This window comes from Enoplosus armatus, chromosome 6, assembly GCF_043641665.1.
Source record: "Enoplosus armatus isolate fEnoArm2 chromosome 6, fEnoArm2.hap1, whole genome shotgun sequence".
Taxonomy (NCBI): domain Eukaryota; kingdom Metazoa; phylum Chordata; class Actinopteri; order Centrarchiformes; family Enoplosidae; genus Enoplosus; species Enoplosus armatus.
Genome location: NC_092185.1, coordinates 21,678,733 through 21,750,821, shown reverse-complemented (window position 1 = coordinate 21,750,821; position 72,089 = coordinate 21,678,733). Strand labels below are relative to the sequence as shown.

At 42.0% G+C, this 72,089-nt stretch overlaps 1 protein-coding gene across 1 annotated transcript; it reads left to right on the top strand.

The window, feature by feature from the left end:
* The first annotated feature begins 34,006 nt into the window (after positions 1-34,006).
* cbln1 (cerebellin 1 precursor) lies at positions 34,007-51,310 on the top strand. The gene is made up of 3 exons (XM_070907710.1): positions 34,007-34,264; positions 35,626-35,745; positions 51,113-51,310. Exons 1-3 carry the CDS (start codon positions 34,007-34,009, stop codon positions 51,308-51,310), a joined length of 576 nt encoding a protein of 191 aa, XP_070763811.1.
* The last annotated feature ends 20,779 nt before the right edge of the window (positions 51,311-72,089 follow it).

Genomic DNA, 72,089 nt, shown 5'->3' with positions numbered 1-72,089 from the left:
TCATCTAAAAATCTGTGCTTAAAGTCCTGCACTGACAGTGACGGCTGTGTGTGTGTGTGTGTGTGTGTGTGTGTGTGTGTCCCTGGAGCCTTGCAGTGATCTGGGTTTAATTTGACCAGTCAGGCGGTCGAAGCCAGGGCCTCAGCAAATATGTGTGTGTGTGTGTGTGTGTGTGTGGGCTGACCTTAGTGTTGAGTTGAGGCAGAGATCAATGCCAAGGCAAACAGAAAGGTTGAGACAAAACTCAGCATCCTCTCCACCTTTCACTGCTCTGTCTCTCTTTAGCTCTCCTTCCTTCCTTCAGCCTCTCCCCAATCCCTTCTGCTCCCTGTGCTGATATTAAGTGTGTGTGTGTGTGTGTGTGTGTGTGTGTGTGTGTGTGTGTGTGTGTGTGTGTGTGTGTGTGCGAAGATGATCGCTAGAGAGGAAAGCTTGATTGATCGCAAGCTAATAACCACAGTTGAGTCTCAGCCGCAAACTGACCGACTGAACAACAGGCTTCCAGCCAAAACAAAGTAAGGTTAGCCGTGCGTCTCAATCTACAGTCTCTCTCTCACTCTCTCTCTCTCTCTCCAACACACACACACACAAATGGATGCAAGTAAATGAAAACAGTATCCATTACTGTGTGTGTGTGTGTGTGCGTGTGTGTGAGAGAGAGAAAGACAGATAGAGAGGGAGAGTGTGTGTGTGTGTCCATCCAGTAGCTTTTTAATTGGCCGACCACTCATTACTAATAAGCTCAGTATGGATCTTTTTGCTCTCTGTAGGTTTATGTATGAGTCTATTGTGCATGTACATGGTGTGTGTGTGTGTGTGTGAGAGAGAGAGAGAGAGAGAGAGAGCCATAGTGATCTTCTCTCTCTCTATTTGTGTATGTAGAGTGCGTTTGTGTGTTCAGTTTTGAAGGGGAATGATAGTGGCAGTACCGTGTGTGTGTGTGTGATGTGTGTGTGTGTGTGTGTGTGTGTGTGTGTGTGTGTGTGTGTGTGTGTGTGTGTGTGTGTGTGTGTGTGTGTGTGTGTTGTATGGTACAAGGTCACGCCTCAGGGTTTCTGTGCTGACACACACACACACCTGTGGTGCACTCTCTGATCATGTGACTGGCTGTCATGGTAACTGTCACCAAGCACAGTGATTGATCAAAGAGTTACGTGACAGGAGGGGACAGAACAAACATACACTCTCTGTCTATCTCTTAATCACACACACACACACACACACACACACACACACACACACACACACAGAGGATGACAGGGTGACACAACAATAGCTAAGAAAAACAATGTAATTGTGTTACCTTATGATATTCAGCGGATAAACAGTTTATATTCCTGTTGGTTCTTAGTCATGCTAGCGGCGTAGCTCTGGGGTTGGCAATGTTGATCTGTGCGTCAGTCACTCAGTCGGTCCACCACTCTGATCCAGACTGAAATATCTCAACAACTGCTGGGTGGATCTGCATGACATTTTGTAGAGACACGCATGGTCCTCAGAGGATGAATCAAAAAAGACTTTGGTGATCCAACGACTGAAGAATGCGGCTACAGCACTTTCTGTGTTAGACTTTTTATCAAAGAAAAAGAAATGTCTTCTAATTGTAGACTGACAATTGCAAAAGAACAAGTGCAAGTCACTGACACTTATTCTAGTTCTTATTTGCATATATGTGATCTTTAAATATCTCTTTCAACATGTAACTGAAGTCTAATTTATGGTTAATGGCTCCACACAGAGTTGTCTCTTTGCAGCAGTAACAAGTGTCACAGGGCATAACTGTCATAATAGCTGTGTACTAATGTAATTTTGTAATCTTGAAGGCAATAACAAAGGCCGGTGAGCACCATGATTAGACTGTTTGTTGCCATGGTAATACTGGTAATATCTTTGAACAAGTCTGTCAGAAGAGCTAAGAACATGTCGTCACACACGGCAAACACTGGCTACACTTCGAAAGAGACACAGACGGTATTATTTTTCAAAATAAAAGCACTTACCAAATTCTCCATGTGCTTGTCACTTCAACAACCGATTGAGTGAAACGGCTGCTTCTGCACGAGAATGCTGTTATAACTTCTCATCTCAGCCCGTTCTCCCCTTCAGTAATGTACTTCAAAACCAAATCAACAGCAACAAAAATCTTTACAAAATCTCATCAGATATTGGGGATGAGGATACTCTTATGTCTGTTTATTTGAGGACTATTGCAGGAAGAGTCGAAAGCGTTGTTGTGGCAGGTGATAATGTCCGGTGTAACAGGAGAAACGATGAGACAGAGAAGCATGTGCTGATTTCAAACGTGTCGCTCTGCTCGCTCTTTATTGTAGTATTAAGTCAGTCAACTTCTATTGTCTGTATCTTCAGTATATTTAGCATTTTTCTGCTTAACCGAGGCATATCTTCACATATTCAAAGTGAAATACTGAACAAGGAAATAAAAGGAAATAAAGTACATTCACTTGTAACTCATGCATTTTCTGAAACATTTTCTGAAATCTCTTAAGTCCTCAATCTCTCGGTTCTCCAAGAATGTAATCCTTTTTCTATAATTACACATTTACATTTCAAACAAAAGTGGAATGTGTAAACACCTATGTTAATTCAATATTTGTTTTTAGCTTTAAGGATAGACCACTTACAAAGAAAATGTGCATTGCACTATAAGAGTACTATAGTACCATAAGAGCTAACCAACAAAAATCTTATAACACTCTAAAATATCAGACAATGGGAACGTCTAAGTGTTTGTGAGCTGTTTCATATTAATATTGAGCTTTATTTGCTCAACAAACAAGGCTACAGCACACGTAAAATGTATGTTCACTTTGTGGATTAGCTCAACAAACTAACCTGCTTAGCGGGAGAAATGATGAGGCAGAGAAGTGTTTTCAAGCTGTCAATCAACCCTGAATAATGTCCCCACACAGCAAAAGTGTTTTGTTTGTTTTTTATCTGAAAAGTAATTAGTACACAATAAAATGAAATACTAAAAACAATGTGACACACATTTTAAGTGCATCACACCCTCATAGCAAGTTCAGATGGACTATATAGTGTTTTTATGGCATCTTTATGGCATCATGTCTGGTTATTAATATGATATTAATGTTATTAATAAAAAACTCAAAGCTTAGTAGATGTAATATAACATCTCAATTCAAAGTGAATATCCCAAAACCAGACTTTTCTGTCCTGGTGCTGTACTGTTTCCTTACTCCTAAAGTTAACATTGGCAGTTAGTATTACATGTGCATTAACAATATGATTACATTACTGCATATAATAATAGAGATGCTGCAGGGAGAAAGAGAGAATTAACAAGAGGAATAAACTGTTCATAGAATCCTTGGAATGAACAAACTTTAATTAAATACATCATTTTTCTCATTTTATTTATTTATTTATTTATTTTAATTGAACCAGTGAAATATTCCAACTAATGGAAATAATTTTCCAATGACTGTACGTGAAAACGAATAATTCATCCTTTCAACCTACCTGTTGAATGGAATATGAGTCATATGTGAATTATGAACACACACAGACACACACACACACACACACACACACACACACACCACTACAATACAAACAAAAAACCTTTGAGTCTTTGACTAGAAATTGGGTTATGGATGAAGGGTATTGATCAAATGTTGTGGGTTATTATTGTGTGTGTGTGTGTGTGTTCGTGGCAGCTGATGAGCCTCAATGCTAGAGGCACAGCTACCTGATCTCAGCTGCACTCATACTGTTCTGTCCACAGACAAACATACAGACAGCCAGAGAGAAAAAGGAGGATTGAATGATCAGGTACATTTTTGGAAATTGGAAGAAAACAGCATTTTTGATATGTTGTGACCACACTGTATTAACAAGCAAGATAGTGTAGGAAATCAATCCTGTCCTGAAACTTTCAGCGTGACACGTGTTTGAAAGTGTTGTTTCAGGCACTGGAGTAACGGCATTTCATCAACCTAACCTGCTGTCCCCTCCAGGATTTTGCTTCAGAGCTGTAACCTGTTAGTTCACACCAGCTGGTGAGTGACAGGACAAACGTGGCAGATTCCAGGAGGTGTAGAAACATTGATTAGATTCAAAGTTCTTGTGACTGATTTTGTGAAGAATAATCACTTCAACACCAAAGCTCCATTACATAACATTAAATAAGCGTCCCATAACTACACATGATTACAAAATACACTAGACAAGCATGAATGATCCTTGATGTTGTGACCAAGTGTTATTCATGTAGGCAAGGCACATTCACAAAAAATGAAACTTTTAGGACTGAAAAATACTGTAAATAACTTCAAGATCGCGTAGTCATTTGTGTGTCAGTTTTAGGTAAAACACAACAATGTTTAATAGTCATTACCTGTGGTCCTTACCAGCACACACCTACTGTTTCTTGTCATACAAGTGATGCTGCTCTCTTTATTTATTTAAAGGATATGCACATTGAAACAGTTTTTTTTTTGTGAATTGAGAACCTATCCTTTAAATAAATACGGAAATTAGCATCACTTGTATGACAAAATACAGTAGTTGTGTGCAGGTGTGTGAAACGTATTGGTTTGAGATTGTGTGTGCACATCAGAGCTACTGATGAAATCTATAAGATTTCGTGAACAATTAGATTTTTCGCTTGTGAGCGTTGCAAAACAGAGATATCATTCACTTTCAAAGGAGGACTTCTTGCTGAGAATGTTTTGGAAGATTCATGAACACCTCAAGGTGAACTGAAGGAGGATTTTGAACTAGTTTAACTTTCAGTACAGTTGTACTCTGAGATCTTTGATAAAGACCGGCCCTGATCAAATCGTGGAGTCATCTGTGTCACAGTTGTGCCAGTGGGAGTTAAGCTCCAGAAGAGAAGTCACTTTTTATGTTAGCACTTTAACATGATTAGATCTCACTAAACATAAAATAAAAATATGTGTGCACAAGTGGTAAGGCATCTTCCCAATCTTATCTGTGGACTCCAGGATGGTCTAAACGTATGCTGAGTTATCAGTTTTATGTTGCTCTAATTGTTTTTTCTCTGGGTATCCATTCGTGAAGCTGCTGCCGTGGGACCTGCAGGAGAGATAAAGTAACCCTTTAAGGTGTTATGGTGCTGCTGCTTCACCTGTATATGCTTTCTTGCTGGACTTTGGTTTTCTTGGGGAATGTATATTTATACATTCGGAGAGAAGATGCTGAAATAATTGGGTAGCGTGTGTTTCCATGCGTTCGCTCCACCCATCTTAGCTTCTACTCAGTGTGCAGTCATTGAACTGCCCATGTCAGCTGACTGTAAAATCTCACCCTTCTGTATGACTCCAAAGACAATATGAGAATGGAAGAGCGAGGCTGAATGAATTTTCCCCTTTGGAACGAGAGCATGGTTCGATGCGGTGGAACTGGGTGTCTCATCTTGATGATGTTCCTGTCACTTGTTTCTGTCTTCATTATTCCCCGTGGACTGGCACATAACTCCCCTTTTCTGTCTTTCCTTTTGCTACCTTATTCTCTCTCTATACTAGGTCTGTAGTTAATGTGTGTGTGTGTGTGTGTGTGTGTGTGTGTGTGTGTGTGTGTGTGTGTGTGTGTGTGTGTGTGTGTGTGTGTGTGTGTGTGTGTGTGTGGCCTCCTGAGTCTTTCGGATGATGAGAGGAGGGATGCAGTGTCACTTCAGTCAGGGCCTCTCATCAGTCTCCCCCCTCTTGCAAATGCATTCATCCTTAACACACATGCACACATGCGTAGACAAAGACACACACACACACACACACACACACACACACACACACCTGGGTAAGCAAGACCTCCGAGATATGTCTTTTTTTTAATCATTATCTTTCCTCCTTCCCTCTTACTCTTCTTTCTCTTCTCTTTTTGCCTCTCTTGAGCCCACTGGCCTTTCTGTTTCTCTTTCTCTCGTCTTTCTCATGCCCTCCACATATAACCTTTTCTTCCTTTCTGCATCACTCCTCTCTCCATATTTCCTTGTTGTTCTCCCCTCTCCGTTCATACATCCTGATTTAGCCTTCTTGTCCATATTTCCTGGTTTTGGAGGTGTCGTCTTGGTCTCTGCTCTCCTGCTCCTGCGTTTCCCCCCGGGGAGCCATTTGTGGGATGCGGCTCGCCTGTGTCCCTGCTACAACATCCCTGATAGCAAAACAAATGAACTTAAATGGAGGCAGGGAGGAGAGGGGAGGGGTCTGTGTGGAGCAGCCTGCAAACCTGCAATCCTGAAAGTTTGAAACGTGTGGTTGGTCGTAGTCAGGGGTCGGTTTGTGAACCTGGGATCAGTACTCAATTACACTGCTTGTTAGGTGCCATTTCTGTTGTCAGGAGAATAATAACAACGTCCAGTTGTATAAATAGAGAACTGGACACACAGTTTCGGAGGAGTTTGTTACTTTCCTATACAGTATTCAACTTTCTTGGACCCTTCTGATAGTCCCCTATAGATTTAGGGGCCAAATATGGGGCAAATTACTGTGTAAGGGGTCGCTCAGGGTGATTATACCACTATGGGTTCCCCTTAGGTCTGGACCTCTGTAACTTTTACCACAGACTACTCTTTTACTCTTTTATTTTTTATTTTTTTTGTAAATAGTGTCTTTGAACGGCACCTGTGGACATCAACTCTTGGGACAACGGTTAGGAAACAAGAGTGAGCGAATCAAGCGCTATATTGCCAAAATCTATCTATCTATCTATCTCCCAGTAATGCACATGTAGCCCAGGTCACAGCAATAAATCTCTCGAGTTATGACAGTGAAAGAAAAACAAATCTAAAATAATATAAATGTTTGAAATAATATGGTCGTCGTAAAGAAACTGTATTGTTGATGAGCGTGATAAAGAGCCAATAGATGGTGCAGCCCACCTCCTGGCTGTCCACTGACTGGTCACTTTCGCAAATGTGAAAGGGCCCAGTGCCAGTTCTACCTGAATCTTTGACAAGACTGATGTTTTGGTGTTTGAATGGTAAGCACTTCAGTTCATTTTAAGTGATTTCATGTTGTCAATTCATGCTCTCATGTTGCTAATCTAAAATCACAGCGTGGATATAAACAAAATGCCATTCCAATCCGGCATGGGCACTGAGGCTAGAGCGCGGTGTTTTCTTTGCACCAGTGAGTCGAGACTTCTAGCGTGTAGCTGACTAGAGAAGAAGTCAGCTAACCGCAATGCTAGATTGTGCACCGCTAAACCGACTTTTGGGAATTCCACTATTATACAGCCCTGGATGAAATGATTACAAGTTGGTGGTCAAAGGTTACTGCAACTTCAAAAACCACGTTTTTGGCCATAATTTAAGAATGGATTGGGCGATTCCATATTTCACACATGTTGACTGGGACGACACAATGAGTAAACAATAACTAGCACAGGACAGTGGGTAATGTCGCAGAAGGCCCACTCACAAAATGCACAGACTTCCAAATCTCTCTCACCACGTCACCTCTCTCATAGCAGGGTCTCTCTGTTAGCAGAGTTTCAGGTTGTCTCAATGAGACTAACCTGGAGAGATAAAGATTAAAATGTCAGTCTGTCAGTCTGTCCATCCATCCATCCCTTTGCCTGTCTGCTCTTTATTCTTGTCTTGCATCCATTCATCATCCATCTGGCCAGCTATTTAGCTAACCCCCCCCTTCCTCCCTCCCTCCGCCCATCAGCCATCCATCTCCCTCATTCTTTATGTCTGTTTCTGCACACATTTCGCCCTCCATCCGCCTGTCTGTCTATGTGTTTTCCTCTGTGTGCTGTTGGCAGCTTTGCTAAAAGGCTGTCAGCTTTGACCTTTACCTGCAACTCCCACCCCAGCCCACCCCCACCAACACGCGCACACACACACACACACACACACACACACACACACACACACACACACACACACACACACACACACAGTCTGGAGGGGGGGGGGGCTGCTCTCACCTCCTCACTGTATACAGGGAAGTACAATAGAACTAATAAAGAAGGAGGGAAAGAGCATGTGAGGAAAACTAAGAGAAATAGGGAGGAAAGATGGAAGCAGAAGAGGGGGGAAAAGGACCAAAAGAAAACCTGGGAGAATAAAAGTGGAGAGTTGAGCGAGGCAGACAACAAATATTGATTTTTGTCTGCTTAAGACCGAAACACCAATAAATGACCTTTGGAGTTATCATGAGATGAAAATGCAGTTGAACTCACTGTACAGCTGCAATTCAAACTTTCACCACAGTTGAGGTGTTTCATTTCTAAAGAGTGTATCTGCTTGAATGTGGAGCTGATGTTAATGTAAATTCAAGCTGATTTCATAGTGAGGGAAATAATAACCATATGCAAATACGGCTCCATTGTTTCCAGTGTGCTACATCTGCTGAACAGAGCAAAGCACTGCCTATACTCTGCTGCTCCGAGTGTTGCAGTTTGTTAAAAATAGACAGGTGTGACGAGAGAGTGAAAATTGGGAATGCCGTGTAGGGGACGTCTATAAGGACTATGGCGGTATTACAAACCCAGTGTGGATGCAGAGTGCAGGACTTTTACAGTGAGAACTGCTGTTTATTTTCTGGGAATAATCGGACTTGTAATGTGACTGGACAGGTGTAAGTGTGTGCTGCTTTACACAGCTGTCAGCCTTCCCGGCACATCATGTCGGTGATTTTTCACAGGGAAGAGGGAAGGGAGGCTGTGACCGCGATGCTGCAGTGACTCACCCTGCTAATGGACTGCCTCTCAACCTTTTTGGTAAAACACAACAATCCTAATGGCAATCCAGCTGCAACATTTTGATTAAATCTTGTGACATCAGTGTGTCTCTTTTTCTACTGATTGGATGTTATTAGTGTGTAAGGGCAAGCTGCTGCAGAGAAAGTCAATTTATTTGTCACCTTTATCAACATCTCTTATCTGCGCTTTGTGTGTTTGAACCCATTTCTAGTTTCAAATGTTGAGTTGTCCAACATAGAAAGAGCTCTATCAGCTAAATGCTGTTAGGCTATATACCAGCTTGCAAACTAAAACAATAAATGCAATAATGTTGGCTAATGTTGACAGTGAGAGGGGTAATAGCCTGATAGTCAGACTATACTGCTGTTCCATTTGACTTCAATCATTCATTGCAGATTTCTTGTTTCTTGTTGAGTTGTCCTGGTCTAACCAATCTGTAGCGATGGCTACCAACATAGTGGTAGTGAGTGCAAGCAGCACGTAACTTGGTCAAAGACATGATACCTCGAAGTCTGACTGTAAGTCAACTTACAACAACCTGTGCAACCGCGTCGATCTCATCAATGCTTGTCACCATTTAACTGTCGCTATTTTAATGAATGAAGCTAATTAGCTTTGCAGAAAGACGATGGTCTCATTCTGAATCCGGCCTGCAAAGCGATGTGTGATTGGTCAGTTGTTTTTCCAAAGGGCAGAAACAGCCATCAGCGGGTACAACACCATAGATGAATCTGGAGTGGTAGAACCTGATCCCTGAAAATAAATCTGCTGGCTTGTCTTAAGTACATGTTGCATGTAGTATTTGTATGTTGCTCACTAATTAACATGTTATATCTCGTTAATCCATACAACATGCTAATCACTGAGCTTTAGCGGTGTTGGTAGGCCGATTTTGTTACCTTCGCATGGAGCCAGGCTTGCTGTTTCCCGCTGTCTTTGTGCTAAGCTAAATTAGCCAACTGCTGGATGTAGCTTCATGTTTATTGTACAGACATGAGAGTCTTGGCGAAAAAAACAAATAAGTGTATCTTATTAAAGATACTGTTTTATTATACACTGAAAGTACAAAATATTAGGGGCAACTTCATTAAAACCAGTATGTTGATTTTTTTTTAATGTGATAACAGTGTTTTGTAGCCTTTGCTTAACTTGCATCCCATGGGTGTCCCAGGGTCTGATCCATAGGGGTTGTGGTGTGCATTGCTGTCTACCACAGTGTCTTTTTAGATATTACCACTGGGGGTGCAAAAGTTGAACATTTTACACACACTGTCATGATTTTAATTCTGCTACTGAGGTGACCACAATTTAAAGCCATTTTCTTCTATCAATTTCTGTAGTTTTATAGACCAATCTCAAACAAAATGTAGATTAAGAGACAATAACTGAATACAGAGTGGTTTAACACATCGGAGGAGAGCATTTGATGTAGTTTAAAAATGTACATTTACCTGACAAGAACTGAATGAATTATGATTCTTGTTTGTCATGAGGAGTGTTGGAAGTTGCACGAGGTTGTTACACCCAAAACAAAAAGGTCTTGTGAAGGTCCTCTTTTGTATCCATATATTAATATCTTTGTCAGGAATTGTTACCTTTTTGATCCTATCAACACTCCCTTGCCTAACCCATCTACCTCTACATTAGTAATTTTCCTGCATCTCCCAGAATGAGGTTAAACAGACGCCACAGAATGACTGTGAATTTGTTTCATTCAGCCATGTGTTGCATGTAGGTGGAGGGAGAGAGCACTGTTGACTGTGACAGCAGTGTGAAAGGTATTCCTGTGGAGAGAAAGTGAAAGCCACACTCATGACTGCAATGCATTCTGATCAGTGGAGAAACGGATGTCTCTGCCTCTTCTGATTGATCTTTCCCTGTATGATTGTTGAACTTCATCGTTCAACATGGTCAGTCTACAAAGAAAACTGACTTTCACTTCCTAAGTGGCAGATAACAGACATAACATATCAGAAATTAAACTCAATTTTAGCTTCGCTGAAAATATAAATATTAAATCATGGCATACTATCAGACCCAAAGAAAGTACATAACCAATAGTTGAGGTTGATATACTCTTTTCTACAGAAACAGAAAATGAAAGAATGGCACAAAACTGTGTTTGTCTCAACAAGTGCGATTGTGTTAGAGTGCGCTTAAAAATCTATGGCACATTTCACTAACAGTGTCTGTCGGGCCACTGGGTGTTTTTCAGTCCATGAAGCTGCGTTCAATTTGCTCTGTCATGTTCCGAGGGTCTCTGTACAAAGTGAAATGTTTGGATCACATCACTGTTAAAATGGGACACACTGAAAATAGTAAATTACTGCACTTTGTATTGAAATCAAATGTGTTTATGGCTGTGATGACCTGTCATTTCTCCCTCTGTCATTTTAGTGTGTCACACTGTGAATAGAGATAATATCTCAGTTAAGGTGTTGACATGGGTCACATTGACCTAATTTCCTCAATTACCTGAGTTTACTTGAGTGTACTGTCCGGACTGATATGTTATAGCCCACACAAAGAGAAAACGCAGGGACTTTTTTTTGTAATTATTTTTAAAATAATACATTTACTGAGAACTTTTCTCAAATGCAATTTTCTTGCTGTACTATAGCAGTGAACAAACCCACTACCACTAGCCGTGCCATTCTTTTTTTGTCAATATGAAACCAGACATTTCTGTGAAATCTAAAAGGTTGATGATGAGTAACCCAACTCTGTTAAAAGGGTACTCCAGAACTGTAGTATTGCACTTCCGTGTTTACCATGGTGATGGCGGCGTGTGCAGATGTGGCCAGTAGCTCCTTCAAACTTTGCTACATTTTTGTTTTAATTTGTAATTTATTGCATTGGAAAAGGGATTGGATTACATGCAGCGGACTCCGGGACAATCACTTAACCACCCGGCCAGACAAACTGGGTTAAACGCAGGCAGTGTGACCGCCCCAGGAAGAGAGTTGGGATAAGAGCTAAACTAACCCAGCTTGGACATAGGGCTGCTCAACTACCCAGCCTCCTGGTTAATGTCCAGTTACAGGAAAATTAAATGGACATATCGATTGATGGACATTGCCTTCCTTAGATTTCTCTGACTTTAGAAAGCTCCTCCAGAGCCACCGAAGAAATTATCCAACTGTTTTCACAGGCTAAGTAGTACTCCCTGTAACTAGTAAACAGGTCCTTGTGTGTAAAGTCTGCCCCTTTAATCCAGGGGCAGACCTTACCATTAAGCAAAGGTTGGCAATTGCTTTAGGCCCCAAGGTACCAAGGGCCCCATAACACCTCATAAACTTAGGAGGTACCCATTGCTGCCGACAGTGCCCAGGTTGCTCAAGCGATGCTGTTGCTACATGCAAGACAACAACCTCACAGGATCCTTCGACTGGAGATAGTAACAGAACTGCTGCATTCACTCTCCATGATGATAAGTATGATGAAGACGATGATGAAGATGGCGATACAGATAATCAACAACTAGCGAGTAGCAGTCAACCTAACCAGTGTGTTGCACTTGAAGATGACCTGGCTGAAACAGCTGTCAGACAAAGAGTGCTGCTCAATAGCGCAGAGGGGACCAATTCAGGAGAAGGACAGAGGCTTATGTGAGTTATGTTTAGGGAACCTGGCAACACTAGGTTTGGATCTTTCCAACTGCTGAGGCCAGTCTTATGACAATGGAAGTAACATGCAGGGTAAAAAGCAGGGGGTCCAAAAGAGAGTGCTGGAACCAAACAGCAAGGTGTTACATGTTCCTTGTAGAAGTCTCTAAACCTTGTTGTTGGTGACACAGTCAGGTCATCTGTGAAATCCATCAGCTTCTATGGCCTACGACTTTCAACTCTTCAGTTCACTGCTGGACCATTCTCACAGAACATGTCAAGACCTTTACACTGAAGGCAACAACCAGGTGGGAGTGTAGAGTTGAAGCTGGTAAAGCTGTTCGCTACCAGTCGCCTGAAATTGTGAAGGCATTGACTGCTCTAAAGGAGTACGCCACAGAGAAACAGGATGCAGATGTTGTCTCAACAGCTCAACCATCTGCCAGGAGATGCAGAGAAGGCATTTTGTGGTAAGTATCATTGTGTGGTACAATGTGTTGTTCCAGATAAATAAAGTGAGCAAGTTCCTGTCGAGCCCCAAAGTTTCAGTCGAGGCCAGTGAGGGAAGAAATCAGGGCAGCGAGAGAATTCCTTCAGGAATTTTGAGATCAGATAGCAGAGTGGCTTGAGATGAGCTGGCCAGAGGTGCGTCAGACATGAACAACTAGACAGTTTGAGTATGAAGGAAGAGAGCAAACGCAGTCAACTGCAGACAGGCTCTTCAAAAGAGACTTGGTCCTGCCTCTTATAGATACAGTTTTTGTCATGTCAGAGGAGATCTTTTCACACATGGAAACCTTCTATGAGCTGTATAGATTTCTCTACTCCGGTGACATAATGAGAAGCACCGATAAGGGAGGGGAGCTGGATGAATGCTGCCACAGATTGGAGCAGAGAATGGATGATATTGATGCAGACGACCTGTAGCTTGAGGTAAAGGATCTATAGCTCTCAGACGTATTCTCACTCTTCATGTGACTGAAGTGTGCCTCAGGTCAACTACGTCACAGGACAGGCTGTTCGCTCCATCGGGCACGACGTCAGGAAGTCACTGGATATGGAAGTAGTGATGGCGAGATTTGCTGAGGCCAAGGCTTGCGAGGTCAAATTTTGGTATGGCCATCTAAACTGTGCCATACAGCCTCATGACATATGATGTACCACAACTTCTGAGAATCCATGGAAGAGATCTGTCACTGTTCTGATTACTCTAGACGCAACAATACAGCAACAGCCCAAGATTCCTTTCATGTGTTAACCACCCAGTAAAGCTGACATTTAAACATTTTAATTAAACATAATTACACATAAACATTTTAACAGCATTTTTAACCTCTTATTGTCTTGTGTGTTATCTTCTCACTCTAGTGACACAAAATAGAAGACAGGACCATGAACAACTTTTCCAATTTGGGAAGCAACAAGCAGGTCCTGTGAGGAGATTCTATCAGAGAACTGGAAAACCAGTGTGTAATGATGACAACCAATGACAGATCCTCCCATGTGAATGGACAATACATTACAATCTCATCGTACAGAGATCACATTGTTTATGAAAATAAGATTTTACAGTGGGTGCATTTGTTAAACTGAATATGTTTTGTTGTGTTCTTCTTTTACAGATTCAATTCCAGATGTCTGGACAATCTTTGCTGTGTGAAGACTGGTGAAGAGAAGAAGTTACAAGTAGGTCTTTCATAGATAAATAAGAATTATAAAAGGGGAAGAACGAGGGATGTGGAGGGCCCCATGCTTGTGTTTGCCTTAGGCCCCAAAAACCTTCTACTTAATCTGCCACTGCTTTAATAAAGTCACAATTACTCCAATTATGAGCATACTGTAAGTAGAATAACTTTCTCACAGAGTTTACACAACATTTTCATGCCATAATTGAATCATTACTGCAATTCAGATAGAGTCACTTTATTAGAGTGTGTGTTAATGCCCTGTCTGTGTCTGCCACCCACTAGGTTTTTCCTTCTTATTCCCCAGCTCTGATTTTTTGGAAGCCACCTCTACATTCTCTCGACCCTTGACCCATTTCCTCCTCCACTCACAATCTTTCCTTCCCTCTATCCATCACTTCATCTTTTCCATTAAAGGCATGTGACCTGTAGGTAAGTGCTAGTTGAATTGGTCCTCTCCTCTCTTCGCTGTGTTTTTTAAATAACTCTGCTTTTCACTGGCCTCTGTCTTCTGAGCTCTTAGCCACCCTCCCCACCCCTTCCCCATGTTCTCTCTCCCAGCATCCCCATCCCCTGCTCCTCCCTTCCCCTCGGTGTTTTTCAAACTGAGTATTTGTCACAGCAGCTCAGTGGTTACTGCTGGTGGTGCCGATTTTATCTTCAGCCTTAGGTTTGTCTGTGTGGATTTTGTATGTCTTCAATGTGTTTGTGTGAGCTCCCTCACAGATTTTTACAGACATATGAGTAGTGAGTTTGGCAGGAAACACCAAAATGCCTGCAGATGTCATTGTGTTTGTCTCTTTATTGTGTGTTATCACTGCGATGGCTGTGTGACCTGCCTGGCTCATTTTCCTGCTTTCCACCCACTTTATACTGGGATAGATCCAGTCTCCTTGCGACCCTGAAAAACACAGTCTCTCTCTCTCTCTCTTTCTATGTTCCAAGTGCTTCTTCTTGTCGGTGGTGAAACCCCAAATTACCTGCAAACAAAAATAAAAACCAAAGTTCCTTCCATTCCTTGGATTTGCTTTCTCGTCTTCCCTGGATTAAAACGTACAAAATATTGGTTTCCTGTAATGCTATATATTCTAACAGTGCTGCTTTACATATAATCTGCAATTTAAAAATGACACACAATAATCTAAAGCAGTGGTTCCCTGTTTGGGAAACGTTGACTTGTTATACACAGCTGTTACTAATTACATCACTAATTTCTGCATTGAAATAATTGCTGGAACTGAGCCATCGTTAATGTCATTAGTTCTACCCGTGTGTCTGCTGCTGCTGTCTTTGAATCCAATTCATTTGGGAACAAGACAAAGACAAGAAAAAGAATGATAAAGAAAACAAAGGAGTGCTGTGATGCTAGCAAGGGAATAATTCATGCATCAAATTCCTATGCGTTCATTTACTGCAATCAAAGCACAGACGGGTTATTTTGTGCAGTCCGTGTGGTAAATGGTCATGAATAGTTCATCATAGGGCGTTTCAACCATCCAGACCAAGTTTTTGTTTGAGCTCAGTTACTGCATATTTGTCTAATATGACTTGACACTCTGAACTTCCTGCACAAATTATTATTTTCCTCTCCATTCAGTGAGCCATTTTCATCGCATCCACTGTGTTTTGCACGACTGTTTAAACGCTACGGGATCGGCAATGTGACTGGCTGAATACCTGATCACCACACGCCTCTGTTTTATATTCCAGTTCATCCAAACACTCTGCACTGTGCTGCGTGTGTGAACTAAAATGGCAGGATATGCCGTCATCGTCCCTGCACACATCACCTAGTGCTTTAGATCGGTCTTTGCACCTTCACAGTTCGAATGTTTTAAAGGATTATCAGTCAGTGTTCTCATAATCTTTGGGGTAATCTGACCAAAACGCTCAACGTTTATTCAACAGACCCTTTTCACGTCAGACATTTTGGTTTGCCAAAGCAGGAAAAGCAAAAGGTGGAATTAATAACACTGATGATTGCTGCATTCCATTTAGGTGAGCTGCTTCCAGGGCTCGCCTAACTTGTGCTTTTCCTGCTTTGGAAATGAAAAATGGTCTATCTCACCCAACACCTAAAATATGTATTTGCAGCTGCAAGGTGATCAAAGTTGCTTCCAAATCTTCCATAGACGAAGGAGAAGTACTTTTGAGCTAAAAAAATATATATTCATTGTTTTTCAAGTTTCAAGTTTTTTTTGCCTTTTAAAGACATATTTTTTCTACCTCTTCACCTTTCTGTCTCTCCCTCTCTTGGTGTCCTTCTCCACACTCACTCTTTTCTTCCTCCCTCGTCACACCTGCCCCCCCCCCCCCCCCGTCCCTCTCTCTCTCCCTCAACTTCCATTTCTCTCTCCATTAATGTGTTGCTGAAGTGAATGGGCCAGTCAGACTCTTCTCTCTGCATATATTTATATTAATTGGGGACATGAGAAGCAAACTCAAGTCTTCATCTTCACAATCCAATCAGGTGCATTTAACACACTAACAGACTGAAATACAGACAGACAGAGACACATACACACCCATATGCTGAGAGTGTTAATTAGTGTGCTGAGCCACTATGTGCACAGCTTCTTGGTAAAGGTAGCTGCAGTGGAAGAGCTGAAGATGGAATATCTTTTTACTTAATTCATGGGTGTTTTCACCCTCACTAATGTTGTTATCGAGTGGGAAAAATAGTTTTAAAACAAAAAAGAGACGAAAAATACTTTCACTTTCCCATCAACAGTTGTATATATGATTTTTTAAATTGGTAATATTACATTTTGGAACAGTTTCCTGTTGTATTGGTGTAAAAGGACGTAACATGTAACTCCACCAGTTTTGTTGGGCTTCTTGGTTTCACTTCAGCTGCAGGATTTGAGTTAACAAAGTCTTTGAAGACCTGCCACACAACTGGTATGTACGACTTTAGGAAGTAGCCACAGCCTCGGACTTTGAATCCCACACTGGCGAGAGAGAGAGAGAGAGTACTTGTTGGTGTTAAACCTGCTCTCTGGACTGACTGTGTCCAGTGAGTGGAGAGCAGCAGCACGTTCAGCCAGACAGAAACGTAAATGAGCTGTGGATGTGCTCCTAGCGACCAATCGCTGATCCCCATTGTCTGTCCAGAGAAGTCCTTCTCCTTTGTTTTTATTCTAAAACAGTCGTACTTGACAGACTTTATAAGAGTGATTTTATTCCAGGTTCTGGATCCTGTCACATTACACTATTCGCAATAGTTCCACAGTCCATATAACAGCCTACATGAAAAGCTTTTGAAATTAGAGATAGATCTAGATTCATATTGATGCGATGATAGCACCTTGAAAAACAATGATAGCTAATGATACAGCTAGTTAGTCAATTAAGTTTCGCTTGATTGTATATTTGTAACATTTGTAGAGAAATAGCCCCAGGGAAGCCCGAGAGTGGAGGAGGATGAGCATCCAATTGGGACGGACCCAAGGGCAACGACATATGGCAAAGGAAACACGACTGCGAGTTCAGAATGCACCCCGAACCCCGAACCTCCAAGTGACACAAGCCTCAGTCCCACGCAGAAAATCGGGACAGCGTGGGGTCGAGTGGCCCCAAGCCAGCAAGGAGAAGGAAGTGGCTCCGGTTTGATGAAGACGCTGACTCCATCTTGGAAGCAACCGGGTGATGCTGACACACCTCAAGACGATGACCACCATCATCATCATCAGCTAAGAAAATGAGGTAACGAGGGAGGAGGAGACAGTGTGCAGAGCTTTTTGTTTTTATTGCTGCTGCATCCAGTATTGTTTCCTGTCTGACTTTCTTATTTCAGTTGCATCTCCGCAAAGTGTGTTATGTGAAATCTGTAACCCCCGGCTCCATAAAATCTGCTGAACTGATCTGAATAATTTACTAATGAATTTCCAACCACATCAGTGAGAAAGAAAGCATTCACACCTTGCTTTAATTTGCTTTTGGAATGTGATTTTTTTTTTTTTGTCCTTGGCAGTTGCATAGTATAGTAGGGACACACTGAGTGAAAAACAAAACATAACACATTTCAGCATAAAATACGAGAGGAGACGCAGCCAGAAATCAAGAACAATGGCTGTCACTCTGAGATGAAAGCCTTGGTTATCATGTCTTTGTGGGTGTAGAATATGTTTTATATTACTTTTTTCTCTTAAACACACACACACACACACACACACACACACACACACACACACACACACACACAGTGTAGTGTGCCAGTGTTATTACAGTAGAAGATTGGCCTTTTCTTCTTCCTGAGAGATCAACCATCGATCTTCACACCTCACGCCTCTCTGATATTTGCACACAGGTGCAAACAAACATTAAAACTGGCACACACATGCCAGCAAAAAATGAATGTAAGAAACACCCATCACCATCCTCTTTCTCCACACACACACACACACACACACACACACACACACACACACACACACACACACACACCTTAGAAATGACACTGTGACCTGACAAGATTTTCATTTAGATAAACAGAGATGCAAAACAGTCTTGTGTCCTACTCACCTTGTTAGAATTGAAGACATCACCTGCTGTCTTCGAGGCAGAGTCACACTCATCTGAGAAAAATGAGCATCCACTACTCGGCTGTTGGCCACAGTGACATGTTTTTCTTCTGGGTGTGCTGCGTACCAAATGTTCTCCAACATGTCTGGCTTCCTCTGGTGAACGCAACAGTGTTTTCACTGACTGCCCACTTTGCACCTCCTATTCAACTCTATTTAAATCGCTCTTTTCAGCAGCTTATGGCAAAGGAGCGGGTCTATTTTTGTTCTAGCCGTTTTCTCGGCGCCTGCCCACTTCACACGTCTTCTAGGACGAGTAGAAAATTCACATCATGAACAAAACTGTTCGGCTCAGTTGAGAGCAAACAAGAGCCCTTTCTGACGACAAATGGCTGCACTATGTGAGTTAGGAGTGTTAAGTTGAAGTTTGTAGCTCTCCTTGTCAACCCGAGTCGTGTGTTTCTTCACTAGACAGTCAATCAGTCAGCTAATCAATCCAGCCAGAGGTGTTCATCACATTTTTCATGTGCAGCTTGATATTCCTCACAGACACAGTGGCCTTCTTTTCACATTTGGAATCAGGAAACAATCCCTTCACCGTGATCACTCTTTATCAAAGCTGCACCTGCCTTACGGCTAAATATATCTTGGTGTTTCTCACCTCTCCCACGTTTTCTCTTTCAATTTACCACCCTCGCTCCTTCTCTCACATTCGTCTCACAAGTCCCATCTTTCCTCTGCCTTCCAGCTGTCATGCTAACAGATGTGTAGCCCTCTACGCTTTAACCTTCTCCCCTTTAATCATTACCTTCCATCCTTTATGACAGTGTTTTTTTTGTGTGCAGGCCGGCCCTTTTCTTATACACATGCACAGATTTGCAGAGTTTTGCTACACACTCCAAATACTGGCTTTGACAGAGTGTGAAATAAAGTGAGAGAGAAGAAATACAAAAGGAAGGAAAACAGGAGTTTGGTTGAGAACAAAGGAGAGGAACCCTGTGGAAGTTCATTAGTGACTACAGCAAGCACAAGTTGTCAAAGCAAGGTTTATGAGTGTGTCGAAGCAGTTTCTTAGCAATACTTTGTTACTGTTGGCCATGTTAAGGCCATGTGAAGGAGCCCAGGGTACAAATGAGTCCTCCCTCTGTATGTGCATTTTCCTGTTGTGATCTTCTTGGACATTTCATACGCTTGTTAGGAGGACTGACATGCAACAAAGGTGCCCAGCTGGAGCAATAGGTCAGCTCACTTACCTCTATGCCACATGGGCACCCATGCTGTAATTTGATTAAAAACATCAATTAAGGAGTATGCAACAAAAGCACAATATCTGACAGAAGACAGGGCCTCAAGACCAATAAGATAAAGCCGGACTCACTTTTAGGCCCTCGCCATGTCTGTTGATATTGTCCTTTGGTGGTGAGTATTCCCAGACAAAATTTCAATTGAATTAGCTCACCCCAGTTGACGCACAGTAAGTCGGGGTTTCTGGGGCCCTGGGGCAGTTGCCTGTTTTGTCCAGTTGGTAATACAGCCTTGTTAAAAATAAATTAAGCTCACACAAATAAAAGTTTTTTTGTGGACATGCTGTAAGGTAGTGTTACGTTACTATTTAAAGCTCAGTTTTTGCACTTGCCATTTGTTCAAATCCCCATAACGACCCCTCACCCAAACCAACTTCATGAAGAAATGCCCTTAATGGCCACTTATGACTTCGTCTTGGTGAAGAGTGTTAACCAGAAATGTGGGCCAATGTCCTCTCATGATCTCAGGCGCTCCGGATATGCTTAAGCAGCCTGAGAAAATAGAGCAGATTTCAGTCTGTCTCGCAAATCTGTCCCTGTGCCCACTCAAATCTTAACGTGGCACTTGATTACAGCTCGATTTGTGCTTGCGCCTTAGTTTTGATATTAATAAGCCTCCACATGAAAGAGACAGAGGGAGGTAAACCACAACGCAACAAGCAATGGGGGGAACAGGAGAGAGTAAAAACAAGCAAGAATATCTATGAGCTAGTGTGTTTTGGATGTGTGAGAGTAAGAGCGAGAGGGGGAAAGATCCAAAGGTGAGAGGGAGGACAGCCAAGAAGAAGAGGATGAAAGAAAGAGAGAGAGAGAGAGGGAGAGAAGTGATGACAGGTTATTTTTCACCTTTCCTCTCCTGACGGCTGATGTTATTTCCCATTCTCCTCGGACACACAGCAGATCCAATCTAAGGCTTCTCAGGACGGCCCTTCTGAAGCCCCGTAACCAAATGAAAACCTTTATTACATACACCACAGACCACACACACACACACACACACACGCACACACACAGCAAAACATGGAAACTACACAAAATGTACACCGTATATCTTATATATCTACACTCAGAGTGAAAGAAGAAATATCACAGTCACATTGTCACACACACTCCCCCTGACATTGGGTGTAACAAGACTTTACACACACTTGAATAATAGCAATATAAAAATCTGACTTATAAAGGCTGCAGACCGTTTGTATGTATGTGCAAAAGCATGCTAGTTTTCAGTTGCACTCCTTTTGTGTGGGTGGCATGTTCGATGTACCCTGCCTGAATGGGCATTTATGTTCTGTGTGTGTGTGTGTTAATAGCAAAGGCCATGGGGTGAAGGCTTAATTCTTTGGCTGTTAGTTTACAGAAGTTTATTATTGTTCACAAACTGAGTGTGTACACTGGAGACATATACAGTGTACGCCCACAAACACACACACGTACATGCAAGCACAACACTGAATACCCATGTACGCCAGGCCATAAAAAATAAAAGCCCCCACAGAAGATCTCTTCAGTGAGCACTGGTAAATTATTATTCATACCTCTTCCTACCTTCCTCCTCTCCCCACTCGGTTTTTATCCCGCCCCCCCCCCCAACCTCCCTCATATCTCATCAGTGCATGATCTCCAGACTGTGGTAACACTGTATTTACTCTTAATACTTAGAATGAGATTGGGAATTGACAAGAGATTCACATAAAGTAAGTGTGAGAGACTGAGGTTTAGCAAAATGTAAAAGACGAAGAAAGAGTGAAAAGGAGCGACTCAGAGAGACTCAAAGAGAAAGACACCAAGAAAGAAATAAGGACAGCGAGAGAAGGGTGGTGACAGCTAATCAGATAGGTGTGAGAGAGGAGAGTCAAGGTGAGCGTTTCTCTTAATACACCACTACTGTTATCAGGTTATTTCAGTCTGTTAACGTGACACAGAGAGGGGTCGCACCCTGGGAACTGTGGGAAATCATGTTTAAGTATGCACTGGGGGCATGAGTGTGAATGAGAGAAAAACGGGAAAGGTCAAAATCAGACCTCCTCCTCAGACATTTCTCACTCAACACTGCAAATCAGATCCAGTGATCCCATGGGTATCTCTGCTGTGTTACTTAAGTATTTTAAACACAAATTGGATTTCTATATTTTTATTATATGCATAAATAGTCATTTGAATATAAACTTTAAAATCTTTAGAGCAGGTCTCTGACGACATCATCAATGCCTCATTAAGAGACATACGACAGCTTCCATTATTAATGGAAAATAAACGACAAGCAGCAAGACAATCTGCTTGATGATGATGATGATGACCATCCTAAAAGGCCACTCTACTCTTCGTACTTCTAATGGCTCTGTGAAGGCCAGACTAAAGAGTGTGAGCTGTAAGTGAGATGACAAACCCGAAAGACGTCACGAAGATGGTTTCTGGACCCTGATGGAAGACGAGGCGGTCTCACCTGAGGGTGGAAGCCTGTAATGTGGCTTTGCTCATTTCCAGAGACCAGGGGAGGGCGTCTGTCATCAAAAAAGACCAGAAAGGCTTTCTCCCACACGGCAATAGACCAACACAAATAAAAAATAACAATAGCAAAAGACCAATAAAGAATCTGGCATGTGGCCCACCAACACAAAACATATGTAACTAGCCGAAGTAGCCAATAAGCCATAGTTTTAGTGGCAATGTATACATTGCAGTCAACTACCTGCATGTAACGCTATAGCATCTCAAAATAATAAATGATCTGCTTTACCGGTTAGTAGATCAACTTTTTTCCAATATTGGCCAGAACTCAAAGCATCTTTCCCAACTGAACTTGAGAATCAGTATCAGGGTGCTTAACACTCGTAAGCACCCTGATATTAATCAATTAGTTAATGTGGGTTATTATTACACAAGTCTATAAAAGACAGAAAAAAATGAGGAACCCATTCAGAATGAGACGATTATCAAAATACTATAACTGTGAATGTGTAAGAGGCTGAATAATTCCCCTGACATTGCTTCTTTTCTCTCTGGCTGCCACTGATGTAACACACAGTGGAAAGACGTTGACGCCATGTTTACTTGGAGTGCACAGAGGGGCACCTCAACATGAGTCATGTCGCGATCACAAAATGTACTGAAACATGTTCCCAAATCCTCTGAACCAATAACAGCTACACTCAGGTAAACTTGTGCTTACAAATACAGACTGACAGGCTGTCCAAAGGGTCACTGTGAGGTCCTGCAGCTTTCCTAATAACAGGAGTACACATTTCTGAATTATTCGACAAATGTTTTACAATATATAGGATGGGGGGACTTGCTCTGTATAATGGATACCCTTCTAACCATTAAGAAGAATGGACTGAGGTTGTGGGAATGTATCCAATGGCTACCACACCACACTACACCTGCAAGTAAAAAACATGTTTCTATTATCAGATTTTCCTTCCCAGATCAAATCAGACTTTGCAACTCGGGCTGGACTTACTATCTAAACATAGAGAGAAAACATATGCACTCAAGGTACAGTTTCAGATATTAAGTACGCCTGCTCTGAGTGGTTTTACTTTGTCGTTGATAGTAGATGGGTATCATGTAATATTGATGGCAATTTCCCAGAGAGTTTGTTGCTTATTTCTGCTGAGTGCTCTCTCTGTGGTAAAAAGCAGCACAGCCGCAGCATGACAAATAAAAAATTATTTTCCAAAAAATCTAACAGCATACATTAACTGCACCCCGTATGACCGAAAACACAATAACTAAAAGAAACCACTGACATGTTACAGGAACTTAGAGGAATCTCAATACTTGCTGCTTGGAAATATACTTTCCACCTTGTTCCTTTGTAGTTTAGCATTTTGGAGCTGTATATGTGTTTGTAAATACTACATCGAATATTAACTATATAGACAGACAGCACCGTAGATACTGTATTCCATAATTTCAACGTAGTCAGTCGCCCAATGGGAGACTAGACAACTGTAAACCTGCACTGGTCAACCGCATAAAAATGAGCTGCAGACTATGATGCTTACAAAAATGGGAAAATTCAGGGGAAAAAGCAGCGTTAAAAGAAAAAAAATGGTTTATTACAACTTGGGTTTTATTCTCGTAGCTCTGGCCATTGTTTCAATTGGTCATGGTAACTAACTGTAGTTACCAAAGTGATCTCGGAATGTGAGCACATCGCTAGGTCCAGTTTGGTGACACACATGAGCGGTCAGACAACATTTTTGCCAAATGATCCACACCACTTTATTTGGAGGTAGAAATTAATGGAAATATATTTGGAGGTTCATTTTTGATTTCCAGGGGGCGTTGTCAATGGGCGCAGGCCTAGCATAGCTAGTTCCAGCATCCAATTCAAATGGCGTCTAGTTCAACATAATACACAGATGTTTGGCATGTCATGATGTAGAAGACAACACTTTGTACCATTTGTACCACATGAACCACTGTCCAGTTTGTGTAATACTGACGCAATAGCGGATTCAGTGGCAGCCATCTTGGTTGTTTACAAAAATGCCTCAACGGTGCTTAAACCCGCCACATATTAGGTCTTGATTGGCCTGACCTGAATCAGGCCGGATTTGAGCTCGTAGATTCGTCTGGTTCCCGGGCTATAAAATTATGAGAGTAGAGGTAAAAACTGTGATGGATGTTTTAAAGCAGACAGTTCTTCGTTTCTCTTCTAAGGTTTGTTGTTGGCTTGTTTACGACATATATGATCGTCTGACTTCTCATGTTTGTTGCCCATATTTTTAGTGATATCACCATGCTCCAAAATGTCTTGGCAAGCATAATGTTACCATAACCAACAGAACTGAAAAAATAAAGAGCTATGAAAATAAAACCAAGGTATAATTAAACCCACGAACGTCCATTTGTCTATTCATCTTGTCTGCCTTCTCATCCGTTCCAGCTGCCATATAAGTCACAAAATACTTTTACTTTGAAAATAACCCTGGGCACTTGGTTTTACAAGTAAGCAGCTGTTTCATGCGGTTCTGTTGGTCCAATGGTCCTGAAAATTACTCAGCACATAGAGGACTATTTTATATAGGACGTGACAACCTTGCAGTGCACTAGACTGTCGCTCCCAGCAAGCATCAGACCCACCAATGTCCTGTCAACAAAATGTAATCAGGTTTCGAAAATGAGATTACAGGCTGCACTTTACATATCTGATTTGATTATTTCAACAGAAGTGCTGGATGCGGTGACAGATGATAATTCACTTAATGGCAGCCCCACTTCAAAAATATGCCTATAAATAGCCTGAGCGTACTTTAATTAATCTTACGCCAGGACAACTGTATGTTAAATAACCTATTAGGTTTGTGCCAGCCTGCTGCATCAAAACATCACAATGCTGATGCATCAATAAAAACAGGAATAAACAACGACACTGCACAGTGTTTCACAAAGAGGTCAGCACCAGGTGTGAGGCCACAGCAAGATTGAAATAGTAAGTGTCTAAATTCTTTGTTTAGACGACACTGGGGACTTTTGTTTTTTTCTTTATTCTTATACTATACTCTTATACTATACTCACACAGTAGCCAAACACACAGACTGCACCAATACTAACGTGGATTTTCTTATTTTTCTACAAACACAACATATACCATGGGAATAATTTGAAAGATGCTGTAATCACAAAACTGGTTACTTTTGGGGTTTTCTTTTATAGACACTGCGAAGCTACAGATGCACAAGTGTAGTTATTTTTTGGAAGGGTAGATGGGGGTGGAGTATTTTTCTTCAAGTACTGTACTCACAGTAAGTACAAATGAAAGGTATTATTTTTACTTTAGTATTTCAATTTTATACTACTTTATACTTCAACTCCGCTGCAATTCAAACGGCAACGACTCTACTGCATTTATTTGAGAGCTGTAGTTACTAGTTACGTTTTTACACACAAAATGCATCATCAGTTTATTAAATATTTTTACAGATTAAACTACCAAACAGCATACAAAAGTAGTTAAAATTAGCTCCACCTCGACCAGCTACATCAGTAAAATGCTACTTACACATGAATGCATCAGTAACAATAATCAAATAATATACTATAATTTTTTTCCATTACGAGTGCCTTTACTTCCGATACATACGTTTTGCTAATAATACTTTACAATGCAGGACTTTTACTTGTAATGTTTACTTGTAAATTTTATATTGCAGTATTGCTACTTTTATTTAAGTAAAGGATCAGACTTCTTCTTCCACCACTGGTGGAGTGGGATGCATAGGAGGAATGATCTGTACTTATATTCAATACAGATCACATGAATAGGCTAGACAAACTTATTTAATAGATTTGTTAACCTATGTTTATCTGCATTTCCAGCTCTTCGTCCCCTGATCTGCTAACAGATTAATAGGTAAAGCAGCGGCCTTGACAAAAATGTATTATTACAGAAAGATAACGTGTCTGTAAATACCTCTTAATGTAATGGATGATCTAAATTAGTTACATTTATGACACTCTTGTTGACAAAATCAATCTTAACTATCTCCCAGTCTCCATCTGCAGATTCAGTTTACTCACATTTTCCTTGATTCTGAAGACTTCCATGTGATACAGTCGGAAGCTCCACGACAAGCAAGTAAGTGGACCTTGAATTGGGATCGTTATGAAAACGATGGTCGAGAATGAGTCAATGAGTCAAGAATGAACTGTCGCGCTCAACTTCAGAGTCAACATGGATGAAAAGACCCAGAGGTGCTCAGAAAGTTTGAAACCTCATCAGATCCAAAGCAAACTCAGTTGAAAGCTCCAAAACATGCGATTAAATGGATCTTGTCAACTGTCAAGTTCAAGAACGACCTGTTAAGCGATTACCGATTATCACTAATTTGATTGTAGTCCTGTTTGAGTTTGTTGAATATTAGCTCCACCCTCTTGTCCAAATATGGTCAATATGAAACATGGTTCCAAATAACCAAGATGGTGACGGCCAAAATGTCAAACTCGAGGCTTCAAAACGGTAGTCCACAAACCAATGTGTGACGTCATGGTGGCTACCTCCACTTCTCTTATACGGACTGTGGTTAAAAAAAAGCTACACAAGCCACAAATTCATATTTCTTAATTGCTTGGATAATTTTGATCTGTGGCCTGTTCACAGCTCAGATATAGACATTCCAGGCTGGTGGGCTTTGAAATCCTGAACCCTCCCTATCCTAAATAGCTTGATTCAGTGGTTTACCGCTCGTTCCCTGCCTGGCTTGATCCTGATAGAAGTTAAGATTACCTGAGTTCAAGACATGAATAATCTAGCTGCCCCTGGCTCCGTTAAATATTTAAAGATTTAAGAAAGTAATATTTGTGATTTTGCCCGTGCTGCCTCACACAACCATCTCAGCCTCCCCTTTGATTAGGCAGAGCACGCTGAGATTGAGAGCCAGGCTTGTGGAATAATTGGGACCAGACACCATTTTGCCGACTGCTTCCACGCCTGCTCTGTCAGTGGCTCCTAAAGAGCGTGCTGTGTAATGCCCCAGGGGTCGACTGCATCCTCTGCCTCTTTGCGTTTAGTCACCCCCATTTCTCATGACATGTACAAGCAAGCGGAAAGCAGAGATGAATCTCCCCAATGAAACAAAAAGAGGGCAGAAAAAAGCAGAAGACATTAGCTTTTTTTCCCTCCTGCTTCCATCTCTTTGAGACAGTGGGGGAAAAAAACTTACTGTACCTCGGGCAATGGTATGACGCCATGAGAATGCACGCTCACATGAACCCACCTACACGCACACACTCATATAGTACAAGAGGGTCTCAGGGGGGAGGCCACCTATCACTAGACAGCACATCCTCCTGATGCCTGGTTAACCCTGATCCCTCTGTGTTTACCTGGCTCGCTGTGTGTGTGTGTGTGTGTGTGTGTGTGTGAGTGTGTATGTGCACGTTTTGTCCTGGAAGACTGCCTCTGTCTCTGTGAGCTTAGTGTGTATGTGTGTGCAAGCATGTGTGGGCGTGTTGTTTTGCAGAAAACTGTGGGACCTGAGATTTCTCCTCTGAGATGTTCTTTTTAACTGATGAGAAATCACAGTGTGTGTGTGTGTGTGTGTGTGTCTTTGTACATGAGTGCAAGTGCTTATGTATGTGTATGCATGCATTACGTGCATGTGTGTTGCATAAAGCTTTATTCACACATTCCCTCCACACCTTGTCTATTATTTACTTCATACCTTTTGGGTAGCAAATTTCGTTCCATTCCCAATGTCAGCATGCTGAAGATCTGTGGCTGAGGTTTTTACACTCTCTTGGAAAATATGCAACACTTCTGAAACAAAAGTGATAAATTAAAAAAAGCTTTACATGGCGATGGGCCTTATTACCTTATTACCTGCTATAATGATGTCAATCAAAATCCATACACATCCATACACAGCAGATCAATAAAGCAAAACATTTTCATGGACAAAACTTCTAGGGTCGTCAAATTGTTGTACAAATTCACTGTTCAAGGTGTTCAAGTGAATGATCAACCTAAAAAGATCATTTGTCATTTTTGTCCGGCAGCCACTGAACATTTTCAGTGGTCTATTGTATATTCTCTTATTTTAAGGCTCTGGTTACACCGGCGTTTAAAACAGCAACATTTGGTGCTGAAATCAGTTCATTCAATAGAATTACCATGATTAGTGGTTTTTGTGTAGAGTTTAACTTTGCTCAACTTTGACATGCACATTTACACAGCTGAACAAGTGCAAATTGTCTTGAGAATGCTTACCATTGAGGAAAAGAGAGAAAGCTATCATATTAGCTACTGCATGTTGCGCCATCCAATCTTCTATACTTGGTCAGTCAGGAGTGAAAATGTGCTGTCCAACAGCCGAGAGCACAAGTAGTCACTACTACAAGTAGTCAGGCAGCCTCCACTAGCCAGCCACAAAAACTGGCTACAAACTCCTCATAGCTGTGACAAGCTGTTACATCATAGCACTGAAGCTGAAGCCATCACAATCCTATACTGTGTGCTGGGCTACTGTTGCTGCAAGAGTGTGAATCAACATTTGGGGTCTTGCATTTTCATTAACAAAGTGCTGCTAAATAGAAATAAAGGCTGTTTTCAAATGCTGAAACTTTTCCAGAAACCTGGGAACCATTTGAGGTGTTCTTTCAGGTACCCGGCCCGTCTCTAAAGAAGCAAGCAGCTGCTGCTGATGATATTGATATATAATGGAAGAGTATTATTGATTCATTAAAGTTGTCCCCACTGAGAAAATCTCTTTTTTTCACAAGCTGCAGCCATCGGGCAGTGAGGCTGCAGGCATTCTCAGGCTGTCCCAAACCCCCCCCCCCCCCCCCCCCCCCCCAAAAAAAAACAATACATGGAGGACATTTGTCTCTGTGTATTGCGTACAGAAGGCTTGACTTGCTCAGTTCTTTCTTAGAGATTAGAGTAGGTGGGGACGATGTGACTAGCCAGACATTGGAAGCGCTGCAGCCAGACTTGTTTAGTAATCTTTAATTGGAAGATCACAGTGGGAGGTGTGATGTAATTGTGTCTGTATGATAACAAACTGTATATTTAGAACTTGAAAATGATTTGTTAAAAATTGCTTTTAAATTAAAGAGTAACAAAAAAGATGTTTTTTTTTTAAAAAAGCAGATGACTGAAATGTGGTGATTTCTAGCTTTGATCTTTGTGTTGGTGTTGAGCCCCTTCAGGCGTCTTGAACTGCAGAAGTTATACTCTGGTCTTCCTGCAGGCTCTGCCTCTTCTCTTCAGGCTCCCTCGCCTGTCAAATCCTTTTTTGTTTGACTGAAGAGAGCACAGCTGTTGGGAGCTACGTTTCTCCAATGGTTCCACATCTGCAGTTTTGAGAAGCTTCACACTGTTCGTTTTAAAGCGAGGCAGCCCTCTCTGTGATTTAGTTGAGGGACCTCCTTTGTCCCTTGAGTCAGTTCTGCACCGCTCATGGGAAACAACACCCAGGGACATGCAGAATAAAGACATAGAATGCAACACATAGAATAAGCCAATTTCCATGCTGACAGGCTTGTTTTTGTACAGACGTTGTGCTATACTATCAAGAGCAATTTGACAATTACTCTGAGGAAAGGGTTCCACGTGCACCTACATTTATTTTACTTTTCTATAGAAATAATTGCCCCAAACCACACAGCCTATTTAAGACTATAGAGATAGAATAAATACAATGCCATATCACCTCGACATCGTTGAAAATGAGGGCATGCCCTCAATGATTCTTCGAGACTTAAATAAAGGTTGAATGAATGTCCCTCTCCCTTTTATGTACAGAAAGTATTAAAACTAAAATAGGCCTGCAAATAGAAAAAGTGATACGTGCTCCTTTCAGCATTCACACCTAATTAGCTTCCAAACAGCACATTTTAGTGACGACAATAGGACTCTTTCCAGACAATATGCCAACTAACTAGAGCCATATTCTTCCTCATATTACACTGGCTGTTGATTATTCTGTGTTCCCTAATGATCTTCATCTTCATGATTATGATTAGAGGAATGTGTCTTTTCTTCACATTAGTTTTGATTTAATTATTTTCTTTCTGTCCTTCTTTACCCCCAAAAACAGATGAACTTCGGTGATCTCACTTCCCAAATGTCATGGCAGCACTGCGCAGCCTCAGAGTCTGAGGCTAGAGAGCATCATTGGCCAGCAGGCAGACGGACAGACAGACAGACCGCTGAGCATGAGAGACAGACAGGTAATTAGGCTGGCAGGTGGACAGACAGACAGTCGGGGGGGGAAAGAAGACAGGCCTCGTGGTCCAGAGGCGATGAATACGATATCCACGATCTAATCTCTGCTGAGCACAAACCAACACACAAACACACACACACACACACACACACACACACACACACACACACACACACACTCAAACACACATACACACTGACGGCCGTACATACATACACACACCGACACACATGGACAAAGTAGGTGTGTGGTGGCAGCTTACTCTTGTCTCTCAGACCAGTTAAACTGCAGTCAGACCAGTGTCACCCTGAGAAACAATGAGCTCTGTTCCTCCTGTGTTCCTGTGACAACCTCAGACAGCTAAGACACACACACACACACACACACACATGAACAGAGGTATTGTTGTCGGCAAAGGAGCAATGTGGTTGTGAGAAAGAGAGGAAAATGGAGTGTGGACATTTGAGTGTGTCACAACATCTATATTTGAGTGTATGACAGAGAGAGAGAGAGAGAGAGAGAGAGAGAGAGACCAAACACCAGTTTACCACAAATAATCGAATCACTGAACAGTATGAGATACACCTATACCTTGGTATAACCATAACAGCAACAGGGAGCTTCAACATGGCAGTGAATGCATTGAAAGAAAAAGTAAACCAAATTATAACGTAATGTAAAAAAACCTATTTGGAACATTGGAAAGAAGAAACTTAAAGCCAAAGTTGATTGGATGGAAAGATGTTATAAATTGGCGGAAATGGAAAGCAGAGACAGATCCTGACCAAGTACAGGCTCTTTGACCAGATTTCAAAGAGTTTAATGACCTCTCAAGTTAGAAAATACTCCTAGGAGAAGGGGACAGGGAATGTCTTCCTGCCCAATATGTATCAACATGCCACGACCTGAGGGACAGTGACCAGACACACACACACACACACACACACACACACACACACAGTTTTCGAAACGTTCATGCCAATAAAGCCCTCTGAATTGAATTGAGTACGTGTAAGAGAGAGAGAGAGCCAGCGAGTAGATGTGGCTCGCCCCCTGCATCCTGCATCTGAGAGAAGTCCTTTTGGCCCGTCATTCACTGTCAGCTTGAATTAGAGGCTGAAGGAAACCCCTGGGAGAGAGAAACAGCGACAGAGAGACAGGGAGGAAAACTGCAGGAACGACAGAGGGGAGGGAGGGGGGAAAAAAAACAAAGACGGGAAGAGAAGGGACAGGCGAAGGTAAGAAGGAGAGAGAGAAACCATAAGAGAAAGATCCTGTAAGGAAACAGGAGGGAGGAGCAAACGGGAGAGAGAAAGGAAGAAAAAAACAGCAATAGGAAGAGGAGAAAGGGGACAGAAAAATCAGAACAATCAAGAAAGGGAGACAAAAAGAAAGAGTTTAAATTAAAAAGAAGAAAGGAATGAAAAAAAGAAGAAAAGGCTGGAAATAAAAAGGATGAGTGGAGGCACAAGGCTTTGAAGAAGTTGTGTATTGTACAGTGCACATTTAATCTTCGGTTTATCCACTGACTTTGTGGAAGGTCCACTGACAGGCCCAGGCACATCACTGTGATTCACTTACCAAACTTATGTTTTTTTTATCAGCCCTTCTTCTCTTTGGTCATTGAGATGATCAGAGGCCAGTTTTTCTTTGCCGTTACCTTCAGAGTCACTAAACTCTAAACCATTAAAACTGAAGAAGCCCCTACGGCCAACAGCTTTGTGCAAAGCCGTGTGGTTGCTGACGACTAGGTTTGGTTAAACGTCAGAATTTATTTGCACTTTGATCTTAATGTTAGAGAAAAGGGTCGCTCTTGACTCATATGAAGCAATATTTGGTGTGCGAGTAGCACGCTGCGAGTGCTACAGAGCCTGTGGAAACAGTTGTGTAATGTCCGTTGTGGCTCTTAAAGTTAAATGCAGGTGTGGGGTTTGAAAGGCATGACTGTGTTAAAGCTAATAAAAGATGCTATAGAGCTGCATTATGGGAAGTGTAGGATGCAAGGTTTTTGGAGCTTGACCCAAGGGACTAAAAGTCTGTTGCATCAAATTTGGAATATTGTTGAAAACAATACCTGCCATGTTTGTGTGTCCCTGTTGTTTTGGTTCCCAGTGGTGCTCATTTGGCACCCTTTCTGCATTGCTGCACCTTCACTTAATCTTGTTACGGCTGCCGCGATACCAAAGATGCCTACTGTTTGGGTATTTTTTTTTTCAATCATTATGCCTAGTCTGTTTGCGCTCGTTCGCAGCTTTAATTAAATCCCTCTGCAAACATTTAGATTTTACATAGCTTCAGGAGGTGTTTACACATTCTGGAGCGGTTTCGTCTCTACACCTAATATGACTTCTCACTGGTTGCAGAGCAGTTTTAACAATCCTGTCTTCTGCTTCAGTGATGATGATAGTGATGATAATGGTGATGATGATGTTGACTAGCGGAACACATCATAAGTGTTCACTGTGCTCGTCTTGCATTGCCTCTCCGTCATGAGGACTGCTGCTTTCTGTGGTTCACCTGGACGCTGCTGAGAAGACACTGTGTGTGTGTGTGTGTGTGTGTGTGTGTGTGTGTGTGTGTGTGTGTGTTTGGATAGGTGAGTAGGAGAGGAAAAGGAAAGAGGGATGAAGACAGAGATAGGAAAAGAGAGAGCAAAGAGATGAGTGTGTAAAACGTGGGATAATCTAGAAAAGAAGATGTGTATGTTACGGAAGGAAATAGATAGATAGATGTAAGAAAGACAAGGGGAGGGGGGAAGCAAGGAGGGAGAGGCAGAGACTTGAGATAAAGTGGCGGGGCGGGGAGGGGGCGGTCGGCACGCAGTGATTGGAAAATATCGAAGACGCGCACGCGCTAATCCGATGATGGGTCTCCGTTACCGGGGGGGAGGGAGGGGTCTGCGAAAGCAAAAAAGTAGCACCAGGGCGGGAGCATCTTGCGCTCGCGCACCGCATCCCTTCCTCCCGAGCCTTTTGTGTTTGAAACTCTCATATCTCACATATCAATAATTCAAGCGCGCGCGAGAGAGAGCAGACGGAGCTCCCCCCCCACCCCCCCACCCGCGCGCTATGAGTTCTGCTGCCTCGTCACTCGTCCAGGGCCCCTACGCACCGCGCGCGACTCCCGCTTATTGTGTTTCCAAGTGACAGAGAAGCTGCTGAGAAGTGAGAAAAGAGGGAAAGAACAGGTGAAAACCGGCGACTCGACCGGAGACGCGGGGGTATTAAACAGATTTTCGGAAAAAAAAAAAAACCGGAGAGAAGCCTAAAAATAAACCGTCTGGTTTCCCCTCCGAGAGACTCCGCGAGGGAGAAGTGTTTGCTGTAGGCTAATTAAATCCAAGACAACGGAGTGGCATCTAGTTGTAAAACGAGCCTTCTCACGGTTCATCGGGGGAACACCGGGAAACTCTTCCTACCTTACTTTTTTTTAAAGGGGACTAGGCCCACGGTTTGAGGTGTGAAGACGACCGAAGAAGTTCTCCGTTCTGGTCCGGTATGTTGGCGTTTTGCCTGCTGAGTGCCGTATGGCTCGCGGCGAGCCCGGCCCGCGCTCAGAACGAGACGGAACCAATCGTCCTGGAGGGGAAGTGCCTAGTGGTGTGCGACTCCAACCCGACCGCGGACCCCACGGGCACGGCGCTCGGGATCTCGGTGCGCTCGGGCAGCGCCAAGGTGGCGTTCTCCGCAGTCCGGAACACCAACCATGAGCCCTCCGAGATGAGCAACCGGACCATGGTCATCTACTTCGACCGGGTAGGAGAAAAAAAAAAGGAAATCTATTTTTATTCTATTCTACTGTAAAATATCAACAGCAATAGAATATCAGAGAAGCGAGTTTGTAGTATTTTAGTCTGTTTTAATTTCAAATGAATACCACCCGACGACGGAATGATGTGGGTCAGCGCACATGAAGTTTCAAATGGTGTGTGTGTGTGCGTGTGTTTCCTGTGTGGCAGTTGTCAAATAGCCTTATGGAGAGAAGACAACTTGAGCTATCAATGGATGGAAGAGTTAAATGTCACATATGTTTACAGAACCACCGTTTCTGACCATTAAATGACCTCCGACAGACGGTTTCATCTGGTCTTTTTTATGCATCTTAAAAAAGACAACAACAAAAAAACAAAACAAATAAACTCTGAGCGTAGGTTGAACTTCTATGAGGATGTTGTGTGAAAATATTAAAAAAGTTGATAAACCCACGTTAAATTGGGTGCATATTGGCTACAGTGACTGGACACACGCGCGGCTGCATCTCGTGCACCTCTGGTAATGGTCTCGCGGCCAGCAGAGAGCAGCTCCATTCAGATCACTGAAAGTGGAGCAGACATGAATCCGTCTCGGTAACGATTCTTTTTATAGGTAATACATTTCCAAAGTGGTTGCGGAAGTATGGCCTGGTAGGAAAGCCTTTTGAATATTTCAACTTTTTTTTTTTTGAGCTGACAATATGTGGTATGGGAGCTGACATCCCGCCAAATAATTTAGTAACGGCGGGTCACGAGGGCGAGGTCCTACCCGCCTGCCGTTAAAGGTTAATTCTCCCTCAAACTGCCGTTCAATTACCCGCCATAGTTCGCCTCCATCCATAAAACCAGACATTTGGCTGCAGAAATGCATAATTGAAAATTTCATTTGAAAGATTGATTAAGTTCCCTTTCATTCCCCATAAAGTTTGGAAGTTCTGACAGGGGAAAAAGCCTAGATAAAAGCAGCGAGTTATTCCACTGCATCAGTGAAACTGAATGTGTGGTCCGGGGCCACAGGGGCCCTTTAGAGCCCTCTATCAAAAAAAACCCCCAACAAGTAAGATATCATTTTCAATGGACTATTATTCAGAAAAGAAACTGTACAATAATCACATGTGGGCTAACATCCCCCCATATTTACAGTTTGTTACATGGCAACATGGCATCGTCTGCTCTTTAGGATGCGGGCTACCGTTGCTTTGCTAATGTTGTTTGTTTGTCAGGGCGTCCTTGTAATACATTTTTTATGCACCCGTGTGATCTCGCGGTGACCTTTGAGTGCAAACACTGCGAAAGACACAAGCCGGTTAAAGCAATTTTATAAATGACATTTTTCTTTCTTTCTTTCTTTCTTTCTTCTGTCAGGTTCTTGTAAACGTTGGGAAGAACTTTGACGAGGAGAGGAGTAATTTCATCGCGCCGCGCAAAGGGATTTACAGTTTTAACTTCCACGTAGTGAAAGTCTACAACCGCCAAACTATACAGGTAACGCGTTTCCGTGTGTTTGTCTGTTGTGTTATGTATGCGTGTGTGTGTGTGCTTGTGTGTGTGTGTGTGTGTGCGCGCGCGCGGACCACACCACGCGCCCCCCCCCCACGCTGTTTTTCCTCTCATAAAAGTTGAATATCACCCGCACTGGAAGTCATTTTCTAGATGTTTGAGATGTCTTCCCCGGGAGACAACGACGGAGGCGGGCGTTAACAGATGAAAGCTACTCGCCCGCCACCCGCCGGCCCAATCATAATTAATCAATACGTGCACAGAGGACAGAGCCAAATCAAGCGCGTGTAGCCGGCAGGAGGACTGGGGGTGGGGTGGGGGGGGGCGAGGAGGGGCACGCGGGCTCCAGCAGCTTTGCTTTCAGCACCATGGACAGCGACGATTCCTTCTCTCTGTCTCCCTTTTCTAGGAAGAGGCAGCAGGCCGACTAAGATTTTTGATTATTCAGAAGATTAAAACATTAAGTCGTTTTGAACAAGAGCAAACAGAGACAGGCATTTTAATTTTCTCCCTCTTGCACACAAACATACAAACACTCACATGGGTTTTATGTAGAAATAACACGTTTTCCACTTATTTGTTTCACACACACACACACACACACACACACACACACACTGCCTGCAGTATGCCCCATCACAACTCCCCTTTCATCCTACTAACAACTACGCCTTAGATGCAGTCTCCACGATCTTTTGATGTGTCAAGTGATAGGAAGCACTTGAGCAGTCTTGAACACATTTCCAGCATTTAACATGCACGTGATGACGCTTTACAAGCCACACGGCGTTAATTACAATGTATCTCTTGCAAATTAAGCTGTTGTGTAATTATACCATTGGCTCCCCGGGGCTTTGGCATTATGTTTTGCTACTTATACTTTATTATTGGAGTCTTGAATTAATTAGCATGGCAGCAGCAGTAACAACAATAACAACAACAAGGAGGGCAGGCGATTTGTGAGGGGGGGGGGGGGCTACGTCAAGCTCGTCACATACTCCCAGTCATCTTTGTGTGACTGAACACAAACAGGCCGTGGATGGCACACGCTTGACTCATAGCACTGAGGTAATTAAGTCTGTCATACCATGCAGAACACAATGGTGATAATGCCTGTCACATCACCCTTAGTAGGCTACTGTTATTTGTGCTATTTTTTACCATATTGCCATGAGATATCGTTTGAAAGAGTGAAAGATGGAATCTAAAGGAAAACAGAGCAACTGTCATTTTAATAATTGCCTGACCAACTGACTTCTTCAGGCACTGGCAAGTCCTGTTAAGTTTAAATCCTCTAAGGCCCTAAACATTAAAAACAATAGCGTTAGGTTTAAAAGCAGTTAGAAAAAGCGGTGTTCTGTCATATTTCTGACATGAAACAGACAGGTGTAGGTTGTCCTCTCTCCTCCAAGCATCCAGCCTGTGCGCTGCTCACCTTCAACCTCTTCCACTCATCCTCCCATCCATCCTGCGCATCTGCTGTGTTGAAAACTCCCACTGTTTGATTGCCTTAGAGGCAGCTACTGTGGTGCATGCGAGAGATGAGAGACAGCAGGGAAAGGAGAGCGGTAGGGATGAAGGGGATGGAAAAGAGATGAAAGGGTGAGAGTAAATGTAAAACGGTGAGAGGGACAAGGGAGAGAAAAGAGGGGACGAGGGACAGAAGGGAAGGAAGTGAGAAGGAGAAAAAAGAAAGCGAAGACGGAGAATGGAAAGAATGGAAGTGTAAGGCAAATGGAGAACTGAAAAGGTGGGAGGATTGGAGGGAGGGACAGGAGGAATGAAGAAGAGAAGAGAAAAGAGGGACAGGAGGGAAAGAGAAAGAGAGGGTTCAGGCAGGCGAAGAGAGGGATAGGAAGAAAGCCAGACATCATGAGTAACTATTGATCAGTGAATGCTGGGTAGATGTACAAAGGGAAGGATAAACAGTTTGTTCCATCTCTCATCAGTCTTTTCCTGTGCATGGATCTGTCTATCTATCAGAGAGGGGTGAGAGAAGTGCTGCGTGTGTCAAAAAGCCTCTCCCTTTGCTTTTTGCCTAGCAATTAAATACAAGTATTGCAAATTAAATACAGTATATTCTCTGATCTAACGGGAACTCCATCACACTACTCAAAAATGCCTATACTTCCACTAATGGATAGCTTACCAACATTATTTTTTTTAACCACTTACAATATCAAACACTTTCAGACTTTCATTTCAGGTGCAACTATTTTCATTTCCTACATGTACCACTGCATTTGAAATTGAATTAAAAATGAATTCCATCTCCCTCAGTGAACATCTTGTACCTGCAGCTTGGAACAGAGAGCTTGCACATCAGAAAGACAAACAGATGAGACGCTGGTAGGATATCAATGTGAGGTGCTCTCTGGATATATCGTTTTTTTGAAGACCATAATTCTGTATACTGAAAATAATTTGAGGTATTACCCAGAGGTTAGAGTACTGTGCGGCAACTTATACACAATGAAAGCGTAAGCCAGCAGTCTTATTATTACTAATCAGCCTGTCAATGTTCAGTTGAAGTTGGTTTTAAAAAATGGCCTTCCACAGAGCACTGGAAGTAAGATTTCAGAAAAGATAATTGAAAGAATAAACTTTTTTTGGCCAGGAGATGTAAAGCATGGAATGGCATATAATGGAGAAAAAAAATGTTATAGTGCTGTTTATTGTGGTTTTGCAGTGTGAATAAGTGGTAGTTTACACCAGCATTTTGAGCACCATAGCATTCAGAAATGGCATTCATGAAACCTCGGGTCACAGCAGCTCTGTAGGGGTGAAAGCTACACAAGGAGTACATCTAAAATGCCTCATGTTGTGTGTGTATTAAGCCTTTCTGGTACTGCCATTTACCCATTGAGAGAAGAAAACCTGGAGCTACTGCTTCAAGCTGTTGATAGCACCTTGCTCTGATAATAAGAGGTTTTACCTTTTACGTACTGCTCTTTGGGTTATAAGAACTTATTTTACATTTTGACTCAGAGTATCTGCATCTGTCTGCTACAAAGCAGAATCCTTTCAACTCTTTCAGGGCCATTTTATTCTCTAACTTGGGCCACTGGGGTCATCCCATGTTATAATGAGATGTTTCACTCCTGAGAAATAGCAAACATGCACCGTTTTCAAAGGCCGTGAGGTTCATCCAGAAGAGCAAATGCTATCCATGTTAATTGCAGTGCATACTATAGCTAGAAGACAGTAAGTGATACCAAAATGGTTCAGTATCATTCCAATTTACTACAATTATGCCATGCTGAAATCCAAATGTGTGTTTAGAATCAGTGTTGTCGTTAACTATGTCATTAATTACTGTGACAAACGGGTTCCGATTTAATTCGTTATTATGCAGTTCATTGAATTAAATCATCATGGCATTTTAACATACAAATGAAGCAGAACTTGACTGCGGATGATAGGATATTTTAACATATATTATAACTGGGCATGCCAGAGACCACAGTCAATTTTCATTTTAATGCAAGATATCCACAGTTGCTATTGTAGTCTGTTATCAGCTACCCAAAGAGTTTTGCTTGTCAACAGAAAAAGTCTGAGGGTAAAATTATGTGGACTAAATATTACATTTTACTGAATGGAGCACAAATAATTGTCTTTGTGAGACAAGCATACGTATAACAGGAAGACCTAGAAATGAATGTCAGTGCCTAGCTAACATGTGCGTGCTAACTTTGCAATATAATTATATATTTTACATAATCTATAACGAATGTTGTGTGAATGTGTTGTATGAGGCTGTTCTCTGATTGAAATGGTTACAGTGCTGTCACAAAGTGCTAATTCCGTATATGCACCACTTCATTAAAATATTGGCAAATTCTGTTTTAAAAACACATGCACTTTTGATAAGTGTATAGAGCCACTGAGATGAAACTTAGCAAAAGCCACATCCCTTCTAGACATCCTTAAATATCAAACAGTTTATTTAATTGAGTCTGATTCCCTATGCAGCTTTCCGCTACAGCCAACAGACTGCAAAACACTGGCTAGACACAAATATGGCCAGCCTTTATGTAGGAACGCAGGGAACACACATATATGCATGCAATAATCGCACAAAAATCCCTGTCTATATTTGTTGTCCAATCAAACAGAAAATCTCAGAGTGAACTCAAGTTGCTCTTTTTGACCTTATAGTGAGCTGACAACATGAAAGGCTAATTAGACTTAATAACACTGTCCAATTTATACTCTTTATGTTACCCTTTTAGACTAATTGTATATGTAACATTTGTTACAATTGTTATCACTGTGTTAACAAGCAATATATATGATGTGCCAAACAGAAAAACAATTGATTTAAAAAATTGTATTCTTTTGTAGTGTGTGTGTTCATTGTGGAAGTCTCCAGCCATGAATAAAGTGCAACTTAATAGCCTGTTATAGCTTGAATATATCCAGTTAACAAATTCAAACACAGATGCATTCATACCTATACACCGCCCCTCACAAATTGTGCAAAGTGAGAATGTACAGCTGTGTGTTTGAGGGAAGTGAGTGGCCAGCAGTACATTGATGTGTTGCACATGAAGACGTGTGAACAGGATGTGCAGCATGAATTGTGCTATGACAAAGAAAAAATAGAAATACACTAGTCCTCTGCTACTGGCTCAGGCAGTGTTCATCTTATACAGTGGAGATGCCGGGAAATGAGAAGCAAGTCAAAGCCACATAAATAAACACCTTATCTGTTGCTATGTTCTCTTGCCTTTGAAATGGTGGAAGGAGTAAGCAGGAAAAGACAGGATAATGGAGTTGATTTGTCTGCAACGGGCCAGAGAGGCTGTATATTCTGGGAGTTGTCAGGCCTCACACACAGACAATGTATTTTAGGTGTTTGTTCTTGTAGACAGTTCTGCTGTACTGAGATTTTAGCCATGTTAGAGGCACGGCTCTGGAGATGGCAATATCAGTGTGTCGGTCCATCACTTTGGTCCAGACTGAAATACATCAACAACTACTGGATGGATTGAACTTTGTACAGACATACATCCTCCTCAGAGGATGCAGCCTACTGATGATCCTCTGACTTTTCCTCTAGCGCCACCAGCAGGTCAAAGTTTTCACTTCACTATCCTGTGAAATATCTAAACATCTACTTGAAGGAGTGGCACAAAATTTAGTGCACACACTCATGGTCCAGATGATTAATCTTACTGACTTTGGTGATCCCCTGACTTTTCCCCATAGCGCTCTAAGATCTCAAAGAACGTGCGTACGGTACTAAGAGGTCAGAGAAAGGTCATGAGGAGCCTTAAAAGCAATAGCCCATTGTTCGATTCCACCTGTGTTGCATGTTGTACCCCTCCCTCATATAATGTACACTTCTCAATTAAGTGGTATTCATTGATGGCTATCCAACATAATTAAGAATCCAGGAATGAAGAGTGATTCATTTTGGTTTAATTTCAGCTCATTTTATACCATCGGTTCTTTTGTCTAATGTGACATTTTAATGGATTTAGTTGGGGGGAGATATGGTGGTGACCATAGTGGTGACTCGTCCATTAAAATCATCTATTGTCAGAAGTTGAAGGATCTGATTAGAAAAATGTGTGTACCTCCTAAGTGAAGTATATTAAGTCAGGGTGTTAACCAGAGATGGACACAAAGATGAGGAAACATACCGAATATATTTGTCAAAACATGTTTCTCCCAATGGTGTTGGTGAATGGACGTAATTTATAGAAATGTTAATGTGAAAGTTAACTAGTGGAGAATCATTTCTGTGTGTTTGGACATTGTTGTTACATTTGTGTGGTTCACTGGTAAAACAGATGAAGCCTCTCATCCTCTGCTTTTACAGCTTATGTCATTGTCTGCACACACACACGCGCACACGCACGATAACACAGTCTGCAAGCCAGATGTTTGGTTTCATTTTCACCCAATCAATTGTCTCCTTCAGTTTGGCAGAACATTATAGAAAGTAGCACTGGTTTGTGCTCATGTGTGAAAGAGAGGAGGTGTGAGAGAAAGTATTCTTTTAATATTCCTTGTCTTTAAATTTAACAAGATTATTACATAGACCCAACAAAAGTGAGTCATTGGGATGGTAGACATAGCCCAAAAAAAGAATTTTCATTTCTTGCCAACTGCTTTTTAAGCCTAAAGCAATGTTTAACTTAATCACATAGAATGTTTTTTCTTTCATTCTTAGATCAATAATTACAAAAATGCTTGTTAAAAGTTAAAACCTAGACATATTGCATTGTCTTCCTGAAGAGTCTAGTGAGAACATTTTATTGCTTGTTAGAGGAAACCTCATTTGAGTTGTTTTTTTGTAATGAAAGTAAATACGTGGTGGCTGACATCAGGCTTTCAGAAAGCCTAACAATGTATTAACAGGCACGTGCCTTGGAGGACGTGCGTTTAGTCACACAGATCATCCCTGCCCTTATCTGTGTGTGGCTAACAGATTCAAAGACTGCATGAAACTGGCTGCTGCATCACTTCCAGTCTATAGCTGGGTTGGTAAGACAGAGCAGTTTTGCTGGAGAGATCTTGTCAACCAACCAGCAATACCCGGAGGAAAAGATTTTTTTTAAATCCTGTGTTTTAGTAGCCTTATGCTCAGTTCAGGGAACTACATGTTGTGTTGCCTTAATATGGTATTTAGGTGGCTTCTGGTGCCTGTCTGCAAAGTTGGCGAAAGGAGATAAAACCTTGTGAACAGCTGATGGTAAAACTAGGACGGGGGAACATGGGCTTTAATTGTTTAGCCTGACAAAGTGTAGTGGTGACTGTCAAAGTACCGGGCATTTCAACAATGGCAGACGTTTGTGAAAACATTTTGACCTCAGCTGTTAGCAGAACAGAGCATGCGTACGGCATCGTCAGCTAATTAATTAGTTGATTCATTAGTTAATTCACTATGTATAGATAAACTATGACTGCAGTTCCATTTACCATTTGTCTATACCTTCAGAGTGGTTGGTTCTGTGGTTTGTTATTGATGACACACAGTATGTTGTGTTCATGTTTTACTCAAGAGACAATTATGGGTAGACAATAAGACAACCAGTGTTAAAGTAACCCAATACTGTTCAAGACAACAACATAAATGACTTAACACATTTCCATTTTTTAAACTAAAAAAATCAAGGCATTAATACTGGAAAAGAAAATGCTATGCCCTTCCACTGCCAAAATAAAAGCAACACGTGAATCAAATACAAATTTTAAATGCTCAATGTATGTAAACATTTACAAACAGTGCAGGTTTGTCAGTTTTAAGGACTGGTTGTTTAAGACCACCTGTGCAATTTAAAGCCACAGGCTGTCAGTTAGAATACCTGAAGTGCAGTGTGTGTTTGTGTGTGTGTGTGTGTGTGTGTGTGTGTGTGTGTACTGTGTGTCTGCCAGTTTTTTTCATTTCTAAAGCAGTAATAAAACAAAGAGTATATTTTGCTCCACATTATTTTACAATTATTCATTTCATTATTTGATTCATTGTATTCTCAGTGGAAAGAGAGTAATGCAAAGCACTTTGTTTTGTTTTTTACTTCATCTCATGATAAGAGGTCAGGGCCTGCTTTCTTGTCGCACCAAATAATTAATACCTCAAGCTTTTTTCGGTATGTTCGGTGTACATGCTATTAAAAATCACAGGATCATCTGCTCTTGTTCTTGCAGTTCTTGGTTGTTGGTTGGTATGGTTTGACATTTGGCAACAGATTCAGAGTGGCATGTTTTGCCTTTCACTAAAGAAAAAATATGATGGGTGAAGGCTTTGCCCAGTGGTTAATGATGTTGTTCCCTGAGGCAATATTGATGAAGACTGGTGAAGATTTTCTGACATTTGTAAGATCTGTTTTTTTGTGCCCTGGTCTATAATGTAAATGGTTCAGTAGAGTTCTGACCTTTGCTCCGGTTGCCTCCATCTCTTTGCATCATTTCTGCTTGTTTATTATTCACAGGCTGCTTCCTCTTAAACTCTAAAATGACAGTAGAATACAGTTTATAACAACACATCTCTCGCACAGTAAGATCTAATTCTGTGTTTACACAGGAACAAAGGAAATGTTCTTTCTCACTTTGTGCTACAGGTGCAACCTTTTCGTAACCCTTCAAACAGAGAACAATTAAATTAGATAAAATGAGTTCCTCTTTAAATTAGATGTGTAATAATCCATCCAACTACGGATTTTTTGAGAGGACATTTTGTATACACACGTACAGGTTGTAAGATAAAAAATAATCCATTGATAATCAGTGCAAGGGAGGAAAAAAGACCAAGAGAACTGCAAATTCACACTGTTTCTACTAAAAGCTAAATAAAACCCCAATATATTGATTGACACTCTTAATGTCACTATAGTAACATATGAGAAAACGACACTGAATGAGGTGAATGTACAATTTTTTTCTCTTTAAGTGAACTGCCATCTTTTTTATAACATTAACAATGGCTCTGTTCTAAGTGTCCCAGTGAGCCATGATAGTGTGACAGTGAGCCAGCATGAACAATACCAGGACCCTGAAACTGAAACAGCTAAATGGAATTCAGCCGTCATTCATTTAATTATTTTCCTTCTGTGACATGTCAAAATGTCTTCCCTGATAAAGGCCTATACACCCACCAATTTATACCATAAACCATCTTAGTAGATGGTGCTCAATGAAGGGCATACCAGTACCAACTTTTTGCAGGACATACCCGTTCATAGCAAGGCTACATTTTCTCCTGCACACATCACCAATTTGCTTCACATTATAAAATGCATTTGAGTTTAAAATAGGCCTGAACAATCAGACACCATGACCGACCATGGCGTTACGTGCATCCTTTTGAAAGTTCTTTTTTATCACCACTGTGCCTGCGTTGGCCAGTTAGAGTGAAAAGTGCAGTCATTTATTTTATGCCTGATGTCCGGTGTTTTAAAAATGAACTCTGAACATCCATTTGTCATTTTCTGAGATTCCCTGCCAACGAACAATCACTTGTCTCGAGGTAAAAATAAAGATTAGCACCTGTCACACAGAGGTAAAGAGGCTGCAGCGATCACTGCGGCACTGATGGAGGATAAGTATACTAGAAGACTGAAGAAACACTGGCTGAAGTGCTCTCTGCAATGGGATTGTAAAATATAGTGCTTGCAGGGTAAAATAATCTCTTGTATAGCCGGTGCCATATACAACAACTTATCTGGAACGATGTTCGCTGGGGGATCAATAAATTTCACTCTATAGAATGTAAATAAATAGCTGATCCAGAGTGGAGATGCATTGACAATAACTTATTATCACTTACAGTATGTACTTACTAATGCTGTTATGTAATGGTTACACACGGCGTAAAAGTCCCATTAGGGTTTCTTTATTCACTGCAGTGACCATTTAAAATCTCAGGCATTACGGAGCATTACACTGCTGTCGAGCGTAGAGTTTCAACAGATAGACATACTGCACACAAACTTCCTATTAATACATTTAGGATATTAAGGCATTCTAACATGTTAACACAAGCTTCCATTTATGTACACACTTCTTCCCAAATGGAAAAACTGCCTATTAAGAATAGTAAAAATAGTAACAGAGTGTGGTAATTGCGTTTCTATCTTGTATTTCTAGAAAGTACCCATTGTAGGTTTCCACAATATCTGCTCAAGAGGTGCATCAACGAAGAACCGAAATCTGAAAATCAAAAAGCTTGTAGAAAAAACTGTAAAGTCTGGAGGAGCTGACCTAAATAAAGTCTCCTGGTCCAGCACAGATGTTCCAGATTCTAACAATGAGAGAGCCTGTGCAGCAGGAAAAGCTTTCCCCCAAAGTGCAAAGCATGTTACTAGAAACTGAGTTTCCACCTCAAGACTGGTTGTGGGTAATATGATTTTAGCCAGCGTCACCAGATGCCACAACACTCGTTAAGAAGTGGCACCACTATCATCCCCTGTGCATAATATTGCTTTATTGATCGCTATTTGATCACAGTCCTGTCACTCAAACAACATTGTTTCAGCAGGAACCCCTATTGTTTTTGTGCTGTTGATTTGATTTGAAGTAAAAATCCTGTTGATGCTAACTCAACACTATATGCATGATTTTCCACAATAAATAAATGTTTTAAGCTTTTATTGTGAAACAGCAATAGGAAGTGGCAACAATGCTCGTCAGGTTAGTTTCTAGAAGTGTATGTGTGTACTAACATAGTGAGTTTGTACTATTTTGTAAGATAGAGCTATCATGTCACTTTGACATGCGTGTAAGACTATAGAGATCCATTCTATGTGCCCTATCTTACATCCACTGATGTCTTTCCCCAGGAACACTTCTTTTCCTGTTAGAGGTTTGCTTTTGTACTGCATACCCATCTCCTGAATGACCCTGGAGTGACTGTGCTACAAACTTTAGAAAACTTCCACTGTAGAAAACTTGGCCATTTTAAAGACAGAGGACCATTATGTATGTATCCATCACCACGACTATCTACATCAGTCCGTGAGGCGAGAGATGGTAAGGAAAAAATACAAAGACAGAGAGAGAGAGAGTGACATGAAAGAGATCCAATGAGAAACAAGTCGGAAAAGGCAAATAAAAGATGAAAGAAAAGGGAAAGGAATGAAAAAGAGACAAAGAGGAATAAAACATTAAAATGTGGAGAAAGAGAGACAGACAAAAAGAAAAAAAAAACTAGGACAAAAAACAGAAGAGTATCATTGCCATGTCAAGACAGTCGACCGGACAGGAACTGGTGATGCAATAACAGGATGTCATCATGTCGTTGGCATTAAGTGCTGCACTGAGACGTCAGACAACTTCTATTTACATAGCGAGAGCCAGATTTTCTTTCTCCCCTCCAACCTTCCCCTGCCATTTCACCCCTTTTCCTCTTTTTATGTGTTCTCTTTCTGCCTCCCCACTTTCTCTCTCTCTCTCTCTCCCCCTCTGTTATTCTGTCTCTCTCCCCGTTGCTCAGCCACTTAATTGGCGCTTATGCATTAATGAATGCAGATCGATCGAGGCCTGACACGATGCGCAGCCCTATTATCATGCTCTTGTATTTATGGTTGGTAATTGTAAAGGTGCAGTTGACAGTGTGTGTGTGTGTCTGTGTGTGTGATTGGGGGAGGGGGTGGCAGACAGCTGCACACAGGGACAACCAACACATGTTCTTTATTCTTTACAGGTGTGTGTGTGTGTGTGTGTGTGGTCACCACAGTCTCATCCTTCCAAAGACACTGTCACAGCTTTATTAGAGCTATACATCACTGGCACACACCACACACTGACCCAGTGTGGCTTTGTGTGTGTGTGTGTCAGAGAGAGAGAGAGAGAGAGAGAGAGAGAGATGGTAGGAGATGACACAAAGAGAGGTTTGAGACGCTTTCAGACTGCTCTGCCAATTTTACATTTTGATGTCATGTTTGAAAATAATGTAATTTTTCTGTCATTCTGGCAATTTCCTGCTTATCCTGCATTTTGATCGCAACAATAATTTTAAAGCAGCAGATCTGACTCAAGAATGACTTGCAATCTACTCTACTTTTGTGAAGAAATGGCTGGACTTTGGTAAAATGCCTAAATTAAAGAGCCACTCGACCAGCTCCCTGCACCAAATATAACAAGGCGGCTTAGTGGGATGCTGCAGTAAACAATCCTTTGTCTGGTATATAATACATAAAGCTTGGAACATGCCAAAAGCCAAAAATCACAAGAGCACTGTGACTCCTCCGCAACAGGGGACCTCTGTGTGTGAAAGCCCTTATTTTAACTGGTAGATGGGCCCAGCAATGTTACAGACTCCAGGTCTGACCGGCGAGTACGTAAGCAACACAACAAGAGAACGTGACTGAAAGAAAGAGAGATTGTGTGTTTATGTGTGTATGTAGGGGAAATAAAGGGGAGGGGAGGCTCTGTTCCACATGAGTGACTTGGTTGAATGGTTGGGCAGGTGAGAGGGTGGATTTTGTCTGCATGATTTGTGTGTGTGCTTGTGTTGGTGTCTGAGGGTAACAGAGAGCGATGTAGTGATCCTGGCTTTGTCTGCCGTCTCTGTCTCTGGAAGCATTACATGCACACTGGACAGGAACCCTGTCTCCCCCTCCCTCTCCCCCTCAGTCCCTGCCTCTCTCCCTCTCATCTAACCCCCCCCCTCCCCGCCTTTTGTTTTTGACTCTCCTTTTTATCAGTCATCGTTTACTATCTATCTATGCTAGTGTTCTTTCCATTTCCCCTGCCTCTCCTCTCCTCTCTCCTCTCCCTTTCTTTTTATTTATATTACGATCTGGAGGTTAATGAGGCTAACTTGAAGCCTTTGGTTGCACCTCTACACATAAAATGTTTAAGTATTTTTAAGTGTCCGTCATCCGGATTGTAAGAATATTGGGCTCATCTTGACATTTTTTGTGGGGGAGGAAGCACTGGCTATTTTTAGACTGGCCTCCTTTGAGTCTTTCTGCTTGATTTGTTGCAAGAAAGAGGTGAATGTCAAATAAGAATGTAAGTTTGTCTGTCTGACATTTTTTACAGTATAACTACAGATTTTAAAGAAATAAGACAGACTGAGAATCGTTCTTAAATATTTTCTTTTCCAAAAATGCATCACATCACAAACCCAGCCCCCATCTCTATCACACTTTGCTGTTTTTTAAAAGCCTTAAAAGGGGCTCTTCACTTGTTTTGATTGTGTACTTGTTACCTCCACTCGTCTGTGGAGTGTGGTTATCTGTGGGGATGTCCGTTGCGCAGCAGGATGAGATCCAAATCTCATGTTTCTGCCTTTGAGTGATTTGTGCTCATCTTCCTCACTGATTGAAGATTGTTGTAAACAGTGTAGTGTTCGTAATCCGTCAAGATAGATCCTGATGAAGTAGTCTTTATACTGTAAGAAGCCTTCACCAATGATTGCAGTTATATCAAAACTGGTGGTATTGCTGGTGTCATCGGTTATCTGTAAAAATGTAAGTATTGTGCATCATTGCTGTAATAGGAACATGTGATAAACCAATATAATACACCACATTCCTTCAGTAAATTCAATATAAAGCTGCTACAAGTGCAGTTTGAAACTTGCTGACTTTGGTAACCTCTCCTTGTCCACGTGTAGAGTTTTATGCCACAGTTTTAAAGACTGTGACTAGTTGCCTGCTCTAGACTGCAGAGAGAGTGAATATGCATCAGAAGAGGGAGTAAGAAACTGTCAAACAGAAATGTTTGACAGTTTAAAACATGTACAAGGAGGAGAGTTATTTTCCCCACAGTACGAGATGGGTTCAGCAGGAGCCCAGTTCAGGTCAGACAGCCAAAGCAATGTTCTCTCATCTCACACTGAGTGATGCCTCCTTGGCCTCATGTTAGTCTCAGATGGCCACTGAACATAAAGTTCATACTGTACATAAATTTGTAGGCATATAAGAATATATAAGATACAGCACAACCTCTTTTATCACATTGCAGTCTTAACTAACTAAATGTTCCACATTGTGAAATGTAAATTTTGCCATGACCTGTGCTGTGTTTCCATCCTTTAAAAAAATTGTTTAAGTATTGTCTGAGTGTTTTCATCAAATTCACAGGCTGGCTGTTCAGAGCAACACACACACACACACACACACACACACACACACACACACACACACGCAGAGTCTGAACCGCCATGTTCAGTTTGCTATTAAGAGGAGTGCCTGTCCAAGAGAGCTCTTGACTCTGACAGGCTCTCCATCTACTGCACACACACACACACACACACACACACACACACACACACACACACACGCACTCTCTCTCTCTCTCTCTCTCTCTCTCTCTCTCCTGACCATCAGGTAGGATGAGGTGGATAAGTGTATAATTATGGGATGTTTATGACTGTGTTCCATCAGTTAGCAGCCGTTTTACAATTATTTACCTCCAGGGTCTACAGAAATATTTTCGACGTATTTATTTTTGACGTATTCAGGTGCCTGGCGATAAACTCTGAAAACCCTTCATGCTGTGTACATAATGTAAAGAAACAAATGCATTGATAGCATACACTGGGTGCGGTCTGTGAAAGCAGCGTCCCTCTAAAGGGTTTAAAATCACAGTTAGCTTGTCGCTGTCCTTATATAAATATATTGTATAAAATGGTGATAACACACTACAGCACTAAGAAGAAAGACCACTTTGCTGTGAGGCAGTTCTCTGAGTAACATGTATAAGCCTACGTTGAAACAGGAGACATGTCTATGTGTCGTTCTGGAGGGCGTGGACAAACAACATATTTTGTCGTTTAATTTGGAGGACTTGTTGAATACAATAAAGATTTTTTTTTTATTACAGTTTTCATTGAACATCTTCCCGTGTGTAGTGTGTATGTGTACACACGTTTGACCATTTTAGCCGCCTCAGTGTGTTTTCTTTCAGACATGTTTGTCACATCGGTGATCCCTCATGTAGTTTATGCTTTTTGCCACTCTTTAACCATTTTACACATTTTAAAAGGGATTAGAATAGGAGCCTCAATTTACAAAGCAGAAGGACGTCACTGACTCGCAAATGGCTGGCATATTTTCCCTTTCCTGATGCTAAATCAGTCATGCTGTAGTCATAGTCTTGTAGTGTACAACCACCTCCAGAAATGCAGTAGATAACAGACTCTGTGTTGTTTCTCTTTCCTTATCAAGGTACAGTGAGTTTGCTCACGGGGCAGCCGTAATCTCACAGGTTTTATAAAGTGTGATCCTGCATAAACAGACATTTCTCCAAAATTCATTTCAGTTTGTTTTAGCACTGCATCGGTGCCAGGGGTGGCATAAAACCATTTCTTAGTGAAGCATACGGGGGAAACAAATCCAGGGAGCGCTTGTATTTCTGCCGTTGCTCAAAAGAGAAGTGATGAAAGCCGTCGTCTGGTGTGCATGTTGGCTGGCCAGGGAAGGGAGGGGACACGTCACTGACAGTTACTTCTCTTTGTAAGGGAAGATATTATTCCTCGCTGAAACATTTGTTGAGTCAGACACAGACTGGGTCTGCTGTGTCTCTCTAAGTCATTGTTAAATCTTCTCCAAGTGGTAATTGAAAAATATGATGATACGCGCACGATATATCTATTGATAGTGTGCTGACTGCACAGAACAACGCTGCTCCATGCAAATATAATATTCTGTTGTGTTACCATAACCACATGCATTTCTGCATAGATGAATAAAAAATAGAATCTTGCAGCTCAACTAGGAAGAATATGATGGTCTGAATCCACATGAAAGCATCGTCATGATATTGAGTATTTTGGTTGTGTCGTACCCTGCTTGTGTGTGGGAGGGTGTTTGTCTGTCGCTTTTTTTTCTCTGTCTCTTTTATTCCCCCGTTTTCATTCTGTAAACTGTCTGTCCTCCTCCGCCTTATCCAGGTGAGCCTGATGCACAACGGCTGGCCGGTGATTTCGGCGTTTGCCGGCGACCAGGATGTGACGCGCGAGGCGGCCAGTAATGGTGTTCTGATCCAGATGGAGAAGGGAGACCGGGCCTACCTCAAACTTGAGAGAGGAAACCTTATGGGAGGATGGAAATACTCCACCTTCTCCGGCTTCCTGGTGTTCCCCATGTAAGAGGAAGAGTGAGAGGAAGAGGAGAAGGAGGAGGAGGAGCAGGGGGTGGAAATGAAGGAGGAGGAGCTGGTGGAAGATGGAAAGTATGATGGTGACGGGGGAAAAGCCAGATGGAGGAAGATGAGGGACATGGGAAAGAGAAAAACGTGGAATGCGAACAAGATGGCAGAAAAGGAGGAAAAGAAGAAAGAAGAAGAGGGAATGTGACAACAGACTCTGTTTGCAGAGGGAGGAGGAGGAAGAGGAAGGATGAGAGATGTTAGAGAGATGTAAGAGCATGACACAGGACGATTATACGAGGGTAAAATGAGAGAAGCCAGCACATGAAAGTGTATGGCCAGCTTCTTCACTTCCCTTCCTCCTTTCATCCATCCTTTCATCCATCCTTTCCTCCCTCTGTTTTCTCTGTGGCTCGACTGCAGCTTTGGACAGCCAAAACTTTTTTTATTCTCTGCTGAAAGACGCAATTGGTCATTTATATGTTCCAGAGTGTTCTAAAGCCCGAGTGTAAACCCCCTCCCTCCTCCTCCTCCTCCTCCTCCTCCTCCTCCCCCTTTCCTACACATTCATTCAATCATTCATTCATCGATCTCTGTCAACATAAGCTTTGAAGAATGTTTCTTGAAGAATTGCTCCCCATGTCTCCCATTTACTACGGCCATATTTGTAGTTTATTTTTTTCATGCTTGACATAAATTGCACTGATTTTGGATCAGCTTCTACCCCAAAGACAAACTAAGATTTTTATAGGGGAAACACTAAACTCTGGTCACAAAATCAGGTGCTCGAGACACATTTACATTGCCTGTAAAGCTGTGGTTTATAGTTATCATAATAATTATTGGCTTAAAAAAAAACTTTGTTCTTGAAAAACACATCTGTTTCTCCTCCTCTCTGTTACTTAATCCCCGCCACACCCAGTCTTGTCCTGTTCTTGGTCTTTTTTTTTTGTCAGATGATTTGATTTCTTACAACAATGCGCTGACGCTAAAGACACGCTCGCCAGCTGTGAGCGTCAAACATGACTCCTAGTCTGAGACAGTCAACCTTGGCGTCTGGCTGAGACTGACAGTAACAAAGATGGACACTTAACAAATGGAAAGCTCACACAACAATAATGATGTTTGCAAACAAAATGCAAAATATAAACCAAATAATATATTGTTGTAAAATTACCTCACCTTAACCAAACCAAACCAAAACCTTAACCCCAGGGTCTGTGCTTTGTAGGCACACCTTCCACACCACAGCTCATGTGCGATACAAAACTGTAGCGCTTCCTACACGTAATCCAGGCAGCAATGACATGCTGTTACAAAATGTGATTGGGAAAACAAATTAGTAGTATGTAAATGTAAGGAGACAGGAGGAGACAGGGTTGCTGTCTGACCTTCATTAGAAGATTTGAAGTGAATATGCTGCTTGCTAGCTTTTAAAAAGCGCTTTTGAAAAAAAGTGAAATAAAAAATGAAATTTTTGGTACTGAAAATGTGAAGTGTTACTAATTCCAGATACACAGTTAAATGTAGATGTAATAAAAAAGCGTATCAGTGCTCTATCCAGTGACTTATATCTAACGAACCTCACGTGGGCTTTGATACAAGTCACACAGTCACGCAGGACGTATTGCCATACCTTCGCTCTCTCAGTGTTTCTACCGTTTCTTTGACGGCCATGCAAACATTTGACTGGACCTCCAGCCCGTCCTTCCGTCCTCCTTCATCTCACACCTTCATCTCTCCATCCTCTCCAGGATCCCCTTCTCTCTTCGACTATGCTGTTTACCCACAAGTGCAGATTTCACTCTCTTCCTTTTTATTTTGTATACCTCTGTTATCCCCCTCACTCACCTCTCTCTCTCTTCTGTTCCTCAACGGTCCATCTCCCTCTCCTTCCTCATGTCTGTACTTTATCTGCTGCTGTACTCGTTTGCCTCCCAGCACGGATCCTTCCTTGCTTTTCTTCAATGTTGGACTTTGGACACTGAAACCAATTTACAACCACGGACTCTATAATATATATATATATACATATACTGTATATACATATATATAAATTTACACAGTATATATACAAATGGATATATAAATATATCGAAACCTAAGCCACCATTTCTATTCTACTGGTATTATGATGATAATAATGATAATACTAATACTGAAAACTGAATCTGGTTGATGACTATAATATCTGTATTTCCGTACTTCAGTGTTATATAAAAGAAAAAATATTCTAAGAGAAACTTACTAGTGATTGTGTGTGGAAATCTGAGGCTACCGTTCTGCTCTTCTGATTAAAAACATGCTTCTTGTTTTTGTTTTGGGTCAAACCAAGTTGTGGCTGAAAAGCTGAGGCTACTACTTATATAAAGAAACCTACAGCTAAAAAGGACTTTTATTTATTTATTTATTTATATATTATTATTATTATTATTATTATTATCAATCAATCAAATCAATTTATCTACTGTTTTCTTATTTATTTGCTCTGATGAAATCAATAAAATTTAAATGGGACTTTTATTTTTCTTAAACCTACTTTAAGCCTGGCCTGGCAGTTTATTTTGTTGAAGCTGGCAAAGCATCTGAAAGCAACCAGAAACGTACACAGCCCCAGGTGTGTTGATGTGTGTGATGGTGGGCAGCGTTCACTATATGTGCCTCTGTGTGTGTGTGTGTGTGTGTGTGTGTGTGTGTGTGTGTGTGTGTGTGTGTCTTGTTATTGTCTCCTCCTTTCTCCACGTCTCTGTGGATCTTTACTCCATCGCGTCTACACTGTATCGCTTTAGCTTTTTGTTCCTCCATTCCTCCTTTTCTCTCTAAATCCAGTCGATTAGGGTTCCTTTTTCTTTGCTTCCTCTGTCCCTCTTTCTCCTGCTCCCTCTAAACTTCCTATCATCATTCCTTCTTTTACATTTCTTTATTTGTTTATTTTTATTTTTGCTCATCCTCTCTCTCTCTCTCTCTCTCTCTCTCTCTCTCTCTCTCTCTCTCTCTCCACTCTGTTGGTTTTTAAGGTTTTGTGGTTCGTTTCTCTCCAGACTCTAATGAGCTCCAGGGGGAAAATTAGAGCTGGAATAACAAGCAAACATCAACATCATCTCCCCTCTTCCTCCACATCCCTCCTTCCTTCTCTTCTTCTTTTCCCCATTCATCTGACTTTGTTTCTTCTCTTTATATATTGCTTTCCAGCAGCTTGATTCTCCTTCCTGTCCTTCCCCTCTTCTTCTCTCCCACTTCCCTCTGTTCCTTATCTCAGACTTGCTGTCCTCTTCCTCTCTCCTCAGACCTCAGTCTCAATGGCACCTCCTTTCCTCTACATTCCCTTTTTCTCTTAGCTTTCCACTTTATTTTGTCACACTTTTTTTAAACGTCCATTTGCCTCTTAACTGCCAAATACTGTATTGGCACAAACATAAGACGTTTTCACTCTTAATTACTGGAGTCGTTTTACTTTCCAGGAGTAGCTTTCAACACTCTCTGTCTCTCTGTTCTCTCTTTGTCGCTCTGCCTCTCTATTTTTGGTCAAAGGGAAACAAGTCCTCCAAACTAAACTGCTCAGACTCATTGCCTTCTAAAATGACTCCTGTTCTTTTTTTTTAATCTGCCACCTTTATGTTTGAGGCTTGCTTTGGTTTAGGCAACTAAAACCACATGATTAAGTTGGGGAACATGTTCAAACTTCCTGAGAGTTAGATGAGAAGATCGACACCCATCTTATGTCTGTACAGTAAATATGAAGCTACAGCCAGCAATTTGTTAGCGTAGCTTAGCATAACGACTGGAAACAGGAGGGAACAGCTAACCTACCAGTGCCACCAAAGTGTACTGATTAGTGTGTTGTTTTTCGTTTGTTTGTTTCCGAATTGTTTCCAGTTTTTATGCTAAGCTAAGCTAACAGGATGCAGGCTGTAGCCCGACATGAGAGTGGTATTAACCTGCTCATTTCATTTCCGGCAGGAGCTCCAAATAGGAGTTATTTTATAATTGAGGTGCACGCACACTGACATCAAAAAGATTTAGTACAGCTATGGTGTTGCGACATTAGGTCTTGAGTGTCTGCCATCATTTACATTAGCGCATATACATAATCCATCCAAAACATTTAAATCCAAACTTCAATTGACTTAAAAATTCACAAAATATTTAGCACAGCTTGTTCAGAACAATGTTATTCCATGGGTGTTTACCCACTCTGGACTCAACAATAAAATGTTTAAATTTATATTAGACCTGTCTTGTAAATAATGTCCACTTTGCGTAGCTACTTTCATTGTTGATTGATTGTCATTAAGTGTATTTGGTTACTCATATGTGGTGAATGTAATGCCTTTCATTGTAGGCCTGTTTATGTCACATAAGCAGACATCAGACTACAAAATATCAGCCCTATAATGGCCCGACCTGACAGATGAGGGGCGCGACAATTGCGTGTTTTGTCCTGCGTTTTGCGCCGTCCTGGAAGAAAACCCACGAAGCATCTGAGACAAAAAGACTAACATGTGAAATGTCTTTGTTCTGTGACGTTGTCCCACGGGGGCACAGAGTCCTCTTCCATGCACAACTAGAAACATAGCAAAGCAATCGTGTTGTGTTTCATCTCGGTTGTACAGATCGCCTATGTGCGTCACAAGTTGTGAAAGACAGCAGGGGTCAGGGTACGAGATGTGGTTTGCCAGGCCTCTCGACCAAGTCACAACAGAAATACACGAGTCTATGATCGCTTAATCTGACACAGTGACCATTTTAAAGTACAAAAATATGATGTAGTCTTGTCCTGACATAATATTAGTCTAAAGTCTAAAGTCTTTGCGGGTAATATTTATCATATTTGATTTAATTTGTGTACTACATTCATTTTCGTCAATAGTTTAGTAAGTGCTAACTACACCATGTCTATATGGTATATATCTATATTTCTTCTTTTCAAAAAGTCTTCATCCAAGAACAAGTGCTGCATAAAGAAGGGGGGCGGCGATGTTTTATAACCAGACGATTTTCTTTATTCATGCCAATTCTTTCACTAACATGACTTGTAGTGTTTTATTCACAATATTGACTTGCTTCTTAGAAATTCTGTTTTAGAAATCTGTTAACTCAATCGCAGCGTTGCCTGTTAAGAATTCATTTATTTATTTTAGAAAAATGTGTGTGTGTGTGTGTGTGTGTGTTTATGATGGAATGTGTGTGTGTGTGTGTGTGAGAGAGAGAGGGACTGTGTGTGTTTGTGTGTTCATTTCCCTCACAGCAGCAGGTCTGTCCAGAGGCCTTGTCCTCCAGCAGTAATTTGATTGCGGCAGAGCGAGGGAGACATAATTGTCTGCAGCAGGTCACCGCATAGCAAACAAAATGTGTGTGTGTGTGTGTGTGTGTGTGTGTGGTGTTTGTTCTCTCCTATGTCCTCTCCACCAGTGTCTGCTCCGCTATACTCTCCTTTCTTCCTCCCCTCTCCTCTCCTGTTTCCTCTCCTCTCGGTGCACACAGATATCATTTGCACATGTGTAAAAACGTTTTGGAGCTGTTGAAGTATTTTGTGTACGTGGAATTAAAATGTGTGCAGGAACACTTTCAGCAGTGAGGTTTCACAAAGTCTGAGAGACGGACACACAAATTTCCTATCTGCGGATGCGACAGTGAAGTTACGAGCTACAAGCTGCGAGTTACAAGCGCACGTTTTGACCCTGTTTTTACGCCGAGCTGACTAGCCAATCAGCACGTTGCCAACTGACTAGCAATGGGTCTAAGCGTCCGACTCAACTTATGTCTGACTGGCTGGCGGGGGCCGCTTGTCTATCGTGGGCCTATCGTCACACCTGCGTTCAAGGATTACATCCGGTCACGGCTACGCACAGATGCCGCTGAGGCAGGTGAGTTTTGTTGGTTTTTCCCTCTAAATGCACAATTGGCAGAGGAACCAAGTCACGAGGAAGACTCTGTGTTTATGTAAATATACAGCATATAGCTTGAGAGCCTTATACAGTGTAGTATAGCATAAAAAACAAAGTCAGTCTGTAGAAGTTAGACTATCACTGTTTCCCCCGGCCCATGTTGGTGTTATACATGTCTAAATGTTTTGTTGACATCACGTTTGTCTAACATTTGTGTGTAGATGTAAATCCTTCTTTTCCCTCACATGTCTCCTGCAGTGATGCCGTGGTCATCCTGCTCCCTGCAGATCCTCCTATCTCAACTCCTCTCCTCTCAATGTCAAGAGAAAGCTGACAGTTGGGTCTGATGCAGCATTATATTTTCAGCTCTATGGAAATGTGCACACACTTATTTACAGTTGCCAAGACACACACACACACACACACACACACACTCTCACACTTCCTGCTGCCACACACACTTTTGCCCCCCATGCCCTCTCACTCCAGCCAGATGGGCATGAAGGCAGATAGACAGTCAACAAGAAAGGCCGGCAGAGAGCGAGTCAGACTGACATCTAGACAGGAAAAAAAAAGGACAGACCAGCAATTCTTTTGTCCCAATGACAAATAACCTTTGACCTCTCCCAAACTCACCAGCTCCTCAGGTCACACGCTCTCACACAAATGCAGACACATCCGTGGTTGCTTGATCTCTAGCACTTTCAGATCATCTGACACCGAGTCCCAAAGGCCCTCCCCTTTGTCTCACCCCGTGCCACTCAAACAACACTTACAGACACAAAGACAGAGACAGAAACACACAAATTCTTCTTTGTTTGGCCTGCATGTCTGATATATTCACATATTCAGAAGATAATATAATGCAACATCTAGGTGCATACACGCAGTATGTGTAAATGTTTTCATACTTGCACGTGAGGGAAGAGGTTTGTTTAATGTCAAAGTGAAAAGATCAGGCATGTACATGGATGATGACTCTTAAAGGAACAGTCCACCGGAAATCTTTCTTCAGAGTCAAAACTACATATCCCATGTAGGCTGAATCGGTTCTCTACTCTTGGGACTGTAAAATGAACATAAGGAAAGACCTGCGTCACAAGGGAATACAGTATTAGATTTAACAATTCAAAAGAAAATGACAGTTTTAACAAACACTCGACTGATACGCAGTGCGTCTCGTCTCACAGATGCTGTCGCAAGTAGATTCATTCTGTTGATATTTTATGACATTTAATATTCATGTTCAAGACAAAATGGCTACACTGAGTTCAAATCGAATACATTGGCAGGCGCTGTATAATTTATCAGAGAGAACGGACAAATGTGACATGTCGGACTCTTCAGTGAGCACTATGTGGCTGCAGTGCCACAGGCGGCGCCTGACTGTGTTGATTTTGTGTTATGAGCTGAGGTGATGGGGGAGAGACCAGAACACAGAGTTCCAGATAGACATGACACAGAGCAAAGAACAGAATATAATGAACACCGACAGCTTCTCAGCAGCGATGTTCAGAGAGGAGCACATGCTGTATGTTGCAACAACTCTCAATAACTCAAAGGGCTTCATGTTTGTTTTTAATGACACAGAAGCTCTCGTGCTCCATTCTGACTGAGTCACGTGTTGAACGACTTCCTGCATTCCCTGCACAGTCGCACAGCTATCGGATCTGACCAGATATTGCTGAAAGAATAAACTAAACCTATTGCCACACATAAGATTTCTGTGTGTATATTCCTGACACACCATACGAGCTAATCAACAGTTGTATATTGTATGTAACGTTTTCTGCAACACAATGAAAGCCAGAGTGCAAATGATTTTCTGTTTACTGGGAACCACATGGTGAACTGATTTTAGCACCAGCTGAATGTGTGAACCCAAGACAGCTGTGCAACTGTGTGTGTGTGTGTGTGTGTGTGTGTGTGTCTGCAATTGTCTCTCTGATTCATTTGATGCATCATTATACTACTGGAAAATTAGTTATTTTAAATAAAAAGCACATTTTGAGGCAAAATGAGGGATAGCACAGGCGTATATTGCATGTACAGTACTACTAGGACTACTGTAAGAAAGAACCATCATAGCAGGATGCTAACATATTTCTTCTCAAAACATTATTAGTTATGTAATTAATGTCATCTGAAAAAAACCCAGCCCCCTGGTCATAAACCCCGCCCCCTCCATGTTAGCGGATGGGACATGGGCCAAACTAAAAAATGCAAATTTTTCAGATAAGTTTGGTTTTAATTATTTATTTGATGCTATAAAAACAGGGTGAGACGTCATGATTGAAAGCTGTGATTCACTGTGGTGTGCTCGCGACTGGGTCAGGCGGGTGTATAGGCGGGACCTGCGCAGAATCTGGCTCCAAATGATGTCATCAGCAACAAGATGGCAGCGGCCGTATCCGGGACACGGTGGGAGGAAGTGGAGACGCGTCGTCCATCTTTATATACAGTCTATGGTAGAAACAATTTGATTGACAAAGTCATGAAAAATGATGGAACGATAGAATAAAGCACCTGTGAGGCAAAAAATATACCTCTGGTGTCTGTGTGTACTCCAGTCGGTAGGATGAGGGTTAAGTTATCATTATTATTAGAGTGTTGCATGTGTCAGCCAAAATCTGAAAAGAGCCGGCTTCAAAGCTTGCAGTCAGTGCGAGCCTGAATGCGTCGATCCAAGCCCATCGTTGGCCAATGAATATTAACCCGAATTACATAATGTAATTAAATAACACCAATATGGATTTGCTGTCACCAGCAACCACGTCTGTAAGGTTTGTTGCAGTTGCAAAACAAGTGAAATAGAGTCCGTTTCTCTTCACGTTTGGTGTTTTACCTCATTTTTAGCACCAGAGCTCCGAGATTTGACTATAACAGCACTCTTTCAGTCAATTACAGACAATTTGTCTCATATGTGAGGCTTTACTTTGTCAAGTGGATGATCCCTGTCTCCAACTGTTCTTCATCTTCTTCTTCCAGCTAGTCGAGACATATATTTTGAACTGCCTTTCTGCCTTAACAGTGTGCTGGGGTTTTTTTTTTTGTTTTTTTTTACATTTTGTAGTCTGTAGGCAACATTATCGATAACCAACTGTCAGCCTCTCTAAGTGAAGAGCTGGCAGAAACCTCAAATGAAGAGCTGACCAGACGTGAAGAACATACAGATGGAGGAGACCGAAACGAGTGTGTGTGTGTGTGTGTGTGTGTGTGTGTGGGGGTATGTTTATGTGTAACCTGTGTTTAAAAGCGCTCTGTCCTGTGTTTGTGTCTGTTGCAGGGAGACAAAGACACATGTTCTGCCTTTTTGTTTCCTGCTGCTGTTACACATCACTGCTGCAGCAGGCGGATCCCACAGGAATACAGTCTCGGTGACAAAGGTGACGGCAGCAATGATGAACAGGCACTGGTGTGAGGCAGGGGGGAAACACAGGGATTTTGAATTCAAAATATTTTCCCAAATTTCTGAATTGAAATGAGAATAGACATTATATACATGGTAGTTTCTAGATGTAAAATTAAACACAACAGCAACAACATATGGCTATTTACAGCTGTCTGACGTTGCTTTAAATCTCAAATAATGTGTTTGCAGTTTTGTTCTATAACAAAGGTTAGACTGCATAGGCCTATACATTTTATTCATTATGAATAATTGCTCATAATAATAGGCTGTGTTATAATACAATATGTTGTACAACCTCAGTTTAACATCTAATAATGTTATGAACCGGAAATGAACTTCAAATGTACCCCACTGCCTTTCTGTGTGACAGAAATCTGAGACCAAGTCTGAGCAGTTTTGTTCTATAACAAAGGCTAGACTGCATTAATACGCCACTTCTACTATCAGGTTACTTTAGTCTATTAACGTGACACAGAGAAGAGTTGCACCCTAGAAACTGTTCAAAATGAGTATTTGTGTGTCACGTCAAGTCAAGTCAATTGTATTTACAGCCCAATATCAGCTGCCTCAGGGGCGAGGGTGTTATTTCCAATGTGGTTTTGGGCAGACATGTCCTCATCACCTCTCAAAATCCCAACTAATACACATTCTGTTTGATTTACTCACTAAAATATCTCGAAACAGCCCACTTACTGTCCAACTGCCAAAACTCGGGTGACAGGAAACTCTGAGTTGCTAAACATGTTGATACATTCATCTACATCGCCTTCAATTATTAATATGCGCTTACAGCAATGTTATGCTTAGTGCTTGGTGGACTTTTTCTACCCTGGGTTACGCCTCTCAGGGCGCCCTTATCATGTGATTGAAGGAGGTTGTTGATGATGTGTGATTTTATGTTTCTAATAAAAAGACTCGAATATGGAACATCAATCAAAGCCGAGGCGTCAAAGGACAGCGTTCTTGAGACTATGTTTCTGTCTTCTTTTCTTTTCTTTTGTGATTTGTGGTCAGAGGTGTGAATACAGAATCATCTCAAACCAGTGTCAGTGACACAAAATATAATTTTCAGGGTTAGTGCATGAATAATACAGACATTTTGACCACATTCATAATTCTTTCTTAGATTGATGGAAGGCACAAAGACCAATTCCATTATAATGTGTCATTTGCTGGGTTAATATAAATGTATATACTATTTTTCATTTTTCTTTTTCTTATTCTGAAACCAAGCTCGCACCCACGAGTGTGAATGAGAGAAAAAGGGAAGGGCTCAGTACCAGATTGTGTCTCTCAATATATAGCTATATACTATATATCTACATCTACATCTTTCTACAGCCTTTAAGGTGGCCCAGATGATCTCCACAGACTGGGGAAGTCACAGGACATCAAACACCAGAATGGGTCAAAAGATTCCAGAAAACTTTGGTAAAGACAACTTTTGGTTTATTATGTATAATAAAACCATCCTTTCTCACCTGAGGGCAGATGTCTACAAGGTGGCTGGGACAATTTCCTCAGACCACGTCAGCCAAAAGACGTCTACGACCCAAGAACGACCAGAAGATCCCCAAAAGCATTGAGGAGGAGGGGGTCAACTTCTGTTTTATAACAGAGGATGAGGGAAACCAGACTCACATGAGGGTGGCGAAGCTCATCTGCAGAGACCAGGGGAGTCAAAGGTTGTCTGTCACTAAAAAAGACCAGATGATTCCTCAAAACGTTGATGAGAACAGCTTCTGGTCTACAGCGGAGGATGAGGACATGTGTGCTCACTTGAGGCAGGAAGCTTATAAAGTGGCTGACTGGCTTGTCAATCCACATGTACGTTACAGTATGTTCAGTACAAGGTGAATAGCTATTTTATTTGATCAGAAAATGGATGTGTAAGATTGAGTCAAAACAGAGTCTCAGTATGATCAAGACCAAGTCCAGGTCAAAACACCCACCAAGACAAGTCTGAGATAATAGACGAGCTGTCTTGAGACTGAGACCGGACTTGGTCTTGGCGAAAACCTGGAGAGGGGAAAGTGAAGAGAAAAACTACAGCAGGAGAGGTCACATGATCAGACGAGTAGAGAGGAAATGAGAGTGGAGTGTAGAGGAGTAGAGGCTCTCACACCACACTAATGTGTTTTGTGGCATCCAGCAGGTGTGTTTCTTGGACAGACGCCCGGTCTGGTCGGCTAACTCTGGGAGAGCGAAAGAGAGAGAGAAAGAGAGAGAGAGAGAGAGAGAGAGAGAGAGAAACACTAGCCCCGCACACATAGAATCCCTGATGGTCAGTGACTATGTTCACATCCTAAAAATGTTCATTTGATAGGTCGTTCATTCAGTGACACATCATGTTCTGTATTTCTCTTTGAACACTCTCAAAACTCAAGATATCTCTTAACAGTAGTTTAAAAATGTAAAAATATATATATCTTATCTGGGAAATTCAAGCCATAAAACAATATATAATCAGCTGTTATAAAATATCACGTTTTTGTTAAATGTTCAAGCCTGTTCACACAGAAGTAAGAAATAAGGAGAGAACTCCCCAGAGGACATTTTTGTGAGAATTATCCAGTCACAGAGCTTAAACCCCTGGTGAGTGTGCCGTCATATGGGATGGATGGCAGAGATGGGAGAGATTCCCATGTTAATGACTTGCGAGCCGTCACGCCATTAAGACAGTTGTATGATTACAGAGGAGGTCGTGTGAGGATTAAAACACTGGGCATTAAAGTCGGGTCTCATTTCATTGAACAGGCACGTTTAAGTGCCAGGTCAGGTATATATCTGAGCTTTCAGAAAAACCAGAGTTTCCCGGTCGTAATTAGGACTTGGGTGGTGATGTGAAGTGAGAAGCTCGTAACAACGACATGACATGAATGCAGCATAATCGCAAACTAAAACGAAAGATTGCGCTTTGCAGAAACCTGATAAAACAGTTGACTTTCCACTACACCCCCATCCACCGAGCTCCCAGGAACAGTGCTGGGCTGTGGGGAGATTCCGGTGTAGCGTCCAGTATTGCATTGGTATTGCACGTTATTGATCAGGCAGTGCCCACTGGCCCAAAAAGACCTTCCCCCTCAGTCCTTCCTGCGTTGGCATTGGACAAAAATCACGAGGTGCGGAATCGTCCGATATGTATGTAATTTCTAGGAATACTGGGAGACTTCTGTCTTTCTATGATAAGGAACACTGAAGATATCATTCATAATATGTTCAAAACATTTACAGGATAGAGTGGCTCCTTCAACCGCATTGCTTTTACTCTGTATGTAGAAACAACCACTGTGCAGTAATATGGAAAACTTTGTAAACCATATCCTTTCCTGACCAGGAGGTGCAGTCCACACAGACACACACTCACAATAAAAAAATCTTTGTTATGCTGCAGTTTTCCTTTTTAGCCCTCGGTTCTGTTGCTGCTGTATTGACCCCATAAGGCTGAACAGAGCTGTGACAGGTGAGAAAGAGAAATAAGAAGCAGAGGCAGATATGGGAAGAGAGGGGGGGGGGGAGATGTCGTGCCTGCTGGCATCGCCCTCGCTCGTGCACAGATCTGGCCCTGAAAGATCGGCAGCGGGAGGGCAAGCTGGGCAGCATGTGTGTGTGAGGGGAAAGAGAAGTAAGCAGAGAGTTGAGACAAAAGGGATTGAGAAGGAGTCACCAGAGGAGGAAAGGAGGAAGAGGCGAGAGGAGAGGAAGAGAGGAGAATGGGAGAGAGAAGACAAGGAGGTGAGAAATTTAACAGGACAGAGGAACAGAGTGAGAGGAGGGAGGTGGAGACGCCATATGGCATCGCTTCAGGAGAGGCAGGCTGAGATGATTGATCGAGGACGGGGTGACTTAGTGCGCATTCGGTCCAGTGGGTGACCATTACAACACACACTCAGGACTGGATGGATTGTTTCATATCCAAAGTAAATAAAGAGAAAAAACACTGAGTACAGTTTAATCCAGACGAGCTGACACTGAAGAGGAGTCATGGTTTTTTCTTTTCAACCCACTCCATCGTTTCCTTGTTTCGTCCCTCTCGACTCGCATCTTATCTGCTGTGTTTCTCGCTCATCGTGTTGTCTTCAGTTGCAGCATCTCCTCTCTCTCATTTCCTCGCCCATAATTCTCTCTTTTCTGCATTTAAAGGGATCCTATGGCCAGTTTACCATTTATTGAAGAGGAGAGCTGCAACCCTTTCTCACTTTCTCACAGGAGAGTCTCTTAACAGTCTTCTTACGACAAAATGATGAATTGTGTGTAGAATTTATCTGTCTTTACCTTTTAAAAACAGTGCTTGTACTGGAGTATCACACAAACACAAAACAGGGAAACGCCGACACATATTTGGCTGTCATCTGGTTGAATAAATGATTTATTTGAATTAGAATGTGCAGACCAACACAGGACTTTTACTTCTGGGAATGATTTTATTATCGTCCGACCAACGTGTCAGACAACTCTGTCAGTCCTGTCATGAGAAAGGGTAGGTCCAGTCTCCAAGAATCCCTGAGAAATCCCAGGAAAAGGGCATAGATGTGATTCATGGGGCCTGGATCCAGCCCAGACACTGAGCAAAATAATTCATGTACTGCCCAGAGGCTGCAGTTACACCTACATTGTGGGCTTCTTTGGTCTAAACCCCAGTAGGAACTTTTACTTGTATTTTTGGATTCACACTTTGTAGTTTTCACGAGTCTGCACAGCCGCATGGACACATAAGTAGCCTTCTTATTGGACAGCGTGTAAGCAGCTGGAGAGGTTTAAAAGTTATGGGCTTGCCTTTGCTGCTGTTTCTTGCTCTGTGATGTTCACGACCTGTTGGCAACACATGAAGAGTCTGTCAGTGTCTGTGGTTTGTCGTCGGTTTATTTGGTCTTTCCGAGAAGTGCTGTCTCTCAGATTGTCCTGTTGATAACGAGATCATGCCTAATAAAATACATCACAGCTTAGGAGGAAGACGTCAGTTGAAAATATGCAACAAGCCACAAGAAAATAGTGTCCCTATGTATCTAGAACATCTCTAATTGTACATTACGTAGTAGGAAATATAGAGTATATATATATATATATATATATATATATATATATATATATATATATATATATATATATTTAAGGAGTTTAACCTTTTTTACTCTTTTATTTAACAAGATAAAAGCAAAACTCTACATTAAGGGGGTTGGACACCAGCAAACACTGTTTAGAAGGTTGTGTAAACTAGCCTGATAATCATAATGGTGACGACAAGGGATCTTGTGGATAGACTGGTGTTATTATCCTGCGTTTTTTTTCAGGTCACCTCTGACCAGTGGATTCCTGCAGGTTATCACGCAGGTTATGCGCCTGGTATTCTGGCAGCAGAGGGGAGTACCGAGAAAAGGGAACGCCCCGTGTTTCCTTTGGCCAGATTATCCCAACACCACATGCTCCTATGTTGGTATTGAAGCACATGTTGGTAACAACAGCCCTATGTCACGTTCAACAAATGCTGCAGCATTTCAGGAAATATTCTTGTTTGGCATCAAATTTCACATCAGTTTCATGTTTTTGGAGTTGTTGTGTCGAGTGTATTTTTCCCTTTTGACAGATTAAATTAACAGCAGTTTTCTCATTTGACTATAGGTAAGACGGCAGACAAGTGTTTTGTTGGAGTATTTCTTTGAACCTGAAAGGGGGGTTGAAATGTTAACGCAGCGTATGAAAAATAAGGACTCTGTTTGACATCACTTGTCAAAACTTTAGAGTTTTGCAGATCCCATGGAAGGAGTGAACTTGACACAAAAGGAGGACAACTGTGTCAACACATGATGCATTGACAGACAGCATCCTGCTGGCTGAGCCTCTGCGATCAGCTTCATACACTGAGCATTCAAAATTACTGGAGCTCCGTGGCTCTGTGTGTGTGTGTCTGTGTGTGTGTGTATGTGTGTGTGTGTGTGTGTGTGTGTGTGTGTGTGCGTGTGTGTGTATCCAGTTGGTATTTTGAAATTTCCTCCCATAACTGCTGATCCATGAATAGCCCAGCTAGCTGCTTCACCACATGTCCTGTCATTGAGTGCCTAATTGGCAAAAAACATACACACTGTTGCTGTACACACACACACACACACACACACACACACACACACACACAGATGAATCAGTATGCCTGCACACATGCACGCACACGTGCATGCACAGAAACACACATATTGTAAATACAGTTTTTGTTGCACAGCCACACACACAAACAGAAACAAATAAACACACACACATACAGACCGCAATCCAGCAAAGGGAGAGGAAAACACAATTAGAGGAGAAAAATGTCAGGTCTACTTCATAGTGTGCAGACTTCTCAAGTGGCCCCCCCGAACCTCGCTGTGCCGGGAATGGGAATTAACGGGGCCGGTAAATAAGGAATGTGTTCCTGGGAGAGTTGCCCTCCGGTCACTGCGCTTCCAAATGAAGATGCCTTTAATGTGAAATACTCCTGACACTGGTGGAAAACTACGGCTCTAAGTGAAAGATAAGGCGTGACTGTTTCTATTTGAAGGAACACATTTGATCGCTTTGCCATCAAGGTCTTTCATAAGTGCAGCGACAGATGAATTGCGGGCCTGTGTGTGTGTATTTCTTTCTTTTCTTTTCTTTTTTTTTCAAGTTGCATCTTGATTTGCTGTTTTCTGAAATGGCTGTGTTTTATCTTCTCCAATTAGTGTGATAAATTGAAGTAGCAGAAAGAAAGTGCGTGTAAACAAATGTTACCGGCAAAATGATTACAGGACGTCCTGTAATCCATCTTATGCGATTTGTTAGTTGCTGTAATACACTGTTAAACCTCTTTTACTTTTATTAAACTGATTAAGATAACATGGTGATAATGAGGCTCATCTAGGTTGATGCTAGAGGACAACCCCCCTCCTCCACATCAACAGCAAGAAAGGGGGGAAAAAATCCAATAACCTGCACGCTGAGGAAGTCATTGCATCTCAACAGTTTTACGCTGAGCTAGTTCCTCCGTCCCTCTCCCTTCCTGTGACGGACTATCATAGCCAATTTTACAGTAAATTACTTCCTAAACAAGCTCGATAAAGACAAGCCCAGCAGTCTGGCACCCGGCGCTCGCGTGTAAACATGATTATATCGAGGAAGTGGCTTCACATTTTCGAGCACACCGTGACAGCCAATTAGGGCCTGCGTTAGCGCGGCTAATTCTTCAAAATGCAGTATGGTGAGGAGTGACAGAGCGGGATGGAGGGAGGGCAGAGGAGGAAGAAGAAGAAGAAGGGATTGATAGAAAGAGAGAGGAGCAATTAAAATAGGAGAAACGCCACAGATTGGGTTGTAATTACTGTGTGCGAGAGACCATATTAGTGCTGTTTATTTTGACTCCGACGCTAACAGCCGCGAGGACTCTTTCTGTGTGTGTGTGTGTGTGAGTGTGAAGACTGTGAAATTCAATTATACCTGCCATTAGAGTCTATTGGCTGTCTATAGAGGGAAGGAGACGGGAGATAAAGAAAAGTGATTTCATTTTTCTGCTGACAAGAGGCGGAGGGGGTCTGCGACACCACTCTGTCAACGCACACGAAAGTCGCTGGCGAGTTCATCTGCCGGAAACAATTACACACGAGCCCGTCCGTGTGACAGTTCTCAGTCGCAAATGCACCTGTAATTGCTCACAGAGGAGGATCTCTCTGCTGTGCCCGGCTCGCCGTCAAGCAGGCCACGAGGCCATCGGGATCCTAATTGTGAGGAGCTCAATTAGTTGTGTCCTCTCTCCTCCCCCTTTTTTTTCTCCTCTGCCTCCATAAACAAAAAGCGCATTACGCATAGATCCCCGGGAGTTGCTGGGGTAACAAAGCGGTGGTGGGTCTTTAATGAACTGTCTCGTGCCAGCGGCTGGAAGGCGCTCCTCCTCTGATTCTGATAAGTTAAGTTAGTCCAAATCAGACTGAGGGGAGTGAGCGTTTTACAGCCTTTTTCCACCAGTCGTTTTAATCTAGCTGCTCCCTGTTGAGGCCCAGAGGGGACGTGGCTTACACCTTTCAGGGTGATGTTTACTGGGGATTCCCCCCCTCTCACTGATGCCTGTTTGACCCTCCGGTCTTTCGCTGAGTGATTTCCTCCAGGCAGGGTTTCACAATATGGTAACTGGCAGGCAATTTCCATCTTTATTGATGATCCAGTGCAAAGTCAAAGTCACATTTTGGGGCTGAAAATGACCAGAATTCCTGGGTGGGCCTTTCAGTGTGTAACACACAAAAACAATTGAGCTTATTTCCTTTAATACGATGTCTGACATGCCAGGGGTGTTTAGCAGGTAGCAGCAGGTGGCCAGGGGGGAAAAGGCTAGCATCTTGTTAGTGTAAAATATATGCTCCCAACAACAGACTGGAGGCAAAATGTTCTGAGAATAAATCCGAACACGTTTCCTGTTGGAGTTTTAGGACTTAGCTGGTCACTGTCTTGCCTTCATGGCTGCAGTCAGGAAATGTAACCCACACAGGATGGATGATTTCAATCCTCAAAATGTAACTCAAAAAAGTTTAAGGCTAGATATTATTAAAACTGTAAAGCTACATGTCTATCTTCTAACTGCGGGTCTTTCTCTCCCTGCCTCCCTGTCGTCCTTCCTCCCTCCCAGTGCAGCTGTTTTTAATCTTGTCGAGGCATGCTGCACAACACTTATGTGTGTAATTCTCATAATTCCCATGTTAAACGGAACATAATCGCACTAGCACTGAAAGGCAATTCTGTTCGACCTCAGAAAATGAAAGGAAACGGGGGGAAAAAAAATGACCCTGCGCAGGTTATTGCTTTCCGTTGAGCATGCGTCAACAACTCTTGAATTTAATGCATTCCCGCAGCGGTGCGCGGCTCACTGGGCCTCTGGGGAAATAACAGCGTGTAGCCATTTGGGGATTATGGACGAGTAAAGCAAGAAAAGGTGTTGAGACATATACACTGTAAGGCTGTATGAGTGTGGGATTGAGCCCACGGGCCCTGAGGCCTTATCGACGTACTGACGGACTCCGCTCAGGATTTATCAAGTCTTAACATGACGTGGCCACACACTTGCAGTTGATTATTTAGGGTATAGGTCCAAAGTGTATAGTAGATAACAAAGAGTACACTCATGCCTGCACTGTATGTTGGGATTAGATCAAATAATCCTCCTGTTGGTAAGTGAACATGACATGATTACACTGACAATGCATACCTCCCTGAATCAACCTCTTTTTTTCTGTTTATAATGTCTTACTGCTGAAAACCCTCTGCTCTCAAATCAACCTCCTTCTTCGTGATCAGGGTCGATTAAATATGGAGTGCATACGCATCATTTTCTTCTGGCATTTTAATTGGGGAAATGTTCATTGGGCATTGGTGCAGTTTCATTTTGGTCCCCGGGGCAGGGTTTTGTTCCTCAAGATGTTGAAGGGACACACACAGATCTCTCCAAAATCACACAAACCTCTTGAGAGATGCATCTGGAGATTTGCCAGTGTGGCTTGTATACATATATTTTGTATTGTACATTGTGTGTAAAAATGCGATTAAGAGTTAAGATTACTGGGTGGTGATTCTTACCAATAACGTCACCTATAGCTGCAGACAGTTTAAATACCTGCAGAGTCATACAGGCTATGTGCGCAGACAAAGTTAGCATGAAACTGGTGCACAAAGTGAAGCATTTAGCAAATACTACCTGATGTTTCCCTCAGGAGTAAGTGGAGGCCGAAACACAGCTAATATTGGACGAGTGAATATTGGACTTAACATTCATTTGGTGGCAAGCATTGAATGCTAATGTTGCTCTGCGTCTGCTGGATGAGACCAAAGTGGACAAATATTAAATGAATACTGTCTGGCAAAGTACTGGTCTTTAATGGGATATTTACAGAGAGCTCTGAGTTTATGTTATCATCTAAACAGCTAAAACAGGCTATAGCTTTATTTATAGTAGTGGTAATAGTAAGCACAACTCAAACCAACCTTTTTAATCACTTTGGTAAACAACACTATGTGAAACAGACATGTAAGAATGGAAACTGTCCTCTTTGCCAGTGAAGCTTGTTTCAGCTCTGATAATAATAATGTCCTGCTCCCACAAATCTTCTCCAAGCCTCTCCATGTTGTGCCAGGATTGCGCTCGCACCTATGGTCACACACCCACAGGCGTCTCCATTTGCGCCCCTCCAATGGACATTATGAAGGGTAAAAATTCCTGATTTTCTCATGCAGGGGAAGTTTGCTAACACTTTCAGACAGGCACAGATATTAGTGTATACATGTGAGTCCCTGTGTGCGCATGCATGCGTGCAGAATGTGTTTATTTCGCATGCCGTCTTATTGAACATGCGCGAACATTGGCACAGACACGTCCTCAGTATATAAACCACTATGTGAGTGTGCTTGTATGTATGCGTCTGCGGCAAGATTTGTTTTTGATGCTAAAGCGCTTTTATAATTGGCGCAGATAAGCAATGCTTAACATCTCTTAAATATTCACTCATGCACACATACACCATTACAATAACATGCAGCATTAGAATATTAGGTTTACAGCCCAGTCGTTTGTCAAAGGGCTCTTTAGAGGCTGTAAAACTGTCTGAGTGTGGGGATTTGTCATCACCACAGAGGCCTGCTCCTTCTATTAGTCATAAAATATATAGAGAGGCAAACACAGGCTGTGATGAAGACGCAGCAGCGAGACTGAGAGAGATAAAATGTGCGTGTATGGGAACTGGATAAGGCTACGCTGATGCTAAGTTGTTCACTGAAGTTTTGTGGTTTCTTTATGATGGACAGAGAGAGAGAGAGAGAGACTGAAGGGGGAATAAAGGGGGAAGACAGAGAAGGAGCTGTGCAGTATGAAGTGTATACTGTATCTCCTCAGCTCTATTTCAAGTCTTTCTGCATGACTGTGTGTGTGTCCACCCTTTGTTGAAAGCAGTTATTTCCCATTTTCAATATCCTGTTCTATTTCATTCTGTTCAATTGTATTCCCTTCAACATTCTCACACACATACACACACACACACACACACACACACACAGACAGTGTTTCTATGAAGAAAGATGACGGCATTGAAGATGATGACAACTCCCATCTGACATTTACTAACCTTTTGAGCAGAGAGATGGGGATGGGAGAGGGAAAGAGAAAAGGAGGAGAGGGGATGGACAGATGAGAGGGAGGGACGCAGTCCGGGCAGAGGAGGAGGTTGGGGGGGGGGGGGGGTATGCATGGCATTCCTGTTTTCTATTCCTTTCGCCATCATATTGTGCTCAGCTCTCCACAAAAAGCTTTTGTTACTGTCTGCACCTTTTCTTCAGGCTTAAAGCGTACAGATTCTTTTTATACTCACAAAGCCCTCAATTTTTTCACCGTCTCTCTTCATTTGGCAGATGTGGCATTCTTCAACTGTGTGTGTGTGTGTGTGTGTGAGTGTGTGTGTGTGTGTGTGTGTGTGTGTCTGATGGTGTTTAGTCATAAG

Excerpts from the sequence above, each read along its gene's own strand:
- cbln1 (XM_070907710.1), top strand. The coding sequence starts at position 34,007 with ATGTTGGCGTTTTGCCTGCTGAGTGCCGTATGGCTCGCGGCGAGCCCG. Across the intron at positions 34,265-35,625 it reads TGGTCATCTACTTCGACCGG|GTTCTTGTAAACGTTGGGAA; the intron begins GTAGGAGAAAAA and ends TTCTTCTGTCAG. Across the intron at positions 35,746-51,112 it reads ACAACCGCCAAACTATACAG|GTGAGCCTGATGCACAACGG; the intron begins GTAACGCGTTTC and ends CGCCTTATCCAG.